Source organism: Gossypium arboreum, chromosome 8 (assembly GCF_025698485.1).
Source record: "Gossypium arboreum isolate Shixiya-1 chromosome 8, ASM2569848v2, whole genome shotgun sequence".
In the NCBI taxonomy this organism is placed as follows: Eukaryota; Viridiplantae; Streptophyta; class Magnoliopsida; order Malvales; family Malvaceae; genus Gossypium; species Gossypium arboreum.
In genome coordinates, this window is record NC_069077.1 from 99,930,470 (window position 1) to 100,002,558 (window position 72,089).

Genomic DNA, 72,089 nt, shown 5'->3' on the forward strand with positions numbered 1-72,089 from the left:
ACGAGGCATTACTTAACTCGATCATATGCACAAAAACGTTCCCCAAATTAGAAATTTTTCAATTTTTACATAAAACTTTTTATTATGGGCCTACGAGCCCTAAATCAACCATTGCAAACTATTTATAATCAACTTGGGTCCTTAAACCCTCTAGAAAAAAATTGACTTTGAAACAAGGCACACGCTCATGTAGAGCAGCAACACGCCCAACATGGTCGTGTTGATGGCCCGTGTGGCTCACACAGCTTAGGTAATATAGGGACACGCCCATGTCCTCCACTGTGTGGAATTAATTCTAAATGCATACTACAGTGGTTTTCACATGGCCTGGCACACGCCCGTGTCCTTCACACGGCCATGACACGTCCGTGTCCTAGCCCATGAGCAAAAACATGGACATTCTGTTTCTAACGTCAGCATCCCCAAAATATCACACAGCTAATGCACACGCCCGTGTGCTAGGCCGTGTCCATCACACGGCTGAGACACACGACCATGTCTCTGCCCGTGTGTTTACTATCATGAATACTGACTTGAAATTTTTACATGCAAGGGAACACGGCAGGACCACACATCCATGGGGCAGACCATGCATCACATACAACCTAGTCATATGCCCATGTGTCTACCCATGTGGATATTATAAGGTTATTTACCAAGCCTATTTGCCTTTCTTACTTACAAAACCTACAAAAAACAACCAAACCAATACAAGGATAACTTATTTAAACCAATCAGCCATAATAGACAACATTCCAATAATGCATTTTATTCATCTATGGAAATACATCTTTGCATATAAATCAAAATGAATATTTGCCACCATTCAAAGCTTAATACAAAATGAAGGGTTTCCAACCCAAGCCAACACATTTGGCCAGTTCTCAATGACCCAAAAATAGTAAAGTATAAGCCCTATCAATGCTGTATTCAAAAATATAAATCAAACTATACCAAAAGCTTTAGTTGATAGTGTGATCGATATCTCTGACTTCTGTTGATCCTTGAGCTAGATAGGCGGCACTATAAGAAAATGGAAAAGGAGAGGGAGTAAGCATAAAGCTTAGAAAGTTGCCCATAAATAAATATACAACATATCTCTACCATTCATCAACAAGTATCATAATACACAAGTGGCATAAGCAAAACTTACTCATCAATATTCATTACACCTCATATAGCATATATTGAGCTCATATCTCATACATATCATATAGGTACCTGTACCACTCACAACATGGTCTTACACAAGTTCTAGTATATCTGTGCCGATGCCATGTCCCAGACACAGTCTTACACTGGCACATCTCGTAGCCGATGCATGTCCCAGACATGTCTTACACTAGCTTATATCTCGAGGTCGATGCATGTCCTAGACATGTCTTACACTAGCACTTGTCTCAATACTGATGCCTTGTCCCAAACATGGTCTTACACTAGCTCTCATAATGTGGCCGATACATGTCCCAAACATGTCTTACACTAGCTAACACAAGTGACCCAAATGTCATGGCATGCATATCCGATTTATTTCCTAGGTTCAAACGGGAACTCTACTATCTCTACTATCATCATGCTTTCTCAATTCCACAATCAAGAAATTCATGCTATATTAATCTCAAGTACAATTCAACACATACATTAATATTGTAGTTGTATTATTTACATACAACTTACCTCGGATTACAAAATGTGGCGACTAGTCGATTTAGTCGATTTGCTTGGCTTTCCCTCGATCTAGGTTCGAATTCAGTATTTCTTGATCTATAATAATAAAATGAACTTATTTAGTCACTTTATCAATCTAGGCACACTACAATTCATAATTGGGTAAAATGACCAATTCGCCACTAGACTTTTGCAAAATGACCATTTTACCCCTAAGCCCAAAAATCGATTTTTATCGAGTATCTTCACCTATTAAGCCTAGCCGAACCCTTTTTACTCATAGAGCAACTACAAATTCCCACTATTTCACATACTTAACATCTATTTTACAACTTATGCAGTATAGTCCTTTTAGGTGTTTTCATGTTAACACCTTTCACAAAAATTGTTCATAATACACCCAAGACTTATTTTCTTCCATAAAAACTCAGCAAACATTACAAACCCTTTCATGGAAAAACCTTACACTCTTAATCATTTTGTAAAATAGTACCCTCATTTGGAAGCTCATGCTTCAAGGGTTTCAAAAGTACAAAAATATTCAACAAAAGGTTGGAAAATCACTTACTTGTGAAGGCTTAAAGTTTGCTAAAATTTTTAAGCTTTCAAACCCTTAACAATGGCTGAAAAATTGGTGGGAATAAAGACAGAATGAGAGAAAAAGATGGTAGATAGGCTTAGGTATTATTTTATCACATAGCATGACATCACTTACATAATATTTTGACCATTCACCCTTCCTTGTCTCATGGTCGGCCTAGCTCTTTTAAAGGGGTCTAATTCCCCTTTAAAGATCCCAAAAATTTATCCTCTAGCTATTTGACACTTTTAGCTATCAAATTATGACTTTTGCACTTTATGGGATTTAGTCCTTTCTCACAATTGGACCTACAAACGTCAAAATTAACTCACCAAGTTTTCCATATAGTTAAATAAACATGTAATGACTCCAAAATAGTAATAATAAAATAATTTATTCAACTTCAGATTTGTGGTCCCGAGACCACTATTTTGACTAGGCCCTAAATCGAGCTATTACATTTCTCCACTTTAGGGATTTTCGTCCCCGAAAATCTTACCGGTGAATAAGTTCGGGTACTGATCTCTCATAGCCTCCTCGGGTTCCCATGTGGCTTCTTCGACTCCATGTCTATCCCACAAGACTTTCACAAGTGCAATACTTGTGACAGCCTTAAAACGACCCTAGTCAGAATGTGGTTTCGGGACCACAAAACCGAGGCATAAAAATAATTTAATGTTCATTTTGATGCCTATGATATGTGTTAATTAGGGTGTGACATTTTTGATGATTTGATTTAGGATTATAAATGTGAATTCCACTAAAAAGGACCTAGTAGTGAACTTTGAAAGTAGGATAGAGAAATGTGTGATGACTAATTAAAGCATGCATGCAAAACAATGGTCTTGCATGTCAAATACCCCTCTTTTTATAAGTGGTGGCCGGCCATGACAAGGGAGGATGGGCAAAACATGTCATAGACATGTTTTGTTGGTGCATTAGGGAGAAACATTAAACTATGGTGTATGGGTAATAAAAAAATGAAAAAAAAATGTGTGTGAAGGCTTCTCCCCCTCCCCATTGCCGTGAGTTGAAGAAAAAGAAAGAAAGAAATTTTGTTCATCCCTTCTTTGAGCCAAAACTAGGAAGAAAATACAAAGAAGAAAAAGAAATGTGTGTGTTTATCCTTGAACATCTTTTGGCCGAAAATTGAAGGAAAAAGGGAAGAAGGGAGTGAAGCATTCGGCTATCCTAGGTCACTATTAAGGTAAGTTTGATGTTTTGCCATGAGATTCACGTATATTTTAGTTGCTAGCTTGATGTTCTTATTAGCCCATGGTTCAAATCTTTGCTATGTCATGGGAATGATATTCGGCCAAGGTGAATGTTGTGTTAATGCCATTGCATGCTAAATATGAAGCTTGATAATGATACATGTGATGGGGAGTGAGGACTCTTGGATTTTCTTTTAGCATTTTGAGTGAGACACTAAGTTCTTTGTTTAACCATGACCAAATTGAAGCGGTATGGTGTTGTGGTGTATTCGGCCATGGTATATCCATAAGTATGATTCATGCATGTTGCATGGTAGGTAAGATTTGAGCTTTGGATATGTGTTTATATTTGGATATAAGCAACTTGAGATTCGACCCTTACACCTACATGTATATATGTTGCACATGATGCATTGGTATGACATATATACTATCTCAAGGTATATAATTGCATATGATGATGTTTCGGCTATGAAATAAATGATAGAAGAGTATTGAGCTACAATATGCAATGCATTAGCTAGTAAAACGTATGCTATTTTTGTGTGGTATTAAGTGTATAATTGGCCTCAATATGGGCATGCATATTCGGCCACATGAGGGGGGGTTGGTGTGCATGCATTCGATTAGAGGCAAGCATATTGATGCCTATTCTTGGCTTGGAAAATTCGGCTAAGGAGAGTACTAACTAATGCGTTGAATTCGATTCGTGATTTCGTACACATGTGACTCTAATGTCTAATATATATAAGGGCTAAGTACCTTGAGCTTCACTTTGATGATTGAATGAATTGTATTGAATTGCTTGTTATGATTAAAAATTGTGCATGACCGTTGTGTATTTGAGCTAAAGGATGGCCATATGACCATTTAAACTCCTTGTCATATTCGGCCATAAGCTATTATAATGAGATTTTAATAAGTTAAATTTGTGTGAATTAAGCTCAAGAGCAAAGGGGAGCTAAATCCGATAAAGGGAAGGAAAAAGTGGTCGAATAGCTATCGGAATCATTCGACAACATCCGAGGTAAGTTCTTGAGTAATAGAGCTTAAATTATGATTGATTAGATCATGTCTCAAGTAAATCGAAATCATGCTCTTTGTGTGTGTGGCTATTGAGCCGAAATTATAAATATGATAAGTGTCTTGTGTTTGAGCTTTGGTAATGAGAATGTAATAAGAAGGTATATTGATTTGTTGATCTATGTGCTTGGTTATTCGAATGGTATCCGGCCTAAGTCCCGAAGGCTTTTGTGCTAAGTGACTAAAACCGGGTTAAGTCTCGAAGGCATTTTGTGCGAGTTACCAAAACCGGGTTAAGTCCCGAAGGCATTCGTGCGAGTTACTAAATCCGGGTAAATTCCCGAAGGCAATTGTGCGAATCACTATAACCGGGCAATCTCCCGAAGACAATCGAGCTAGTCGCTATATCCGGTTAAATTCTGAAGGTACGTGATTCGGGAATGAACAATGTTGCTGTAAAAATTTCAGTTAATACGCTTGCAAAAATTCCAGCAATGAGGTATGTTCGTATGTGCTTGAATTAGTATAGTCCTTACAAGTAAGTACTCGCTCAGTTGATAAACGAGCTACCGGCCTTTGGCCAAGTTGATCTTTTGTGTATGAACATAAGGGTTGGTAATGTGAAGTAAGCATGATATTGAGAATGTGTGCATATGAAATTATCCGTTTAGCTATATGAATGCTATGCTTTTGTTGTGCTGGAATCCCTTGCTCAAAACTTACTAAGCATAAATTGCTTACTCCATTTCTTTGCTCTCCGTTTTATAGATTTTGGCTCGTTAGCGATCGGATTCGAGATCATCGAAGTCGAAGTCAACCACACTATCGAAGTCCTTTTTGGTACCTTTTTGTTGAACTTTGGATATGGCATGTATAGGACTACCCTTGTCGTTTCGAATACTTTTGTGATGTATATGTGTACGGCCATGCGAAAATGGCTCGTAAAAGTGAAGTGTGGCATTAGACCATTTGTGTTCATGTAATTATATATGGCCTCATGTTGTGATTATGGACTGGAATGGGAATGATGGGCACTTAATCAGCCATTGGAATGGCTAAATATGATCATATGTGGACCTATGTATGACAAAACTATAGTTGGCCCATGGAAACTACAAAATGGGTAAAGGTTACCTTGAAAACAGATGCTGACAGCAGCAGTGGGGTGGATTTGAAAAATCACCAAAATTTGTCAGAATGGATTTAAATAGTGAATAAATTATGTAATTGAACCTTGACGAGTCTATTTTCATATGAAAGTAACGAAACGATCATATGAACAGTATACTAAGAGATATTAAAGTTTTTGTGAGACAGGGCCAGAACGGTTTCTGGATCCCCTATCTCGACTTTGAAAATTTACCATAAATTATCCAGAAAGAATTGGAAGTCATACCTTATATGTGTAGATTTACATTTGAGTCTAGTTTCATGAGAAACAAACGGCATGAGCATTGAAGCTCTGTACGGGAAGATATCCAGGTCGTAATGCGCAAAGGTTAGTGTAGTCGAAACCTGAAACAGGGGTGACTTTAACTAATAAACTATACCAATTGGCCCAACGAAAAATTCTAGAAATAAATCCATGGATGGATATATGAGTCAAAATTCAGGGAAAATTTACGGAATCAGTTTACGAGTTTTGAAACTCGAGATATGCTTTTAAGGCGACAGATGACGCGATTCTCCAGCTTGTGCGGAAATGTCAAATTAATTGGTGCAATAAGTGGATTTGGCTCGTTAACCCCTCGTGTCCGACACCGCGACGGTCTCTGTGCGGGTGTTACAATTTATTGGTATCGAGCTATGGTTTAGTCGATTCTAGGACTACCGTAATACGTTGGGTCTAGCTATACATGCCATTTTGTGATTATCGATAGTGTGGTGATTTCGGCGTTTGAAATTGTGTTTATTTATAGTAATGGATCCGATCCCAACCGAGCAATAGCGATGATGTGGAGAGTGTGGCGCTGCTCCGCACAAGGGGCGATCTTGGCGGACTCTCAACCTGTTGCTAACAATCCGAATGATGAGGCTAGGCAAGCTTTTTCTGGCGTGATGAATGATTGGTTCAACCAATACATTCGAACTAACACTACTGTTCCACAACCTCCATTCCGACTAATACAACCCCGCACCTACAATGCCTCCGATGGCCCGACCAAATAAGGTCCAATAAGCCCCAGTTGATGAATCGAAAACATGGGGCTCTGAATTAAAGCTACGGATAGCGGCGATGCCGAGCAAGCTGAATTTTGGTTGGACAACACTATCCGAGTACTCGATGAGCTATCTTATGCGCCCGATGAATGCCTAAAGCGTACTATCTCCTTGCTCTGCGATTACGCCTACTATTGGTGGTGTACTCGACTTTGTTGTGCCGAGAGCAAGAAACTTGGGAGTTCTTCAAAGCGAGTTTGGAAAAAGTATATCGGTCGAGATTTATGGATCAAAAGCGGAAGGAATTTCTTGAACTTAAACAAGGTTCCATGTCGGTTCTGACTATGAGCGAAATTTGTGAGGCTTAGCGATGCAGCGAGAATGCATTTCTTGAGAAGTGATGTATAAGCGCTTGAAGATGGTGAATGATGATATAAAGCGTATGTTGGCATTTTGGAAATCAGAGTTTGTGGCTCTTGTCGAGCGGCGTGCAAAGCCGAGGAGCTCGATATGGAGAAAAGAAAAGTGAAGTGGGAGCAAGGGAGTTTAGTAAGAGGTCTTGGAAACCCTTCCCACAATCATCAAAGAAATTTAGAGATGGCTTAGGCGGTCTAGAGACACTTCGGGCTTTTCTAGACAAGATCGCGATCGACCCCTGTGACCACGAGTCACTTGATCGCCGATGGTGGAAATGATCGTCGTGAGAGAGCAGTGCGATATTGTGGCAAATGGCATTACGGGAGTTGTAGATCCGTGACCGCTCTGTTACAAGTGCGGATCAGTTGACCACTTCATTAAAGATTGCCCAAGGTTATGCGAACCGAATGTAGATCAGTGGGAAGCCGGCGCTACCATCGCTCGAGGTAGGCCATCTAGAAATACGGGCAATGCTAGTGGCGGTCGAGAGGGTCGAGAGATGCTATAACAAGATCCGAGGCTCATGCTCCTGCTAGGACTTATGCCATCTGCGCACGCGAGGATGCTTCCTCGCCGGATGTTATTCTGGTACTTTTACTCTCCTTGATACTAATATGATTGCTTTGATTGACCTGGTTCTACTCATTCATATATATCACGAAACCTTAGCATCCGATAAGACTTTACCTATTGAGTCTCTTGAGTTTGTAATTCGGTGTCAAATCCTTGGGTCATTACGTGCTCGTCAACAAAGTGTGTAAGAAAAGTCCCTAGTATTTCGAGGTTCTGTTTTCCGGCAGACTTGATGCTTTTGCCGTTCGGACGAATTCGATGTTATTCTTGGTTTGGATTGGTTGACCATGCACGATGCGGTTGTAAATTGCAAAAGCAAGACTATTGATCTGAGGTGCGCGAATAACGAGATAATTCGGGTTGAGTCTGCGAACTCAAAGGGGTTGCCAGCTGTAATATCAGCAATGTTGGCCCAGAAATACGTAAGAAAGGGGTGCAAAGCATACCTTGCGTATGTACTTGATGACAAGGAGTTAGAAAAGAAACCCGAATCTGTGCCGGTGGTTTGTGAATACCCGGATGTTTTCCCTGAAGAATTGCCGGGTTTACCACTTGTTCGAGAAATAGAGTTTGGCATCGAATTGGTACCTGGTACCACTCCAATTTCGATAGCTCTGTATCATATGGCACCAACGGAATTAAAGGAGTTGAAAGCTCAGTTGCAAGAGCTGGTGGATAGAGGTTTTGCTCGCCCGAGTTTTTCACCTTGGGGTGCGCCAGTGTTGTTTGTGAAAAAGAAGGACAGAACTATGAGGCTGTGCATCGACTATCGTCAGCTTAATAAAGTGACAATAAAGAACAAATATCCGTTACCGCATATCGATGATTTGTTCGATCAACTGAAGGGAGCCTCAGTGTTCTCAAAAATAGATTTGAGATCGGGCTATTATCAGTTGTGAATCCGAGATTCGGACATACCCAAAAGCGCCTTGAGCGAGATATGGTCACTCTGAGTTCTTAGTGATCTTGTTTAGGCTCACTAATGCCCTGCGGTATTTATGGATTTGATGAATCGGATCTTCAGACCATACTTGGATCGGTTCGTAGTTGTGTTCATTGACGACATCTTGGTCTATTCAAGAGATGAGACCGAACATGCGGAGCACTTGAGATTAGTGTTGCAAATATTACGAGATAAGCAGTTATATGCTAAGTTCAGCAAGTGTGAGTTCTGGTTAATAGAGGTTATCTTCTTGGGTCATGTGGTATCTGCATCGGGTATTCGAGTCGACCCGAGTAAAATTTCAGCCGTATAGCTGGAAGCCTCCAAGAAATATTCTTGAGGTTCGGAGCTTTTGGGACTTCTTTGGTTACTACCGACGGTTTGTAAAGGATTCTCGATGATAGCCACACCCATGTGGCCGCTTGAAAGAGGTCAAGTTTGAATGGACGGAAAAGTGTCAAAAAGTTTCGATCAATTGAAAACTCATTTGTGGAAGCTCGATATTAGTGCGGCCGAATCGGCAAAGAGTTTGTCATCTATAGTGGCGCCTCCCTACTTGGGTTAGGTTGCGTATTGATGCAAGAAGGTCGAGTTGTGGCCTATCGTCGAGACAATTAAAGCCACATGAGAAAAATTATCCGACCCATGATCTCGAATTGGCTGCCATCGTATTCGCCTTAAAGATATGGCGACATTACTTATTTGGTGAGAAGTGCCATGTGTATTCGGATCACAAAAGTCTCAAATATTTGATGACTCAAAGAGACTTAAATCTGCGACAAAGACGTTGGCTCGAGTTGTTAAAAGATTATGAGCTTGTCATTGATTATCACCGGGAAAGGCCAATGTGGTTGCGGACGCCTTAAGCCAAAAATCCTTTGTTTGTTTCTGAGCTATGAATGTACACTTGTCTATTCTACCCGACAATGTGTTAATAGCCAAATTAAAGGCCAAACCATTATTGACTCATCAAATTCGTGAAGCTCAGAAAGTTGATGATGAATTAGTTGCAAAACGCGCTGAATGTGTTCCGAATAAGGAATCAAAGTTTCAAATTGATGATGACGATTGTTTGAGGTTGAAGTCGCTTGTGTCCCGAAAAATTGAGCTTATTTCGATGATTACGAGCGAAGCTCATAGTAGCGAATGGCAATTCACGGGAAATGCGAAAATGTACAACGACTTGAAACGTCGGTTTGGTGGCATGGTATGAAGCGAGACATCTCGACTTTGTCTCGAGATGTTTAATATGTCAACAAGTGAAAGCGGAACATCAAGTGCCTTCAAGGTTACTTCAGCCGATCACGATACCCGAGTGGAAATGGGATCGAGTCACAATGGACTTTGTATCCGGACCGCCATTGTCGTGAGTAAGAAGGATGCGATTTGGGTCGTTGTAGATAGATTGACTAAGTCGGCTCACTTTACCCCGTCGCACGGATTTTTCAATGGACAAACTAGCCGAATTATGCGTTTCTCAGTTGTGAGGTTACGGGGTGCCTATTTCTATCGTGTCGGATAGAGATCCGAGGTTTACCTCGCGATTTTGGAAGAAACTGCAAGAAGCTTTAGGTACCAAGTTGTATTTCAGCACCGCCTTCCACCCCCAAACCGATGGTCAATTCGAGCCTATAATTCGGATACTTGAGGATATGTTGAGATGTTGCATCCTCGAGTTCGATGGTTCATGGGAGCGGTATTTGCCTTTGATTGAATTCGCTTACAACAATAGTTTTCAATCAAGTATTAAGATGGCACCTTACGAGGCCTTATCGAGCGTAAATGCCGTACACCATTGTTTTGGGTGAGCTCGATGAAAGCAAAATTTTGAGTGGATTTGATTAAGGATGATTGGCGAAAGTAAAAGTAATCCGTGAAAGTCGAAGATAGCCTCCGATCGTCGAAGTAAATGCAGCGGATCTGGAGCGAAAAGACATCGAGTATCGGTGGGAGATAAAGTGTTTCTTAAAGTTTCGCCTTGGAAAAAGGTACTCAGATTTGGCCGTAAGGGCAAGTTGAGCCCGAGATTCATTGGGCCATACGAAATCTCCGAACGAGTTGGCCCAATTGCGTATCGTTTGATTTTGCCCCCTGAGCTTGAAAAGATTCACGACGTCTTTCATGTTTCGATGCTTCGACGTTATAGATCTGATCCGTCGCACGTGATTAGTCCATCAGAGGTTGAAATTCAAGCCAATATGAGTTATGAGGAAGAACCGATTCATATCCTAGCACGTGAAGTGAAAGAATTGCGAAACAAGCGGGTTCCGCTAGTGAAAGTGTTATGGCTCAAACACGGGATAGGAGAAGCTACTTGGGAACCCGAGAACTCTATGAAAGAGCGATACCCAAATCTATTTACGGTAAGATTTTGGGGACGAAAATTTCTTAAGTGGGGAGAGTTGTGTGACCTTAAAACGACCCTAGTCGGAATGTGGTTTCGGGACCACAAAACCGAGGCATAAAAATAATTTAATGTTCATTTTGATGCCTATGATATGTGTTAATTCGTGTGTGGCATTTTTGATGATTTGATTTAGGATTATAAATGTGAATTCCACTAAAAAGGACCTAGTAGTGAACTTTGAAAGTAGGATAGGGAAATGTGTGATGACTAATTAAAGCATGCATGCAAAACAATGGTCTTGCATGTCAAATACCCTCTTTTTATAAGTGGTGGCGGCCATGACAAGGAGGATGGGCAAAACATGTCATAGACATGTTTTGTTGGTGCATTAGGGAGAAACATTAAACTAAGGTGTATGGGTAATAAAAAAATGGAAAAAAAAATGTGTGTGAAGGCTTCTCCCCCTCCCCATTGCCGTGAGTTGCAGGAAAAGAAAGAAAAAAATTTTGTTCATCCCTTCTTTGAGCCAAAACTAGGAAGAAAATACAAAGAAGAAAAAGAAATGTGTGTGTTCATCCTTGAACATCTTTTGGCCGAAAATTGAAGGAAAAGGGGAAGAAGGGAGTGAAGCATTCGGCTATCCTAGGTCACTATTAAGGTAAGTTTGATGTTTTTCCATGAGATTCACGTATATTTTAGTTGCTAGCTTGATGTTCTTATTAGCCCATGGTTCAAATCTTTGCTATGTCATGGGAATGATATTCGGCCAAGGTGAATGTTGTGTTAATGCCATTGCATGCTAAATATGAAGCTTGATAATGATACATGTGATGGGGGAGTGAGGACTCTTGGATTTTCTTTTAGCATTTTTGAGTGAGACACTAAGTTCTTTGTTTAACCATGACCAAATTGAAACGGTATGGTGTTGTGGTGTATTCGGCCATGGTATATCCATAAGTATGATTCATGCATGTTGCATGGTAGGTAAGATTTGAGCTTTGGATATGTGTTTATATTTGGATATAAGCAACTTGAGATTCGGCCCTTACACCTACATGTATATATGTTGCACATGATGCATTGGTATGACATATATACTATCTCAAGGTATATAATTGCATACGATGATGTTTCGGCTATGAAATAAATGATAGAAGAGTATTGAGCTACAATATGCAATGCATTAGCTAGTAAAACGTATGCTGTTTTTATGTGGTATTAAGTGTATAATTGGCCTCAACATGGGCATGCATATTCGGCCACATGAGGGGGGGTTGGTGTGCATGCATTCGGTTAGAGGCAAGCATATAGATGCCTATTCTTGGCTTGGAAAATTCGGCTAAGGAGAGGACTAACTAATGCGTTGAATTTGATTCGTGATTTCATACACATGTGACTCTAATGTCTAATATATATAAGGGCTAAGTACCTTGAGCTTCACTTTGATGATTGAATGAATTGTATTGAATTGCTTGTTATGATTAAAAATTGTGCATGACCATTGTGTATTTGAGCTAAAGGATGGCCATATGACCATTTAAACTCCTTGTCATATTCGGCCATAAGCTATTATAATGAGATTTAAATAAGTTAAATTTGTGTGAATTAAGCTCAAGAGCAAAGGGGAGCTAAATCCGATAAAGGGAAGGAAAAAGTGGTCGAATAGCTATCGGAATCATTCGATAACATCCGAGGTAAGTTCTTGAGTAATAGAGCTTAAATTATGATTGATTAGATCATGTCTCAAGTAAATCGAAATCATGCTCTTTGTGTGTGTGGCTATTGAGCCGAAATTGTAAATATGATAAGTGTCTTGTGTTTGAGCTTTGGTAATGAGAATGTAATAAGAAGGTATATTGATTTGTTGATCTATGTGCTTGGTTATTCGAATGGTATCCGGGCTAAGTCCCGAAGGCTTTTGTGCTAAGTGACTAAAACCGGGTTAAGTCCCGAAGGCATTTTGTGCGAGTTACCAAAATCGGGTTAAGTCCCGAAGGCATTCGTGCGAGTTACTAAATCCGGGTAAATTTCCGAAGGCAATTGTGCGAATCACTATAACCGGGAAATGTCCTGAAGACAATCGAGCTAGTCGCTATATCCAGTTAAATTCCGAAGGTACGTGATTTGGGAATGAACAATGTTGCTGTAAAAATTTCAGTTAATACGCTTGCAAAAATTCCAGCAATGAGGTATGTTCGTATGTGCTTGAATTAGTTGAGTCCTTACAAGTAAGTACTCGCTCAGTTGATAAACGAGCTACCGGCCTTTGGCCAAGTTGATCTTTTGTGTATGAACATAAGGGTTGGTAATGTGAAGTAAGCATGATATTGAGAATGTGTGCATATGAAATTATCCGTTTAGCTATATGAATGCTATGCTTTTGTTGTGCTGGAATCCCTTGCTCAAAACTTACTAAGCATAAATTGCTTACTCCGTTTCTTTGCTCTCCGTTTTATAGATTTTGGCTCGTTAGCGATCGGATTCGGGATCATCGAAGTCGAAGTCAACCCCACTATCGAAGTCCTTTTTGGTACCTTTTTGTTGAACTTTGGATATGGCATGTATAGGACTACCCTTGTCGTTTCGAATACTTTTGTGATGTATATGTGTACGGCCATGCGAAAATGGCTCGTAAAAGTGAAGTGTGGCATTAGACCATTTGTGTTCATGTAATTATATATGGCCTCATGTTGTGATTATGGACTGGAATGGGAATGATGGGCACTTAATCAGCCATTGGAATGGCTAAATATGATCATATGTGGACCTATGTATGACAAAACTATAGTTGGCCCATGGAAACTACAAAATGGGTAAAGGTTACCTTGAAAACAGATGCTGACAGCAGCAGTGGGGTGGATTTGAAAAATCACCAAAATTTGTAGGAATGGAGTTAAATAGTGAATAAATTATGTAATCGAACCTTGACGAGTCTATTTTCATATGAAAGTAACGAAACTATCATATGAACAGTATACTAAGAGATATTAAAGTTTTCGTGAGACAGGGCCAGAACGGTTTCTGGATCCCCTATCTCGAATTTGAAAATTTACCATAAATTATGCAGAAAGAATTGGAAGTCATACCTTATATGTGTAGATTTCCCATTTGAGTCTAGTTTCATTAGAAACAAACGGCATGAGCATTGAAGCTCTGTACAGGAAGATATCCAGGTCGTAATGCGCAAAGGTCAGTGTAGTCGAAACCTGAAACAGGGGTGAATTTAACTAATAAACTGTACCAATTGGCCCAACCAAAAATTCTAGAAATAAATCCATGGATGGATATATGAGTCTAAATTCTTAGAAAATTTACGGAATCAGTTTCCAAGTTTTGAAACTCGAGATATGCTTTTTAAGGCGACAGTGACGCAGTTCTCCAGCTTGTCTGGAAATGTCAAATTGGTCGGTGCAATAAGTGGATTTGGCTCGTTAACCCCTCGTGTCCGACACCGGAGACGGTCTCGGGTACAGGGTGTTACAATACTCTTATTTCTTAACTGTTTGACTTCTCGAGCCAATATCTTGACTGGCTCTTCACCATAACTCATGTCTGGATGAATCTCGACCTCTGTCGGTGCAATCACGTGCGAAGAGTCTGATCTATATTGGCGTAGCATGGATACATGAAATACGTCGTGAATCTTTCCCAATTCTAGTGGCAAAGCCAATCGATAGGCAACTGGTCCTACTCTCTCGATAACCTCATAAGGTCCTATGAAACGAAGACTCAACTTGCCTCTTCTACCAAATTTGAGGACTTTCCTCCATGGAGATACTTTCAAAAACACCTTATCCCCGACTTGAAACTCAACTTCCTTTTGTTTCAAATTTACGTAGGATTTTTGTCTATCCGAGTTGACCTTTAAACAGTCACGAATCACTTTAACTTTCTCTTCAGTCACTTTGATTAAATTGACCCCGTGAATTTGGCGTTTTCTCAACTCAGTCCAATATAAGGGCGTTCGGCACTTTCTGTGACAACCCGAATTAGGGCCTAATCGGAATAGTGGTTTCGTGACCACAAATCTAAGATAGAAATAATTTTTTTATAATTATTTTAGGGTTTATGATATGATTTCATGATTTCGTGAAAATTTCGTGATGAAATTCTGTGCATTGCGCGCTTAAGTTGAGATTAGGGACTAAATCGAATAAATTGTAAAACTCGTGTTTTAGAAGTTTTTAGTATGAAATTGCTTTGGGATATTAACTAGGAGGTCTTAAATAGCAATTTGACCCATTCTTAAGTTATGGGCAGAAGTTGGACATGGAGGGAATGTTTTTGAAAGTTTAGTAGTAAGGGCATTTTGGTCATTTGTATATTAAATGAAATAAAATGGGAAAAATAACACAAAATTGGTTATCATCTTCATTAGTTGCTGCCGAAAATTGCTCTCCTCCATAGCTAGGGTTTCTTCAACTTTCAAGCTTCATAGTAAGTGATTTCAAGCCCCGTTTTTAATGTTCTTCACATTTTTGAAATCTCGTAGCTCGGTTTACTTATTTCTACCATTATTTTGAGTTAGGGTTTATGATAGGCATGTATTTTGTTGTTTGATGGTAGAATATGAATGTTTGAAGTTAGGAGAACGATCTTTTCTAAGTGATTTTTAACGAAAACGAGCAAAACGGCATAATCAATAAAAATACCTATTGTTTATAACTATGTGTTAGAGTGAGAATTTGATGTTGCCATAGAAGAGAAAAATGATCAGTAGTTCATTAAACATAAGAATAAGGGCTGAAATTAAATTTCTGAGCCTTGGGGCAAAATCATAATTTTGTAAAAGTTAGGGGGCAAAAATATAATTTTTGTATAATGTGATTTTTGGATTAAAATAAATAGTTCGAGTGTTAAATGAGCTAAATATGTTGTTATAGATCAAGAAAGACGTGGAATCGACCTCGAACGGGGGAAGGAGAAAGTTTTGGACTAAATTGCAAAATTCCCATATTTTTCACTGAGGTAAGTTTGTATGTAAATAATACATTAATTTCATTTACATTCTTATATTTCAGCCTATTATATATATACTAGCTGATGTTGAAGTATAAATCGACTATTGGAAGAATGGAAATAAGTAATAGTGTGACAGCCCAAAATTGGCCCTAGTCGGGATGTGGTTTCGGGACCACAAAACCGAGGCATAAAAATAATTTATAATTTATTTTGATGCCTATAATATGTGTTAATTCATGTGTGACATTTTTGATGTTTCGATTTAGAGTTATAAATGTGAATTTCACTAGAAAGGACCTATTAGTAAACTTTGAAAGTATGATGGGGAAATGTGTGATGACTAGTTGATAATGCATGCAAAAATAAGGGATTTGCATGTCAAATCCCCCCCTTACATGAAGTGGCCGGCCATGACAAGGGTGTATGGGCTAAACATGTCATGAAACATGTTTTGTTGGTGCATTAGGGTGAAATAATAAACAAAGGTGTATGGGTGATAAAAGAATGAAAAAAATGTGTGAGTGTGGTATTCCCCCCTTGCCGTGAGTTGAGAAAGAAGGAAGAAAAAAATTGTTGTGTTCATCCTTTCTCATCTTTTGGCCGAAAATCATAAGGAGGAAGAAAGGATTTTTGCTCCATTTTTGGTTTAGAAGAGAACTAGAAGGAGATTTGGCCATACTTGTACCAAGATTAAGGTATGTATGAGGTTGTGTCATGAGATTCATGCATGTTTTAGTTGCTAACTTGATGTTCATGTTAGCCCATGGTTCAAATCCTTGTTATGCCATGGAAATGGTATTTGGCCAAGGTTGATATTGTGTTAAAGCCATTGCATGCTAAATGTAAAGCTTGTTGATGATGCATGCAATGATGGATTGACTACTCTTGAAATTTCTTTTAGCATTCTTGAGTAAGACATTGAATTCTTTGTTTAGCCATGACCGAAGTTGAAAGGGGTATGGTTGTGATGTATTCGGCCATGGTGCATTCATGAGCATGATTTATGCTTGTTATATGATTGGTAAAATTTGTGTTTTGGATGGTTATGAGCACCTTGAGATTGACCTTGCACCTATATGTGTACATATGTTTGCACATGATGTATTGGTATGACATATATACTATCTCAAAGTATGTATTTTCTTGTGATTATGTTTTGGTTATGAAGTAAATGATAGATGTGTATTGAGCTACAATATGTAAAGCATTAGCTAGTAAAATGTGTGCCATTCATGTGTGGTATTAAACATGTAATTGGCCTCAACATCAACATGCATAATCGGCCCATGAATGAGTACCTAAGGGGTTGTGTTGTTCGGCCATGAGTAAGCATGTTGAAGGCTTTGTGTGTTGAGTTGATTCATGAATTCCGTACTTATGTGACTTTAATGTCTAGTGAACATATGTGGGCTAAGTGCCTTGAGTTCCTCTTTTCGATACTCAAATGATTGAATCAATTTATTTGTTAAATCAAGCTCAAGGAGTTAAAGAAGGAGAATCAAGCAAGGGAAAGACGAAGGTCATCGAGTAGCCGACTTGGAAATTCCTTGCCCAACACAAGGTAAGTCATTAAGCATATATTTGGTATTGATTTAAATGATCATAATATATATTCAATTGTGTTTAATGAATTGATGTGTAAATGGAAATGTATGTGTATGGAATGATGCCATCGTTGAATGTATAAAGGTAGTAAAATGCATAAAGTATTGGTCTCGGCACTAAGTGTGCGGGTATAAATGGACACAATGACAAGATTGGCACTAAGTGTGCGGTATAAATGGACACGGTGACAAGATCGGCACTAAGTGTCTTGGGTTTAAAATTTGTACAGCACTAAGTGTGCGAATTTGATTATATAGCACTATGTGTGCGAGTGATTATACAGCACTAAGTGTGCGGACTCACTATATGCTTTTGCATCACTATTGGCATTGAGTGTGCGATATTATCGAGTTGATCACGGACAGCGGATTGGGTAAGTACCTTGAGCTCATGGCGAATAGGCACTATGTTCATGTTCGGGGATGAGCTTGGTAAGCTTTAAATCTATGTGATGATTGCAATTGTATGATTGTGGTGAAAATGAGTTGGTGTGTAAAATGTCTCAAATATCTTATTGAATAGAATATGAAATGTGGATGTATGACTTGGTATGAGATTGAACCGAAAGGTCGAGGAATTATGGTATAGTTTAGACATGGATGGAGTACCTAACCTCGTTTATTGTTTCATGTTGTGATAATTTTATTAATGGATGGTTGTCGAATGCTTATGACTTCTTGAGTTATAAACTCACTCGGTGTTTTTCTTGTCACCCATTTTAGGTCTCTTGGACTCGTCTATTTTGTGTGCTTGGAGCCGTCAACGAAGTCATCACACCGTGAGCAATTTTGGTATTGTCTTCTTAGTCAACCTAGGAGAACATTTGGCATGTATGGGCTATTTTGTTTTGTTGAATTTTGGGTTGTAAACTTTAAGCCATGTGAAAATGGCCTATGTGGTCGTTTGAGTGGGATGCTAGAACCTATAGCCACGGGTCTTAGAAACCTTAATTTTGATAAGGTGGCCATAGTTGTGCCATGTATGATGAATGATTAGTAAGGCCAAGGAAAGATTCATGAAATTGGCATAGTCTACTGCAGTAACTGTTGCGGACAGCAGCAGTGATATGAGATCGAAAAATCACCAAAAATAGTAGAAGTGGAATTAATTGCTAAGAAAATTATGTACTCGAAGCTTGATGGGTCTATGTTCATATGGATGAAACGAAACGACCATATGAGCTGTATTTTGAGAGATATTCAAGATTTCGTGAGACAGGGCCAGAACAGTTTCTGGATCCTCTGTTTCGACTTTGAAAATTTACCATAAATTATCCAGAAACAATTAGAAGTCATGCCTTATATGCATAGATTCCCCTTTGGGTCTAGTTTCATTAGAAACAAACGGCATGAGCATTAGAGCTCTGTACGAGATGATATCCAGGTCGAAATGCGTAAAGGTCAGTGTAGTCAAACCCTGAAACAGGGGTGATTTTAACTAATAAACTGTACCAATTGGCCCAACCAAAAATTCTAGAAATAAATCCATGGATGGATATATGAGTCTAAATTCAGGGAAAATTTACGGATTTGGTTTTCGAGTTCTGGAACTCGAGATATGATTTTTAAGGTGGCAGTGACGCAGTTAACTAGCCTGCCTCCAAGAGAGGAATAAGTAAAGTAAGCCCGGTAACACCTCGTGGTCAAATCCGGTGACGGTCACGGGTTTGGGGTGTTACAAATAGAGAGAGAAATCCCGGTTGAACATTCGGAAAGATCGAATAAAATAGAGGGAGCGTAGCTAGGTCACATGTATGGTGCCGAGTGCACATCATGTGTACAAGAAAGCTATGAGATACTATGTAGTAGCTAGGTCACATGTGTGATACGGGATGTATCCCATGTAGACAAGAGAGCTACGTGAGAGATAAATGTAGCTAGGTCGCATGCGTGATTCCAAGTGAAGGACACCATGTAGACAAGAGAGCTACGAGACAAATCAGCTAGGTCGCATGAGTGGTACTAAGTGTTCACCATGTGTACAAGAGAGCCAAATTAAATGAAATATGATGGTGGGGCTGTGTGCTGAAACCATCAAGTATCGAGGATTAATCCGAATTGTTCAACGGGATGGTTTTGTGGTGACATTGTAGTCATGGACCTACACTTGTGATGTATGAAATGTGGTGAAAATGAATTGTGGTGTATATATATATGTAAGTTAAAATGAGGTTAGTATAAAGAATGTGTGAAAGAGTGAAATTAGCATTAAAACTATTTTGGACAGTAGCAGTGACGTGATTTTGGAAATTCACCAAAAATAGAAGGAATTTAATTAGAGGTTGAATGAGATGTGAAATTAAAGCTTAATGAGTATATGTTCATATAAAAGAAACAGAGCAAGCAAAGTAATTCTATATTTTGAGATATTTACAATTGTGTGAGACTTGCTTAGGATGACTATGTGATCCCTTGTTCCAATTTTGAAAAATCATTAAGAATTTTAAAAAACAAATTAAGAATATAGTTTATATGCCTAAATTCCTTATTGAGTCTGGTTTTAAATGAAATAGGTTTCATGGTTATTTGAATTGTGTCTTGAGAGAAATTCAATTAAGTAGTGAGCAGAGGTCGATCGGTTGAGTCGTATAACAGGGAAAATTTAACGATAAACTGTACTAATTGGCTGAACCAAAATCCTAGAAAAAAATTAGTAAGAAGTTTTATGAGTCTAGATTCAGGGAAATTTTATGGATTTGAATTTCGAGTTTAAGTAACTCGAGTTATGATTTATTTAGTGATCATGGCCGCAGGAGGGACAACTTGATCAAATTGGAGTAAAAGAAAAATTAAAAATATGATATAATTGAGTTATGTTGTAAACATATTAGATTCCTTAATTGTTATTTATATACTTATTTACTAAGCTATAAGCTTACTTTCTTTTCTCTCCTTTGTCTTATAGTGTCATCCACTATACAGGAGTTAGAGATCGTTGAAGATCGCCCCACTATCAATACTCTTGGTATCTGAACTCAACATTTTGAAATATGGCATGTATAGCAGACTTAGTTATTTTGTTACGTGTCATAATTGTCTAGGTTTAAATTACTACTTATAGTATCAAACTAATCATTTTGTAAAAAGCCTTTGAAATTGGTTTGTATTGTTAATGGCATATGTTATAATGATCCATGATCAAATTGCAGGCCATATTTTTGTTGGGTTTTATTTAATAGTATATACTATAATTTGTTAATACCTCGTACCCTGTTCTGGCGACGGATACGGGAAGGCATGTTACATTTAATGGTATCAGAGATATGGTTTAGTCGGTTCTCGGACTAATAAAGTGTGTGTAAAAGTCTAGTTATACATGCCATAAAAATATTGTTATAGTGTGGTGACTCTTGATTATTCTAAACTGTGTTTTGTTTTAATATAGTAATGGATCCTGAAGGAATTGCGATGATGATCTTTGTAATGTCTGCTGGCTCCCGCACAAGGGACGCGCTGTGGAAAGTAGACCTGAGACATTGAGACAGGGAGATGAGGCTCGGAATGCCTTTCTCCAAATGATGAACAATTGCTCCCGCACAAGCAAATCCAAATGCTCAACCTTCTCTACCCCCTCCTATACCTCAGACGATTCCTGTATCTGCTCAAGGCATAGATTTGGTAAGAATGAACAAGCCTCCGGTTGACAAGATTCGAAAACAAGGGGCCGAAGAGTTTAGAGCAAAGATCGATGATGATCCTGAGAAAGCAGAATTCTGGCTTAAAAATTCTACCCGTGTATTTGATGAGCTCTCATGTACACCCGATGAGTGCTTAAAGTGTGCTGTATCACTTTTGTGAGATTCGGCTTACCACTGGTGGAAGACTTTAGTAGCAGTGGTGCCAAAAGAAAGAGTTACTTGGGATTTCTTCCGGGAAGAATTTAGAAAGAAATACATAAGTCAGCGATTTATTGATAAAAAACGGAAGGAGTTCCTTGAATTGAAGCAGGGCAAGATGTCATTGGCAGAGTATGAACGCGAATTTGTGAGACTCAGCAAGTATGCCCAGGAATGTGTGTCCATCGAGGCCATTATGTGCAGAAGGTTTGAAGATGGGCTAAATGAGGACATTAAAGTGCTTGTAGGAATTTTAGAGTTGAAATAATTTGTAGTATTGGTTGATCGAGCTCTTAAAGCCGAAGAATTGAACAAAGAAAGAAGAAAAGCTGCTATTGAGGCTCGAGATGCCAGAAAAAGGCCGATAAGCAAGCCATTTCAATCTCAATCAAAGAGGTCCAAAGAGACAAACCCTCGAATGACAGTTTCAACTAGGGATTCACACAGAGATCGTGGTAGAGCATATTCGGGGTCTAAAGCTCAAGCTACTTCGGTGGCAAGTGTGGGTAATGTGTGACCTAGAAAGCCCGAGTGTCAGCAATGTGGCAGGCAACATTATGATGAGTGTTGGGGAACCGAGCGAGCTTATTTCAGGTTCGGTTCTCGCGAGCATTTTATTAGAGACTGTCTGGAGAAAGTTAAAGAAGAAAGATTTGAGTGCTAGATGAATACCACCACTAGTAGAGGTAGACCACCGAGAAATCTGGAGGTGGGACTAGCGATAAAAGCTGTGATGAAAGATTCAGCGGCAAGATCGAAGCTAGAGCACTGCTAGAGCTTATGCTATACGTGCAGAAGATGCATCATCTCCGATATCATTCTTGGTACATTTCTCTTTATGATACTATTGTTATTACATTGATTGATCCGGGTCCACTCATTCCTATATTTGCATGAATTTAGTATCTAATAAAAAGTTGCTGTTGAGTTTATTGAGTTTACGATTAAAGTGTCGAACCCTTAGGCCAATATGTGCTAGTTGACAAGGTTTGCAAGAATTGCCCATTAATGATTCAAGGTCACTTTTTCCGGCTAATTTGATCTTGTTACCATTTGATGAGTTTGACGTTATCTTGGGAATGGGTGGTTGACATTGTATGATGCCAAGGTAGATTGTAAACAAAAAACACTGGAGTTGAAATGTGAAAATGGAGAAATTTCGTGGGTTGAAACAGATGAATCAAATAAATTGCCTATGGTGATTTCGCACATGTCTGCATGTAAATACATGAGGAAAGGTGTGAAGCTTATCGGCTTATGTAATGAATCTTGAGTTGCCTCAATGAAGTTTGAATCGATCGATAGTCTGTGAGTTTCGGATGTATTTCGGAGGAATTGCTGGGTTGCCTCCGACGAGAGATAGAGTTTGCCATTGATTTGTTGCTGCATCTTGCACCGATCTCGATTGCTCCATATAGAATGGCTCCGACTGAATTAAAAGAATTGAAGGCTTAGTTGCAGGAGTTAACAGATAAGGGATTTGTGAGACCGAGTTTCTCTCCCTGGGGTGCTCCTGTATTGTTCGTAAAGAACAAGGATGGTTCAATCAGACTTTGCATTGATTACCGTCAACTTAATAAGGTGACTATAAAGAACAAGTACCCATTGCCGAGGATTGATGATTTATTTGATCAGTTAAAGGGGGCCACAGTGTTTTCAAAGATCAATTTGAGGTCTGGTTACTACCAGTTAAGAGTTAAGGAGTCGGACGTGCCGAAAACTGCCCTTAGGACAAGGTATGGACATTATGAGTTTCTTGTGATGCCTTTCGGCTTAACAAATGCTCCAGCTATATTTATGGACTTAATGAATCGGATCTTTCTGCCATATTTGGATAAGTTTGTAGTAGTGTTTATAGATGACATTCTAATTTATTCTCGGGATGAGTTTGAACATGCTGAACACTTGAGAACCATATTGCAGATCTTGAGAGAAAAGAAACTGTTTGCTAAGTTTAGTAAAAGTGAGTTCTGGCTTCGTGAAGTCAGATTTTTGGGACATATAGTCTCAGGTGATGGTATTCAGGTGGATCCAAGCAAGGTTTCTGCTATCGTTGATTGGAAACCGCCAAAGAATGTATCCGAGATTAGAAACTTTTTAGGCTTAGCCAGGTATTATAGACGTTTTGTTGAGGGATTTTCGATGATTACCTCTCCTATGACTAAGTTGTTGCAAAAGAATGTTAAGTTTGAATGGACTGATAAATGTCAGCAGAGTTTTGAAAAGTTGAAGGCACGATTGACTGAAGCACCAATTTTAGTACAGCCCGAGCCAGGAAAGGACTTCGTAATTTATAGTGATGCATCATTGATAGGCCTTGGATGTGTGTTGATGCAAGAGGGTAAAGTGGTAGCTTATGCTTTGAGATAGTTAAAACCGCATGAGAAGAACTATCCTACACATGATTTTGAATTGGCCGCTATTGTCTTTGCCTTGAAGATTTGGCGACATTATTTGTATGGTGAAGAATGCCGAATTTTTACTGATCACAAAAGTTTGAAGTATTTGATGAATCAAAAGGATTTGAATCTGCGATAGAGGAGATGGCTTGAATTATTAAAGGATTATGATCTAGTGATTGATTATCATCCGGGAAAAGCAAATGTAGCTGCTAATGCCTTGAGCAGGAAATTTCTTTTTACTTTGAGAGCCATGAATATGGGGTTAGCATTGTCTGATGATGGGTCAATCTTAGCAGAGATGAGGGCTAAACAGTTATTTCTCCAGTTGATTTGTGATGCTCAAAAGAACGATAGTGAGTTGCGAACCAAGAGAACTCAATGCGAATCAGGTTACGACTTAGATTTTCAAGTTAGACCAGACGACTGTTTGATGTTTCAAGACAGGATATGTGTACCGAAAACGATGAATTGATTCAGAAAATATTACATGAGGAGCACAATGGGCTGTTTATCGTTCACCACAGTAGCACAAAAATGTATAATGATTTAAAAAGTTGTATTGGTGGCGGTATGAAAAGGACATTTCGAATTTGTAACCAAGTGTTTGATCGTCAACAAGTAAAATTTGAACATCAAGTGCCTTGAGGATTACTTCAACCGGTAATGGTGCACGAGTGGAAATGGGACAAGATTACCATGGATTTTGTAACGGTTTGCCTTTGACTCCTAAAAGAAGGATGTTGTGCGGTAGTGGTTGATAGATTAACAAAGTCAGCCCACTTTATACCAAGACGCACTGATTACTCACTTGATAAATTAGCCGAATTATATATTGCTAAAATTGTGAGGTTGCACGGAGTACCTATGTCTATAATATCAAATAGAGATCCGAGATTTACCTCGAGATTTTGGAAAAAATTACAAGAAGCTTTTGGGTACAAAATTGAACTTTAGTACCGCGTTTCATCCACAAACAAATGGTCAGTCGGAAAGAGTAATCCAGGTACTCGAGGATATGCTTAGATGCTGTGTCTTAGAATTTGGAGGTAGTTGGGAGAAATATCTATCTTTGATTGAATTTGCCTACAATAACAGTTATCAGTCAAGTATACAAATGGCACCGTACAAAGCCTTGTATGGTTGTAAGTGTCGGACTCCTTTATATTGGACCGAACTTAGTGAGAAACAGATTCACGGAGTTGATCTAGTTAAAGAAATCGAATAGAAAATAAAAGTAATTCAGGATTGCTTGAAAGCTGCTTCAGATCGACAAAAGTCATATGCAGATTTAAAAAGAAAAGAGATTGAATTTCAGGTGGGTGATAAAGTGTTCTTGAAGGTGTCACCATGGAAAAAGATTTTGAGATTTAGCCGAAAAGGCAAGTTGAGTCCGCGTTTTATTGGGCCGTACGAGATTACGGAGAGGATTGGACCAGTGGTATATCGGTTGGCCTTACCGGTAGAGTTAGAAAGAATTCATAACGTGTTTCATGTATCAATGTTGCAACGTTATCGTTCTGATCCTTCACATGTGATTTCTCCAACAGAAATTGAGATTCAACCAGATATGACCTATGAGGAGGAACCAATAAAGATTTTGGCTCGAGAAATTAAACAGTTAAGAAATAAAAGTACAGCCTTAGTGAAAGTATTGTGGCACAGACATGGGATAGAAGAGGCTACGTGGGAACCCGAGGAAGCTATGAGGAAACAAAGATGCGAACCTCTTTACGGTAAGATTTTCGGGACGAAAATCTCTAAAGGGGGGGAGAATTGTGACAACCCGAATTAGGGCCTAATCAGAATAGTGGTTTCGTGACCACAAATTCGAGATAGAAATAATTGTTTTATAATTATTTTGGGGTTTATGATATGATTTCATGATTTCGTGAAAAATTCATGATGAAATTCTGTGCATTGCGCGCTTAAGTTGAGATTAGGGACTAAATCGAATAAATTGTAAAACTCGTGTTTTAGAAGTTTTTAGTATGAAATTGCTTTGGGATATTAACTGGGACGTCTTAAATAGCAATTTGACCCCTTCTTAAGTTATGGACAAAAGTTGGACATGGAGGGAATTTTTTTGAAAGTTTAGTAGTAAGGGCATTTTGGTCATTTGTATATTAAACGAAATAAAATGGGAAAAATAACACAAAATTAGTTATCATCTTCATTAGTTTCTGCCGAAAATTGCTCTCCTCCATAGCTAGGGTTTCTTCAACTTTCAAGCTTCATAGTAAGTGATTTCAAGCCCCGTTTTTAATGTTCTTCACATTTTTGAAATCCTCGTAGCTTGGTTTACTTATTTCTACCATTATTTTGAGTTAGGATTTATGTTTAAAAATTTACCCATGAATGATAGGCATGTATTTTGTTGTTTGATGGTAGAATATGAATGTCTGAAGTTAGGAGAACGATCTTTTCTAAGCGATTTTTAACGAAAACGAGCAAAACGGCATAATCGATAAAAATACCTATTGTTCATAACTATGTGTTAGAGTGAGAATTTGATGTTGCCATAGAAGAGAAAAATGATCAGTAGGTCATTAAACATAAGAATAAGGGCTGAAATTAAATTTTCGAGCCTTGGGGCAAAAAACGTAATTTTGTAAAAGTTAGGGGTAAAAATGTAATTTTTGTATAATGTGATTTTTGGATTAAAATAAATAGTTCGAGTGTTAAATGAGCTAAATATGTTGTTATAGATCAAGAAAGGCGTGGAATCAACCTCGAACGGGGGAAGGAGAAAGTTTTGGACTAAATTGCAAAATTCCCATATTTTGCACCGATGTAAGTTTGTATGTAAATAATACATTAATTTCATTTACATTCTTGTATTTCAGCCTATTATATATATACTAGCTGATGTTGAAGTATAAATCGACTATTGGAAGAATGGAAATAAGTAATAGAGAGAAATCCGGTTGAACATTGGAAGATCGAATAAAATAGAGGGCGTAGCTAGGTCACATGTATGGTGCCGAGTGCACATCATGTGTACAAGAAAGCTACGAGATACTATGTAGTAGCTAGGTCACATGTGTGATACGGGATGTATCCCATGTAGACAAGAGAGCTACGTGAGAGATAAATGTAGCTAGGTCGCATGCGTGATTCCAAATGAAGGACACCATGTAGACAAGAGAGCTACGAGACAAATCGGCTAGGTCGCATGAGTGGTACTAAGTGTTCACCATGTGTACAAAAGAGCCGAATTAAATGAAATATGATGTGTGCTGAAACCATCAAGTATCGAGGATTAATCCGAATTGTTCAACGGGATGGTTTTGTGGTGACATTGTAGTCATGGGCCTACACTTGTGATGTATGAAATGTGGTGAAAATGAATTGTGGTATATATATATGTAAGTTAAAATGAGGTTAGTATAAAGAATGTGTGAAAGAGTGAAATTAGCATTAAAACTGTTTTGGATAGTAACATTGACGTGATTTTGGAAATTCACCAAAAATATAACGAATTTAATTAGAGGTTGAATGAGATGTGAAATTAAAGCTTAATGAGTCTATTTTCATATAAAAGAAACAGAGCAAGCAAAGGAATTCTATATTTTTAGATATTTACAATTGTGTGAGACTTGCTCAGGATGACTATGTGATCCCCTATTCCAACTTTGAAAAATCATTAAACATTGTACAAAACAAATTAAGAAATATAATTTATATTCCTAAATTCCTTATTGAGTCTAGTTGTAAATGAAACAGGTTTCATGGTTATTTGAATTGTGTACTGAGAGAAATTCAATTAGTAGTGAACAGAGGTCAGATCAGTTGAGCTGTGTAACAGGGGAAAATTTAACTAATAAACTGTACTAATTGGATGAACCAAAAATTCTAGAAACAAATTAGTAAGAAGTTTTATGAGTCTAGATTCAGGGAAATTTTATGGATTTGAATTTCAAGTTTCGTAACTCGAGTTATGATTTATTTAGTGATCATGACGCAGGAGGGACAGCTTGATCAAATTGGAGTAAACAGAAAAATTAAAAATATGATATAATTGAGTTATGTTGTAAACATATTAGATTCCTTAATTGTTATTTATATACTTACTTACTAAGCTATAAGCTTACTTTCTTTTCTCTCCTTTGTCTTATAGTGTCATCCAGCTAGCACAGGAGTTAGAGATCGTAGAAGATCCGCCCGCACTATCAATACTCTTGGTATCTGAACTCAACATTTTGAAATATGGCATGTGTAACACCCCGAACCCGAGACCGTTGCCGGTGTCGGTCACGAGGGGTTAACGAGCCAAAACCACTTATAGCACCGACCAATTTCACATTTCCAGACAAGCTGGAGAACTGCGTCACTGTCGCCTTAAAAAGCATATCTCGAGTTTCAAAACTCGGAAACTGATTCCGTAAATTTTCCCTGAATTTAGACTCATATATCCATCCATGGATTTATATCTAGAATTTTTGGTCGGGCCAATTGGTACAGTTTATTAGTTAAAGTCACCCATGTTGCAGGGGTCAACTACACTGACCTTCACGCTTTACAACTTGAATATCTCTCTGTACAGGGCTTCAATACTGATGTCGCTTGTTTCTAATGAAACTAGACTCAAAAGGAAATCTTCACATATAAGGAATGACCTCTAATTCCTTCTGGGTAATTTATGGTAAATTTTCAAAGTCGAGACAGGGGATCCAGAACCCGTTCTGGCCCTGTCTCACGAGAACTTTAATATCTCTTAGTATACTATTCATATGATCGTTTCGTTACTTTCATATGAAAGTAGATTCATCAAGGTTCGATTACATAATTTATTCACTATTTAATACCATTCCTACTATTGTTAGTGATTTTACACATCCACGTCACTGCAGCTGGCAGCATCTGTTTTTTTAAGGTAAACTTTACCTATTTTGTGGTTTCCATGGGACAACTATAATTTTGACATACATAGGTCCACATATGACCATATTTAGCCATTCCAATGGCTGATCATGTGACCAACACTCTTATTCCAAACCATAATCCCATCATGAAACCAAATATAATTACAAACCACAAATGGTCTAATTCCGTACTCCACTTTTACGAACCATTTTCGCATGGCCGTACACATATACATCACAAAGTACTTGAAAACAATCGAGGGTAGTCCTATACATGCCATATCCAAGGTTCGACTAAAAGAGTACCAAAAAGTGGTTTTGATAGTGTGGATGACTTCACTTCAATGATTCCGAATCCGATCGCTAACGAGCAAAATCTATAAGACAGAGAAACAAAGAAACGGAGTAAGCAATTTATGCTTAGTAAGTTTCGAGCCACAAATTTACACACAACCAAAGCATAGCATTCAAGTAGCTAAACAATAATTCATATGCACAATTTCTCAATGACATGCTTACTTCACAATCCCAACTCTTATATTCATACACAAATAACGGCTTAGTCAAGGCCGATAGCTCATTTATCATTGGAACGGATACTCATATACACTTACTCATAGTGTGCAAATCACACTCGAAACGTACCTTGTTGTTGGGAATTTCATAAGCGTATTAACTGAGAATTTTTACAGCAAGCTCAAAGTTCTCAAATCACATACCTTCGGAGTTTAACCGGATATAGCTACTCGTTCAAACGCCTTTGGGACATAGCTCGGTTATGGTAACCCGCACAAAGGCCTTCGGGACTTAACCCGGGTATCACAACTCGCACAATTGCCTTCGGCCTTAGCCCTGATATCATAACTCGCACAATTGCCTTCGGGCTTAGGTCGGATATCATAACTCGCACAATTGCCTTCGGGCTTAGCCCGGATATCACAATTCCACAATTGCCTTCGGGCTTAGCCCGGATATCATAACTCGCACAATCGCCTTCGGGCTTAGCCCGGATATCACTCGAACATTCATACACATCTTTGTTTCAATTTCATAACAAAACTTTTATGCACAATTCACTTAACAAAAATATCATTTTCGGCTCAATGGCCACATACAAGGGCACAATTTCGATTGCTTATTACTTCATCCAATCGAATCAAAATCTAAGTTTCGATACTCGAAAACTTACCTTGGAGGTTGTTGAGCGCTTCCAACGGCTATTCAATCACCTTTTCCTTTCCTTTATTGGAGCTAGTTCCCCTTTGCTCTTGAGCTTTATGTTAACAAATAAATTGATTTAATCATTTTGAATATCAAAAGGGGAATCCAAGGTACTTAGCCTTTATAAGACCGCACACACTTACATCCACATACTTAAGCTCAATAATTATAATATATCATCAAGTACTCATTTTACTCATGTGGCCGATTGTTCTAAGTCGATGTAAAGCCATCAACATGCTTAGCTATGGCCGAATATACACAACATCTTAGGTACTCTTTCATGGGCCGATTATGCATGTTGATGTCGAGGCCAACTACATGTTTAATACCACACATGAATGGCACACATTTTACTAGCTAATGCATTACATATTGTAGCTCAATACACATCTATCATTTACTTTATAATCGAAACATCATCACAAGAAAATATATACTTTGAGATAGTATATATGTCATACCAATGCATCATGTGCAAACATATATACACATATAGATGCAAGGCCGAATTTCAAGGTGTTCACAACCATCCAAAACACAAATTTTAACTATCATGCAAGAAGCATAAACCATGCTCATGAGCATACCATGGCCGAATACATCACACACCATACTCCTTTTAATTTTTGGTCATGGTTAAACAAAGGACTCAATGCCCTACTCAAGAATACTAAAAAGAAATTTCAAGAGTAGTCAATCCATCATTACATGCATCATTAGCAAGCTTCACATTTAGCATGCAATGGCTTCAACACAATATCAACCTTGGCCAAATACCATTTCCATGGCATAACAAGGATTTGAACCATGGCTAACATGAACATCAAGTTAGCAACTAAAACATGCATGAATCTCATGACACAACCTCATACATACCTTAATCTTGGTACAAGTATGGCCAAATCTCCTTCTAGTTCTCTTCTAAACCAAAAATGGAGCAAAAATCCCTTTCTTCCTCCTTATGATTTTCGGCCAAAAAGATGAGAAAGGATGAACACAACAATTTTTTTTCTTCCTTCTTCTCAACTCACGGCAAGGGGGGGGAATACCACACTCACACACATTTTTTTTTTCATTCTTTTATCACCCATACACCTTTGTTTATTATTTCACCCTAATGCACCAACAAAACATGTTTCATGACATGTTTAGCCCATACTCTCTTGTCATGGCCGGCCACTTCATGTTAGGGGAAATTTGACATGCAAATCCCTTATTTTTGCATGCATTATCAACTAGTCATCACACATTTCCCATCATACTTTCAAAGTTTACTACTAGGTCCTTTCTAGTGAAATTCACATTTATAACTCTAAATCGAAACATCAAAAATGTCACACATGAATTAACACATATTATAGGCATCAAAATAAATTATAAATTATTTTTATGCCTCGATTTTGTGGTCCCGAAACCACATCCCGACTAGGGTCAATTTTGGGCTGTCACAGCATGTATAGCAGACTTAGTTATTTTGTTACGTGTCATAATTGTCTAGGTTTAAATTACTACTTATAGTATCAAACTAATCATTTTGCACGAAGCCTTTGAAATTGGTTTGTATTGTTAATGGAATATGTTATAATGATCCATGATCAAATTGCGCCATATTTTTGTTTGGTTTTATTTAATAGTATATACTATAATTTGTTAATACCTCGTACCCTATTCCGGCGACGGATACGGGAAGGGGTGTTACACTTTCGCCTATGCAAAACCTCATAAGGCGCCATTTTCAGACTTTTCTAATAACTGTTGTTGTAGGCGAATTCAACCAATGGCAAGGACCTTTCCCAACTACCTTGAAACTCAAGAACACAACATTGCAAGATGTCTTCTAAAATCCAAATCACTCTTTCCGACTGGCCGTCTGCTTGCAGGTGAAATGCTATGCTAAAGCTTAACTTTTTCCCCAATACCTCTTGTAACTTTTTCCAAAACCTCGAGGTAAATCTCAGGTCTCTATCTAAAATAATCGACGAAGGCACTCCATGTAGCCTCACAATATCAGAAACATACAAGTTAGCCAATCTTTCAAGGGAGTAGTTGGTACGCACTGGTATAAAATGTGCCGACTTTGTTAACCTATCTCCAATAACCCAAATAACATCCTTTTTCTTTGGGGTTACTGGCAATCCTATCACGAAATCCATGGTAATCTTATCCCACTTCCACTCTGAAACTGTTATAGGCTGAAGTAGTCCCGAAGGTACTTGGTGTCATCTTTCACTTGTTGACACACAAGAAACTTGGAAACAAACTTTGAAATATCTCTTTTCATCCCCGACCACCAATACATTTTCTTCAAGTAGTTATACATTTTTACACTGCCCGAGTGGACGGACAAACAACCACTATATGCCTCTTGTAGAATCTTCTGAATAAACTCATTGCCCTTGGGTACACAAACTCTACTTTTGAACATTAAACATCCATCAACACCAATTCGAAACTCAGATTCATTTTCTGTCTCACATTGAGTCTTCTTAACTTGCAACTCTTTATCATCTTTCTAAGCCTCACGGATCTCTTTTAGAAATGTCGGTCTAGCTCTCAACTCTGCTAGGATCAAACCATCATCTAATAAAGCCAGTTTAGCATCTATTGCTCTCAACGCAAATAACAATTTTCTACTTAAGGCATCGGCGACCACGTTCGCCTTGCCCGGGTGATAGTCAATCACCAACTCGTAATCCTTTATCAGCTCTAGCCACCTTCGTTGCCGCAGATTCAACTCCTTTGAGTCATCAAATATTTGAGACTTTTGTGATCAGTAAATATTCGGCATTTCTTTCCATACAAATGGTGTATCCAAATCTTCAATGGAAACACGATGGTGGCCAACTCTAGATTGTGTGTCGGATAATTTTTCTCATGTGGGTTTAGCTGTCTTGAAGCATAGGCTATAACCTTGCCTTCTTGCATGAGTACATACCCAACCCATTCAAGGAGGTGTCGCTATATATCACAAATTCCTTACCTGACTCCGGTTGCACTAACACTTGGGCTTTGGTCAACAAAGCCTTTAATTGCTTGAAACTCTGTTTGCACTTTTCTGTCCATTCGAACTTGACATCTTTTTACAGCAGTCTTGTCATCGGGGTAGCTATCATAGAGAATCCGGCCAAACCCAAGAAGCTTTGAACCTCGGTTACATTCTTCGATGGTTTCCATTCAACAATAGTAGAGACTTTGCTTGGGTCAACTCTAATCCCGTCACTCGATACAATGTGTCCTAAAAATCCAACCTCCCTAAGCCAGAATTCACTCTTACTGAACTTGGCATACAATTGTTTGTCTCTCAGAGTCCATAATGTAGTCCTCAAATGCTTCGCGTACTCACTCTCATCATGCGAGTAAATTAGTATGTTGTCAATAAAGACCACCACAAAATTATCAAAATATTGTCGAAAATTGCAGTTCATCAAAGCCATAAACACCGTTGGGGGATTAGTCAACCCAAAGGGCATGACGAGGAACTCATAATGCCTGTATCTTGTCTGAAACATAGTCTTCGGTACATCTTGCTCTTTCACTTTTAACTGGTAGTATCCTGACCTCAGGTCAATCATGGAAAATACAGTGGCTCCCTTTAACTGATCAAACAGGTCATCGATCCTTGGCAAAGAATACTTGTTCTTCACTGTTACCTTATTGAGTTGTCTATAGTCGATGCATAACCTCATCGACACATCTTTCTTTTTTACAAAGAGCACCGCAGCACCCCACGAGGAAAAGCTCGGTCTCGCAAAGCCCTTGTCTGTTAACTTCTGTAGTTGAGTTTTTAACTCCTTTAGCTCCGTAGGAGCCATATTATATAGAGCAATCGAGATGGGTGTCGTGCCTGGCATCAACTCGATTCCAAACTCTACTTCTCTCACTGGAGGTAATCCTAGTAATTCCTCCGGAAACACGTCGTAAACTCATAAACCACTGGTACTGATTCTATCTTCAATTCAGACACTTGAGTATTAAGCACGAAAGCGAGATAAGCCTTACATCCTTTTCTCAAATATTTCTCAGCAGTCAAAGACGATATTATCAAGGGTAAATTATTCGACTTATCTGGTCTAACCCGAAGAATATTCCCGTCTTCACATTTCAACTCAATAACTTTTCCCCCACAGTCCACTACAACACTATGAAAAGTCAACCAATCCATCCCAAGGATTACATTAAATTCTTTAAACGGCAATAACATCAAGTTAGCCGGAAAACAGTGACCCCTAATTATCAAAGGACAATTTCTACACACTTGGTCTACTAGCACATGTCTGCCTAAAGGGTTGGATACTTTTACCACAAACTCAGTGGACTCTGCTATCATGCTCATATGAGGTACTAATTCCATACAAATATAAAAGTGGGTAGACCCCAGGTCAATTAAAACAACAACAGATATTTCATGGATAGAAAAGGTACTCGTGATCACGTCGAGAGATTCTGCCTCTTCACGGGCACGAATAGCATAAGTCCTTGCAGGTTCTCTGCCCTCGGACCTCATTGCAGCATCTCTGGGCGTACCCCTATTAGAAGCCCCTCTTCCAGAGTTCTTTTGTGGTCTACCCCTCGAATGAGCACTACTTGCCATCGTTTTTTGCTTTTTCTCTCTCTTCCATTTCAGAACAGTCTCGGATGAAATGTTCTAATGATCCACACTTAAAACAGCCCCTTCCATTCCCTCAGCACTCACCGAAGTGACGCCTACCTCATTGTGAACATTCTGGCCTATTCTGTCGAGCACTACCGACGCTCGTGATAGAAGTGGTCTGGGCTCTGAAAGTTGTATTCTGTCGATTCTTGTTTCTATTTGAAAACCCCACTGAAGCGTTCGATCGAGTAGCAAATTCCTTCAGTCTCTTAGATGAGGACTGATGTGACTTTCCCATATGTCTCTTCTTTGAATCTCATGACTCAATAGCCGCTTTCCTCCTCTCTTTCACCAGCTCTTCTACCTTGCATGCTCTCTCAATGAGCATTACAAATTCTCTTATTTATAGGATGCCAACAAATACTCAGATATCTTCATTAAGACCATCCTTGAACCTCTTACACATGGAGGCTTCTAAGGACATGCACTCCTGTACGTATTTACTAAGTTTCACAAACTCTCGTTCATACTCCATCACTGTTCTATTGCCTTACTTTAACTCTAAAAATTCCTTCCTCTTTTGGTCTATAAATCTCTGGCTAATATACTTTTTCCAGGATTCTTCCTGGAAGAATTCCCAAGTAATCCTCTACCAGTACAACGGACACGAAAGTATTCCACCACTGATAAGCCGAATCCCGTAGGAGTGACACTGCACACTTCATGCACTCTTCAGGCATGCACGACAATTCATCAAACACCCTAACGGTATTCTCTAACCAAAACTCTGCTTTATCCGGGTTGTCATCTAAGTTAGCCCAGAACTCCCTACCCCCTTGCTTCCTAATCTTGTCTACCGGAAGCTTCTCTCTCCTAATCAAGTTCGCGCCTTGTGATGCTACCGGGGCATACTGAGGAATCGGAGGAGGTGGGGGAGGTGGAGTGCTCAGATTCTGTAAACTGAAAATATATAGGATTTTTTCTATATAAATTATCACCTTTTTACTCAAATTTGTTGTTCAAACCAAGTAATTTGTTTAATAGATTAATGAAATATGTGAAAATATGAAAACAGGACATAAAAATTATTAAAATGTGATTTTATGCTTTATTATAAAGTTTTCATGCATAAAATGGCTTATTTTATATTAAATTGAGCATATTATATTTTTATGACATAAAGTGGGCAATGCATGATTCAATTAAATAATAAAATATAAAATTGTATTTAACAATTTATTTTAAAATATTTAACTAATAATTTGGGTTTTAATTAATTTAATTAAGTTGGTAAAATTTAATTCTTTGGTCCTCTAACTTATTGATTTATATTTGGACAGGTCTGAGAGCTTTAATTTGATTACAAAATAGTCCAAATAAAGGGCCAAGTTAACCCAAAGTTAGCTGAATATGGAGGTTCATAAACCATATTATGGTTTAATTACACAAGGTCCTTAAAGAGTTGAAGAAATTAGAGTTTTGCCCAAAGATTTGCCGGTGACTGAGTCTTAGTCCTGAGTTGTTGTGGCACTCAAATTGACCAAGAATCAAGCAAAATCGTCCACATTCCCTCAATTCAAGGCCGACCACCCTTGGAAGGAGTTTTGAAAGATGGACACTCCTATTTTTAGTAAACCAGCTCCCATTCCTCACCTATAAATAAGAGCCCCTTTCTCACTTTTTCAATCATCCCTCATCCCTCATTTATCCCTCATTCATTCATCATTCTCTCCTCTCTCAATTCTCTTAGTTTTTTTAGCCCTCATGCCTATTATCATCTTTGCATAACGATTTTGAGCAAATTAGCCTCTTAAAGAACCCTTGGTCAGCCACCTCGGAGAGCTATTGGCAAAGGGGCAAAGCGAAGGAACGAAGGAGCCCTCATCAGTCAGAGTCTTGGGTGACAGCCACTCTAAATTGGGTTTAATCTTTCTTACTTTAATATAATTCAAGAATGTTTGCTATGTGTTCTTTGCTCTTGTTTACAACAATGATAGCTTAATTTTATTTAAGATAGGATGATTGCTTTGATTTAATAATAATTATTTGATTCATGCTTATAATATTTGTGCCTCAATCGATCATGTTTTCAATTAAAATCAAGTTTGTATTTCATTCATACGTGATTGAAATGCACCTAAATTAGCTTAGCGATCCTAACTAGACGACGGCTAATGGAGACATAATTGAAATGTGCATGCTCAATTTAGATCCTAACCCAATTAAATTGCAGGTTGCATAACATCCCTAACAAGGCTCTATTATCTGCATAGTTTTTAGATTTGTGTGATTAAACTGTTTCAAACTTAACATGTCTCTGTTACCTCGCACAAATACTAAGAAACCCTTAGTAAATAAGGATCAGTAAAATGCATATTTACTAAGTAAAGGATTCTGAATGGACCTAACATGGTTACCAAACTCATGAAAGATCAAGTTGCCATGGAATGTTTTTCCGAATATTGATAAGCATGTTGATAATAATTTGAGTTTAATTAAAGTAATTGTCCTAGCTTATTTATGTTATAATTGTTGCTTATTATGTTAATTATGCTAAAATCTATCTCATTCATATAGTTTGCATATAGGATAAATTGCATTAAGGATCATTGCATTTAGTTTCATATACTTAATTTTTCATCACTTCTCAATTATATTGTTTTTATTTATCAAATTGTTAGTACACTTTTGCAAATTAAGTGACTTAGCACAAATACAATCCCTGTGGAGACGATAACTCGATACTTACTTATTACTTGATAACGACTGTGTACACTCACATAAACCCGAGCTTTACAAGTTTTTGGTGCCGTTGCCGGGGATTGTCAACTGTTGCCATAGTCATTTTTTGTGAAATTATTTATTTTCAATTTGGTTATTTCTAACAGTACTAACTTATTCTTTTTAATTTTGTAATTTTCTTTCCAGGTGTTTATGAGCATAGATCGAATTATCGAATTACTCCCAGTAGACCCTGAAATTGAGTAAACTTTTAGACAAAGAAGACGTGAACGAATAGCTCAGAGATAGAACGAGATGGACCTTGGAAATCAAAATCAAGGCCAAGGTAATAAAGCCAAAAATGTATGAAATCCTATCCTCATTACCGATGATAGGGATCGATGCATCAGACAATATGCTGTGCCGCTTTTCAATGAGTTAAATCTAGGAATTAGAAAGCCAGATATTGAGGTAACCCAATTCGAATTGAAACCAGTGATGTTTCAAATGCAACAAATGGTGGGCAAATTTAGTGGTATGCCCACGGAAGAGCCATATCTCCACCTTCAATTGTTTATAGAGGTGAGTGACTCATTCAAGATAGCTGGTGTGACTAAAGACACACTGAGGTTAAAGTTTTTTTCGTACTCATTCTGAGATTGAGCACGAGCACGGCTCAATTCATTGCCACCAAGTTCTATATCTACATGGAAAGAATTACTAGAGAAATTTTAATTTAAGTATTTCCAGCCTAGCAAAAATGCTAAGTTGAGGAATGAGATCACAACTTTTCAACAATTGGATGATGAGTCTTTGTATGAGGCTTGGGAGCAATTCAAGAGTTACTTCGTAAGTGTCCTCATCATGGGATTCCTCATTGTATCCAGTTGGAGGCATTCTATAATGGTCTCAATGCACATACAAGATTGATGGTAGATGCTTCTACGAATGGTTCAATTTTGTCTAAGTCTTATAATGAGGCTTATGAGATCATCGAGAGGATCACGAGCAACAACTATCAATGGCCAACAAATCGAATAGCTTCAAGAAAGCGTGTAGTTGGAGTTCATGAAGTTGATACTCTCACTTCGTTATCAGCTCAGGTATCATCTATTTTCTCTATGTTAAAGCAGTTTACTGCTAATGGTGCTAATAATTTTGCAGCCCAGCCACCAAGTCTGTTTGAAGTAGTTTCCTGTGTGTACTGTGAGAAGGTCATTCTTTCGAGAATTACCCATTGAATCTCGAGTTAGTATACAATGTGGGGAACCAACATCAAAATGGGAGTAGATAAAGACCGCAGTCTAACTTCTATAATCCTTCATGGCGTAATCACCCCAACTTTTCTTGGAGCAACCAAGGTAATGGACCAAACAACAACTTTATGTAGCATGGACCTAACCAATCTTAGAGGTTTAATCAGCAAGCTCCAAAACCACCTCAACCTGAATCATCAAATAGTTTGGATTGTTGAAAGCATACATGGCGAAGAATGACGCTTTGATCTAGAGTCAACCAGCAACACTGAAAAATTTGGAAAACTAAATGGGTCAGTTAGCTACGGAGCTTCGTAATAGACCATAAGGAACCTTACCAAGCGATGCTGAAAATCCAAGAAATTTGGGTAAAGAACATATCAAGGCAGTGGCATTGCGAAGTGGTAAAATTCTGGAACGTTGATTGATTGATGTTGAGGACGAGCCTATTGAAAAAGGGGAAAGTCAACCACCTGTTGAAGTACCTACACCAAAAGAGTTAGAATCTGTAAAGACTGACAAGGTAAATCCTAACTTAGTGAATTCAGATACTTTAACATCTTCTTTAGATGCAGATTTACCTACTCAGAAGAGTTGTCTTGTTTAAACAAAAGTTTCATCACCTCCATATCCACAAAGATTGTAGCAATACAAGCAGAAATAGGAGGTGCAATTCAAGAAATTTTTGGATGTTCTGAAGTAATTACACATCAATATTCCATTGGTGGAGGCTTTAGAACAAATTTCGAATTATGTGAAGCTTATAAAGGATGTACTATCCAAGAAGAAACGACTGAGTGAGTATGAGATTGTCGCTCTGACAAAAGAGTGCAGTGCATTCCTGCAGAACAAGCTGCCACTGAAATTGAAAGATTCAGGAAGCTTTACGATACCCTATAACATTGGTGAATCTTATTGTGGTATGGTGAATCTTATTGTGGTAAAGCGTTGTGTGACTCAGGAGCAAGTATCAACTTGATGCCTAAATCTATTTTCAAGATGCTAGGGATAGGAGAAGTAAGACCTACAACTGTGGCGCTCTAGCTAACGGATTGATCTTTAGCATACCCTGAAGGAGAGATCCAGGATGTTTTGGTAAGAGTCGATAAATTTATTTTTCTTGCTGATTTCATTATTCTAGATTTTGAAGCAGATAATGAAGTGCCAATTATCCTTGAGGGACCTTTCCTAGCCACGGGAAGAACGCTAATTGATGTGCAGAAAGGCAAACTCACCATGCGAGTTCAAGACGATCAGGTAACTTTTAACATTCTTAAAATGATGAAATTTCCCAATCTAACAGAAGAATACTCAGTTATGGAAGAAATAGAAACCTTGATTTCTGTGGAAAGCCATATTGAAGAAGATCCATTGGAGAAATCCTTAGGGTTTGACCCTTTGGAGGATGAAGAAGGTGAAGAAAACATGGCTGTGATAGAAGCCAACCCGAGGAATTTTATTCAATCTACACGATTTGAACCGTTGGAGTTGGAAGTAAGAGCATTTGTGCAACCCAAATTGTCAATCGAAGAACCACCTACACTGAACTAAAGGTACTTTCTTCCCATTTGAAATATGTTTATTTAGGTAATTGTTCTACTTTGCCTTTGATTATTTCAACCAAAGTGACAAAAGATTAAGAGGAGCAATTCATTTCTATTCTAAAGAAATTTAAGAAAGTAATTGGTTGGACTATAGTTGATATTCGAGGTATAAGCCCTTCATTTTGCATGCACAAAATTATTCTAGAGGGAGGTGAAAAAGCTCGAATTTATGGACAAAGGAGGCTGAATCCTATTATGAAGGAAGCTGTGAGAAAGGAAGTGATCAAATGGCTAGATGTAGGAATCATTTATCTTATTTTAGATAGTTTGTGCGTAACTCCGGTACAGTGTGTGCCGAACAAAGGTGGAATTACGATTGTTGAGAATGAGCATAACGAATTGATCCCAACAAGAACTATTACTGGTTGGAGAATTTGTGTTGACTACAGAAAGTTGAATAAAGCCACTCAGAAGGACCATTTTTCGTTGCCTTTTATGGATCAGATGTTAGATCGACTGGCAAGTAATGAATTCTATTATTTTTTAGATGGTTATTCGGGATGTATGTGACAGCCCAAAATTGACCCTAGTCGGAATGTGGTTTCGGGACCGCAAAACCGAGGCATAAAAATAATTTAAAATTTATTTTGATGCCTATGATATGTGTTAATTCGTGTGTGACATTTTTGATGATTTGATTTAGGATTATAAATGTGAATTTCACTAAAAAGGACCTAGTGGTAAACTTTGAAAGTAGGATAGGGAAATGTGTGATGACTAATTAAAGCATGCATGCAAAACAATGGACTTGCATGACAAATACCCCCTTTTTATAGGTGGTGGCCGGCCATGGCAAGAGAGGATGGGCTAAACATGTCATGAAACATGTTTTGTTGGTGCATTAGGGAGAAATAATAAAATAAAGAGTATGGGCAAAGAAAGAAAAAAAAAATGGTCTCATCCATGCTTTCCCCCCCCCTTTGCCATGTATGAGAGAAAGAAAACAAAGAAAAAAATTGGTTCATCCTTGTTCATTCCCTTTTTGGCCGAAAATACTAAGGAAGAAGGAAGGATTTTTGCTTCATGCTTGGTTTAGAAGAGAACTAGAAGGAGATTTGGTCATATCTGTATCAAGATTAAGGTATGTTTGAGGTTGTGTCATGAGATTCATGCATGTTTTAGTTGCTAACTTGATGTTCATGTTAGCCCATGGTTCAAATCCTTGTTATGCCATGGAAATGGTATTTGGCCAAGGTTGATATTGTGTTAAAGCCATTGCATCCTAAATGTGAAGCTTGTTGATGATGCATGCAATGATGGATTAACTACTCTTGAAATTTCTTTTAGCATTCTTGAGTAAGACATTGAATTCTTTGTTTAACCATGACCGAAGTTGAAAGGGTATGGTTGTGATGTATTCGGCCATGGTGCATTCATGAGCATGATTTATGCTTGTTATATGATTGGTAAAAATTTGTGTTTTGGATGGTTATGAGCACCTTGAGATTCGGCCTTGCACCTATATGTATATATAAGTTTGCACATGATGTATTGGTAGGACATATTGCTATCTCAAAGTATGTATTTTCTTGTGATGTTGTTTCGGTTATGAAGTAAATGATAGATGTGTATTGAGCTACAATATGTAAAGCATTAGCTAGTAAAATGTGTGCCATTCATGAGTGGTATTAACCACGTAGTTGGCCTCAACATCAACATGCATAATCGGCCCATGAATGAGTACCTAAGATGTTGTATATATTCGGCCATTAAAGTGAGTATGTAGGTGATGTTGAATCAAGTTTTGGTGCATATTCGGTTATGTGTATAATCGACCAAATGGGTGATTAGTAAGAATAGTTGCGAATATACAAACATACATATGCATGTGTAATTGAATTGTAAATGTTTAGCAAGATGATTAAACTAGTTGATTTATTAATCAAGCTCAAAGAGTTAAAGGAGGAGAATCAAGCAAGGGAAAGGCGAAGGTCATCGAGTAGCCGACTTGGAACTATTTTACCCAACACAAGGTAAGTCATTAAGCATATATTTGGTATTGATTTAAATGATCATAATATATATGCAATTGTGTTTAATGAATTGATGTGTAAATGGAAATGTATGTGTATGGAATGATGCCATCGTTGAATGTATAAAGGTAGTAAAATGCATAAAGTATTGGTCTCGGCACTAAGTGTGCGGGTATAAATGGACACGGTGACAAGATTGGCACTAAGTGTGCGGGTATAAATGGACACGGTGACAAGATTGGCACTAAGTGTGCGGGTTTAAAATTTGTACAGCACTAAGTGTGCGAATTTGATTATATAGCACTATGTGTGCGAGCTGATTATATAGCACTAAGTGTGCGGACTCACTATATGCTTTGGCATCACTATTGGCACTGAGTGTGCGATATTATCGAGTTGATCACGGACAGCGGATTGGGTAAGTACCTTGAGCTCATGGCGAATAGGCACTATGTTCATGCTCGGGGATGAGCTTGGTAAGCTTTAAATCTATGTGATGATTGCAATTGTATGATTGTGGTGAAAATGAGTTGGTGTGTAAAAATGCCTCAAATATCTTATTGAATAGAATATGAAATGTGGATGTATGACTTGATATGAGATTGAACCGAAAGGCCCGAGGAATTATGGTATAGTTTCGACATGGATGGAGTACCCAACCTCGTTTATTGTTTCATGTTGTGATAATTTTATTAATGGATGTTGTCGAATGCTTATGACTTACTGAGTTATAAACTCACTCGGTGTTTTTCTTGTCACCCATTTTAGGTCTCTTGGACTCGTCTATTTTGTGTGCTCGGAGCTGTCAACGAAGTCATTATACCGGCGAGCAATTTTGGTATTGTCTTCTTAGTCAACCTAGGAGAACATTTGGCATGTATGGGCTATTTTGTTTTGTTGAATTTTGGGTTGTAAACTTTAAGCCATGTGAAAATGGCCTATGTGGTCGTTTGAGTGGGATGCTAGAACCTATAGCCACAGGTCTTAGAAACCTTAATTTTGATAAGGTGGCCATAGTTGTGCCATGTATGATGAATGATTAGTAAGGCCAAGGAAAGATTCATGAAATTGGCATAGTCTACTGCAGTAACTGTTGCGGACAGCAGCAGTGATATGAGATCGAAAAATCACCAAAAATAGTAGAAGTGGAATTAATTGCTAAGAAAATTATGTACTCGAAGCTTGATGGTCTATTTTCATATGGACGAAACGAAACGACCATATGAGCTGTATTTTGAGAGATATTCAAGATTTCGTGAGACAGGGCCAGAACAGTTTCTGGATCCTCTGTTTACACTTTGAAAATTTACCATAAATTATCCAGAAACAATTAGAAGTCATTCATTATATGCATAGATTCCCCTTTGAGTCTAGTTTCATTAGAAACAAACGGCATGAGCATTAGAGCTCTGTACGAGATGATATCCAGGTCGTAATGCGCAAAGGTCAGTGTAGTCGAACCCTGAAACAGGGGTGACTTTAACTAATAAACTGTACCAATTGGCCCGACCAAAAATTCTAGAAATAAATCCATGGATGGATATATGAGTCTAAATTCGGGGAAAATTTACGGATTTGGTTTTCGGGTTCTGGAACTCGAGATATGATTTTTAAGGTGGCAGTGACGCAGTTAACTAGCCTGCCTGGAACAGATAAAGGAAAACAAAAAAATTTTCCAAGAGAGGAATAAGTAAAGTAAGCCCGGTAACACCTCGTGGTCAAATTCGGTGACGGTCACGGGTTTGGGGTGTTACAATGTAACCAAATAGTTGTAGCTCTGGAAGACCAACATAAAACAACCTTTACTTGTCCGTACGGTACGTTTTCTTTTAGGCGAATGTCTTTTGGTTTATGCAATGCACCTGCAACATTCCAACAATGCATGATGGCAATATTCACTGATATGGTTGAAAATTTTGTGGAGGTTTTCATGGATGATTTTTCTATTTTTGGGAACACTTATGATATTTTTTTGAGTAATTTAGCTAAGGTACTGAAGATATGTGAAGAGATGAATCTAGTCCTTAACTGGGAAAAATGCCATTTTATGGTTAAGGAAGGGATTGTCTTAGGGCATAGAATTTAAAAGAAAAGAATTGAAGTCGACAAAGCAAAGGTGGACGTAATTGAAAGATTATCAGCCCTAATGAATGTGAAAGGAGTCAGAAGTTTCTTAGGCCATGTCGATTTTTACTGAAGGTTTATCAATGATTTTTTGAAAATTTTTAAACCAATGTGTTCCTTGTTAGAGAAAGATACAGTGTTCGATTTAAAGGAAGCATGTTTAGAAACTTTTGAAGAGTTGAGAAAACGGTTAATCTCAGCCCCAATAATCATTACACCCAATTGGAGCACACCTTTTGAGTTGATGTGCGATGCAAGCGATTACGCTATTGGAGCTGTGATGGGTCAAAGAAGGAATAAAGTGTTCCACCCCAGTTACTATGCAAGTAGAACCTTGACGGGAGCCCAACGCAATTATACGGTAACTGAAAAGGAACTATTTACTATAGTTTTTGCTTTTGACAAATTCCGCTCATATCTTATAGGTACCAAAGTTACAGTATTTACTGACCATGCGGTCATTAAATACTTGCTCACGAAGAAAGATGCAGAATTAAGGCTAATTCGTTGGGTACTTTTACTCCAAGAATTTGACCTTGAGATCCAAGACAGAAAAGGTGTTGAAAATCAAGTAGCTGATCATCTGTTGAGGTTAGAGCAAGATGAGGTAACTCGATCACATGTGCCTATCAACGAGAATTTCCCAAATAAGCACTTATTTGAGTTGAGTCAAATTCATGAAACACCTTGGTTTGCTATTTTTGATAATTATCTTACATGTGGAATAATTCCTCTAGAATTGACATACCAACAGAGGAAAAAATTCCTTCATGATAGTCGATATTATTTCTGGGAGGACCAGTTCTTGTTTAAACAGTGTGCAGATAATATAATCGGAAAGTGTGTAGCTGAAAGTGAGATTACTGAGATCTTACATCATTGCCATTCATCTCCAAGTGGGGGACACTTTGGTGGTGCATGTATCGCAGTAAATACTTTGCAAGTAAGTTTCTTTTGGCCTACACTATTTAAAGATGCTTATGCTTATGTGAAAAACTGTGATAGATTCCAAATGAGTGAAAACATATCACGAAGGAATGAGATACCCTTAACAAACATTTTAGAGATTGAATTATTCGACATGTGGGGCATTGACTTCTTAGGATCGTTTCCTTCTTCATATGGGAGCAAATACATCTTAGTTGCTGTGGATTATGTGTCCAAGTAGGTTGAAGCTGAAGCATACCCTATAAATGATGCTAAGGTAGTCATACGATTCCTACATAAGCATGTGTTTACACGATTTGGGACACCAAGAGCTATTATTAGTGATGAAGGTTCTCACTTTGTGAACAAATGGCATAAGTGGTTGCTTGAAAAATATGATGTGAAACACAAGATTGCTACTACTTATCACCCTAAGTCTAATAGGCAAGTTGAAAGAGTGAACCGTGAGATCAAAGGTATCCTTGAAAAGGTAGTATGCCCTAGCAGAAAAGATTGGTCTCGAAGGCTCGATGATGCATTATGGGCCTATCTAACAGCATTTAAAACACCATTAGGAATGACTCCTTATTAGTTGGTTTTTGGGAAGGCATGTCATTTGCCATTAGAGTTGGAGAATAGAGCTCACTGGGCTTTGAAGAAATTGAACTTTGATCTTAAGCAAGCTGGTGAGAGAAGGATGTTACAATTGGATGAGTTGGAAGAGTTGAGGTTTGTAACAGTCTGATTTTGACCCTAATCAAAAAAGTGGTTTCGGGGCCACAAATTCGAGTTAAAAAATATTTAAATATTATTTTCTATGCTTATAATATATGAATTACTATGTGTGAAAGTGTCGTATGAAAATTTAAATGTTTGTGTGTTTAATTTTGAAAAAGGACCTAACCGTGTAAAATGTTAAAGTGGCCTTCTAATTGTTAAAGTGCCTATTTGATTTGGCTTTATAATTGTGAGGTCCTTATGTAGTTATTTGACCATTGTAAGTCTGAATGGACATAAATAACCATCCATTAAGTGAATTTGTAATGGATTAATAAAGGTTAATATGGTAATTTAGTATAGTGTGTTAATTAAAAAGAAACAAAAACATAAAATTGCCATTATCATCTTTGTTGGCCGATTGTAGCAAAAGAAAAAGAAAGAAAAACACAACCTAGGGTTCGGCCATTGAATTCCTTGATTAAGGTATGGAATTTGTTCAGTTTTTATAATTTCTATGTTTTTGTAATCGTTGCTCTGTATACTATGAAGCCCATGTCTCAATTTTTTATTTTGTTGATGATTTTGAGTTATGCCATTGATGAAACTATGAGTTTTGTGAAGTTAGTTGTTGATAAATGGAAAATATAATTTGGGTTAATATCTTTTATCTTTGGATTTTTGATGATTTTGAGTAAAATGGGCTAAATTGTGAAATTTGTAATTTAAGGGTGAAATAAATGAAATGTGTGGACTTGTATGAGTGCTATGAATATTCGGCCAAGCATGAGTATATGCAAATTATGTGTATTTTGTGATTTTGTTAAATAGGGACTAAAGTGTTAAAATGTGAAAATATGAGGGCTAGTTTTCAAAATGCCCTAAATATGTGTTTATGGATTGTTTTGAATGAATTTGTGATTGAATAAGTTAAATTTGAATTTATATAGATCAAGAGTTAAAGAAAACGGAATTAGATCGGGGAAAGTCGAAAGTTGTCGAGTAATCGATTCCATCCATCCGAATCCGTACGAGGTAAGTCGATATACAAATAAACTTGTTTGAATTAAATTATTATTATTCATTTGATATTGAATTGTGATGAATGAATGTTCGAGCTAAATGTACGCTATCCGAGAAAGTATTGACAAGGTTCCGACGTCTAAAAAGCCCTATACGAACCTTAAGAATAGTTAAGATACATATGTCATGACATAGGATCTGATATGTGTCTTTGTGTAAGAACACGTCTAAGACGTTGGCATCGACTTCTGTTTTACGTGTAAGACCATGTCTGGGACATCAGCATCGTATCTAATTTCGTGTAAGACTCTGTCTGGGATAGTGGCATCGATGTTTGATTACATGTAAGATCACATCTGGGACGTTGGCATTGTATATGTTCTCTGAGCTATCCGCGTATCCTTATGTTTCTGAATGGTTCAAACGGCCATTCCTAAAAATGAATGACTTGTGAAATACATATCCGATTCAGGTACGTTTGAAATGAGTATCACATTTGATAGTGAAAGGTAAGTAAGTATTCTTTAATGAACAAAAGATGATATGTGGTAAGAGCATGAGAAATTATGCTGTATATGTCATGGAGATTGGATGATATGAAATGTATGTGAATATGGAATTTGTAATAGTTTATGACTTGAAGTATATGAAATTTGATAATGAATTAATGTTTAATATGTTAGGTTTATTTGTATATGGCTTACTAAGCTTTTATAAGCTTACTCCGTGTGTCTCTTAATTGTATTACAGATATCGTAGCCATTGGAAGCTCAGGGATCATTGTGGATCATCACCGCACTATCAAACTTCATTTTGGTACATTTTAGAAATGTAAATATTAGAGTATGTCATGTATAGGCTAGAAGTACTTTGAATATGTTTTGAAATGTGTATATATCTAGCCATGTGATTTGGCTTGATTATGGATATGTTTATGAATGAGCTGTGGTATAAGTTATATGATGAAGTTATGTTTATGACATGTTCTTGTTTGGCCAAAATAAATGGTCAATCTGGCAAGTATTTGGTAATTTCATAGTATGAGATTGAGTGGTATGTATTAAGGTTTATAAACCATATATTTTGAGATGTTTTTGTCTTATGTTTCGGCATAAAATAGTAAGGTTATTAAGCATCGAATTGGTTGGCAATGATATAACATGAATGGTTAATGTTTTGGTTGTGAATTGGATATGAATTGGTTAAGAAATGTTGTGATTTTGGTTGCTTGTAGGTTTGATTTAAATGGGTGGAAAATTGGCTTTTCTAATGACTTGTTTTTGTCCACACGGGCAGAGACACGGGCGTGTGTCTCAGCCATGTGTGACACACGGTCATGTTGTACGGTTGTATGTCCTCTAGGGTACCCAACAATTGTAAGTTAGGCTCGAGCACGGCCAAGGTACACGGGTGTGTGGCTAGCCTTGTGACTCAAGTTAGTGTCGACCACGACCAAGAGACACGGGCGTGTCTTGTAGCCGTATGAGCAAGTTAGTTTGTAAGCCCTGTTTTGACACGGCCTAGACACACGAGTGTGTCTAATGCCATGTAAGGCACACGGCCTGTTCACATGAGCATGTGACCTGTATTACTTTGAGAAATGTTTAAGTTTTGAAAAAAAGTTGTATGAACTCGGTTTAATCCTGACCCATTTATGATGTATGTTTAAGGTCTCGATGACCTAAATAAGGGACACTATGCTGATGTTTGATCTTTGATACTATGATGTTTGTGAAATAAATGTTAAATGTTTTGATTTTTCCTGTAATGCTTTTAACCCTAGTCTGACGACGGATACGGGTTAGGGGTGTTATATTTTGTTGGTATCAAAGCTATAGTTTAGTCAGTTCTAGGACTACCATAGCGTATGTGAGTCTAGCTATACATGCCATGTTTATGAACTGTGATAGTGTGATGAATCCTGACATTGAAATGTTCTTTTATATAGCAAATGGATCTCAAAAGAGCTGTAGCAAACAATGTCAAAAGCAATGTGCCTGCTCCCGCGCAAGGGACGGTGCCATCTGATTCTCAACTGGCTACGAGTAGCCATGATGGTGAGGCTAGACAATCCTTCTATCAGATGATGAACGATTGTTTTAGCCAATATATTAGAACCAATCCAGCTATTCAACAACCTCCACCCCGGCCAATTCTTTGCAAGCTCCTATTATGCCACCAGTGAATCCAGTTCAAATAAGTAAGCCTCCGGTAGATAAGATTAGAAAGTATGGGGTCAAAGAGTTTCGAGCTACAACAAATGATGATGCTGAAAAGGCCGAGTTCTGGTTAGAGAACACGATAAAAGTGTTTGATGAATTGTCTTTGAATCCAGAAGAATGTATTACATGTGTTGTTTCACTTCTGAGAGATACGGCATACCATTGGTGGAAAACTTTGATATCGATAGTTCCGAGTGAGTGAGTCACTTGGGATTTCTTCCAAGCCGAATTTCGAAAGAAATACATTAGTCAAAGATTTATTGATAAAAATTGTAAAGAGTTTCTCGACTTTAAACAAAGCCATATGTCTGTCATATAATACGAGCAGAAATTTGTAAGGCTGATTCAGTATGCTCTTGAATGTGTATCTTTTGCAGCGATAATGTATAAGAGATTTGAAGATGGTTTAAAAGAGGATACCCGTTTGTTAGTCGGGATTCTAGAAATTAAAGAATGTGTTGTGCTTGTCTAACGAGCATGTAAAGTTGAAGATCTCATGAAAGAGAAAAGAAAAGCTGATTTTGAAGCTAGAGAGGTACGAAAGAGATCATCGGGCAAATCATTTCAGTCTGCATCAAAGAAATTCAGAGATGATAATAGTCATTCAAAGGCTAATGTGGGAAATTCGAATAGAGATCATATAAGATCGTATTCGAGCTTTAAAGCTCCAGCTACATCTGTTGCTAGTGTCAAAAATGCTAAATCTGATCACCCTGAGTGCAAGCATTGTGGTAAAAGACATTCTAGTTATTGTAGACTGTATGATTGGGCTTGTTCCAGATGTGGATCGTTAAACCATTTTATCCGTGATTGCCCCAAATCTGTCGAGCAAGAAGGTGTACAAAATTTGAGACCGAGTGGCAGTGCTTATCGTGGTAGACCTCCAAGAAATATGGGAAATGTAAGTGCTAGTCAGAGAGGGACAAATGATACAGCTGTTAGATCTGAGGCTTGTGCACTTGCTAGAGCCTATGCTATCCGAGCTCATGAGGAAGCTTCATCGCTAGATGTGATTACAGGTATATTTACTCTTTATGATACTTCTGTTATTGCTTTGATAGATCTTGGATTGACACCTTCGTATATATGCATGAAGTTAGTGAATAGTACGACTTTACCTGTAGAGCCTACTGAATTTGTAATTAGAGTTTTGAACCCTCTAGGAAGATGTGTTTTAGTTGATAAAGTCTGTAGGAATTGTCCGTTAATATTTCAAGACATTTGTTTTTCGGCTAATCTGATGGTGTTACCTTTTGATGAATTTAATATAATTCTGGGTATGGATTGGTTAACTTTGCATGATGCTGTTGTGAACTACAAATAGAAAACTATTGATTTGAGATGCAAGAATGATGAAATAGTCAGAATTGAATCTAGTAATTTGAATGGATTGCCTGCTGTAATATCTTCGATGAAAGCTTTAAATATTGTGAGAAAGGCTTGTGAAGCCTATTTTTCTTATGTGATTGATTCGAGAATGTAAGAGAAGAAAGTTGAATCTGAGCCTATTGTATATGAGTTCCTTGATGTGTTTCATGAAGAACTTCCGGGTTTACCTTCGGTTAGAGAAGTTGAATTTGGCATTGAATTGGTACCTGGTACTACTCCGATTTCGATAGCTCTGTATAGAATGGCTCTGACTGAATTAAAAGAATTAAAGTCTCAGTTGCAAGAATTGACTGATAGAGGGTTTGCTAAACCGAGTTTCTCACATTGGGTGCTCCGGTTCTATTCGTGATAAAGAAAGATAGTACGATAAGAATGTGTATCGATTATCGTCAGTTGAACAAAGTGACTATTAAGAATAAGTATCCTCTGCCTCGAATTGACGATCTATTTGATCAATTGAAAGGAGCTTCTGTATTTTCGAAGATAGATTTGAGATTAGGCTATTATCAGTTGCGAGTGAAAGATTCAGACATTCCGAAAGTTGCTTTTAGAATGAGGTATGGCCCCTATGAATTCTTAGTTATGCCTTTCAGATTAACTAATGCACCTGCTATCTTTATGGATTTGATGAATAGAATTTTCAGACAATATCTAGATCAATTTGTTGTTGTATTCATTGATGACATATTAATTTATTCACGTAATGAATCTGAACATGTCGAGCATCTGAGATTAGGGCTACAGATTCTACGAGGTAAACAGTATATGCAAAGTTCAGTAAATGTGAATTATGGTTGCGAGAAGTTGGTTTTCTAGATCATATTGTATCAGCATCTGGTATTCGAGTTGATCCGAGCAAGATTTTGGCTATTCTGGATTGGAAACCTCCGAGGAATGTATTTGAAGTTTGTAGTTTTCTAGGACTTGCCGGTTATTACAGAAGGTTTGTAAAAGGCTTTTCTATGATTGCAACTCCCTTAACGTAGTTACTTCAGAAAAGTGTCAGAATAGTTTTGATCAGTTGAAAACTTTGTTGACTGAAGCTTCTGTATTGGTACAACCCAAATTGGGTAAAGAATTTGTGATCTACAGTGATGCTTCGTTGATCGAACTGGGATGTGTTTTGATGCAATAAGGCAAAGTCATTGCTTATGCTTCGAGACAGTTAAAGCCACATGGAAAGAACTAACCAACGCATGACCTTGAGTTAGCTACGATTGTGTTTGCTCTAAAGATTTGGCGCCACTATTGTTCAGAGAAAAATGTCATGTATATTCTGGTCATAAGAGTTTAAAATATCTAATGACTCAGAAAGATTTGAATTTGCGATAGAGAAGATGGTTAGAACTGCTAAAAGACTATGACCTTGTGATTGATTATCATCTAGGTAAAACAAATGTTGTTGCTGATGCTTTGAGCCGAAAATCATTATTTTCTCTGCGTGCGATGAATGCTCATTTGGTTCTGTCCAATGATGTTTCAGTTTTAGCTGAATTAAAAGCAAGACCTTTGTTCTTACAGTAGATTATGGAAGCTCGAAAGATTGATAATGAGATTTTAGCTAAACGAGCTTAGTGTAATGTAGAGTCTAATTCAAAATTCAGAGTTGATAAAGATGATTGTCTGAGATTCTGAGATAGAATTTGTGTTCTGAGAAATCCAGATTTGATTCAGATGATTTTGAATAAAGCTCACAGTAGTCGATTATCTGTTCACCCGGATAGTACAAAAATGTATAATGATTTGAAACAGCTTTATTGGTGGCAAGGAATGAAACGAGACATTTCTAACTTTAGTCTGTCAGAAAATAAAAGCCGAGCATCAGGTACCTTCTGGGTTGCTTCAACCGATCATGATACCTGAGTGGAAGTGGGACAGAGTCACAATGGATTTTGTATCTGGTCTACCGTTGACACCGAGCAAGAAAGATACAATCTAGGTTATTGTGGATAGATTGAATAAATCAGCTCACTTTGTTTTAGTTCGTACAGATTATTCGCTTGACAAGCTTGCTGAGTTATATGTTTCTTAGATTGTGAGATTACACGGTGTGCCTATTTCTATTGTTTCAGATAGGGATCCGAGGTTTACATAGCAGTTTTGAAAGAAACTGCAAGATGCGCTAGGTACTAAATTATATTTTAGCTCTGCTTTCCATCCACAAACAAATGGTCAGTCTGAACGAATCATTCAGATACTTGAGGATATGTTGAGTTGTTGCATTCTCGAGTTTGAAGGTACGTGGGAATAATATTTGCCTTTGATTGAATTCACTTATAATAATAGTTTTCAGTCGAGCATTAAAATGGTACCATACGAAGCTTTATATGGTCACAAATGCCGTACACCTTTGTATTGGACTGAGCTCTGTGAAAATAAGATTCACGGAATTGATTTGATAAAAGAAACTGAACAAAAAGTGAAAATGTTCCGAGATAGTTTAAAAGTAGCTTCTGATCGTCAGAAATCTTATGCGGATCTGAAAAGAAAAGACATTGAGTTTGACATCGGTGAGTAAGTGTTTTTAAAGGTATCTCTGTGGAAGAAATTATTTCGGTTTGGTAGAAAAGGCAAATTGAGTCTGAGGTTTATTGGGCCGTATGAGATTACCGAGTGTATTGGGCTAGTAGCATATAGATTATTGTTGCCACTAGAGTTAGAAAAGATTCATGATGTGTTTCACGTATCAATGCTTCGATGTTACGGATATAATCCTTCACATGTGATTCCTTTGTCTGAGATTGAAATTCAGTCAGATATGACTTACGAAGAAAAGTCAATCCGTATCTTAGCTCGCGAGGTTAAAGAGTTGCGAAATAAGAAACTGTTACTAAAAGTGATGTGGCATCAACACAGTATTGAAGAGGCCATGTGGGAGTCTGAAGATACTATTAAACAACAATATCCGAACCTATTCAACGGTAAGATTTTCGGGACCAAAATCCCTAAGGGGGAGAATTGTAACAGTCCAGTTTTGACCCTAGTCAGAACAGTGGTTTCGGACCATAAATTTGAGTCAAAAAAATATTTAAATATTATTTTCTATGCTTATGATATATGAATTAGTATGTGTGAAAGTCTCGTATGAAAATTTAAATGTTTGTGTGTTTAATTTTAGAAAAAGGACCTAATCACATAAAATTTTAAAGTGGCCTTCTAATTGTTAAAGTGCCTATTTGATTTGGCTTTATAATTGTGAGGTCCTTATGTGGTTATTTGACCATTGTAAGTTTGAATAGACATAAATAACCATCCATTAAGTGAATTTGTAATGGATCAATAAAGGTTAATATGGTAATTTAGTATATTATTTTAATTAAAAAGAAACAAAATCATAAAATTGGCCATTATCATCTTTGTTGGCCGATTGTAGCAAAAGAAAAAGAAAGAAAAACACAACCTATGGTTCAGGCATTGAATTTCTTGATTAAGGTATGGATTTTGTTCGATTTTTTATAATTTCTACATTTTTGGAAATGTAAATATTGAAGTATGTCATGTGTAGGCTAGAAGTACTTTGAATATGTTTTGAAATGTGTATATATCTAGCCATGTGATTTGGCTTTATTATGGATATGTTTATGAATGAGTTGTAGTATAAGTTATATGATGAAGTTATGTTTATGACATGTTCTTGTTTGGCCAAAATAAATGGTCAATCTGGCAAGTATTTGGTAATTTCATAGTATGAGATTGAGTGGTATGTATTAAAGTTTATAAACCATATGTTTTGTGAGATGTTTTTGTCTTATGTTTTGGCATAAAATAGTAAGGCTATTAAGCATGGAATTGGTTGGCAATGATATAACATGAATGGCTAATGTTTTGGTTGTGAATTGGATGTGAATTGGTTAAGAAATGTTGTGATTTTGTTTGCTTGTTGGTTTGATTTAAATGGGTGGAAAATTGGCTTTTCTAATGGCTTATTTTTGTCCACACGGGTAGAGACACGGGCGTGTGTCTCAGCCATGTGTGACCCACGGTGATGTTGTACGGCCGTGTGTCCCTTAAGGTACCCAACAATTGTAAGTCAGGCTCGAGCACGGCCAAGGCACACGGGTGTGTGGCTAGCCTTGTGACTCAAGTTAGTGTCGACCACGGCCAAGAGACACGGGCGTGTCTTGTAGCCGTATGAGCAAGTCAGTATGTAAGCCCTGTTTTGACACGGCCTAGACACACGGGTGTGTCTAATGCCGTGTGAGGCACACGGTCTGTTCACATGAGCGTGTGACCTGTATTACTTTGAGAAATGTTTAAGTTTTGAAAAAATGTTATATGAGCTCGGTTTAATCTCGACCCATTTATGATGTATGTTTAAGGTCTTGATGACCTAAATAAGGGACACTATGCTGATGTTTGATCTTTGATGCTATGATGTTTGTGAAATGAATGTTAAATGTTTCAATTTGTCCTGTAATGCCTTTAACCCTAGTCCAGCGATGAATACGGGTTAAGGGTGTTACATTTTGTTGGTATTAGAGCTATAGTTTAGTCGATTTTAGGACTACCATATCGTATGCGAGTCTAGCTATGCATGCCATATTTATGAACTGCGACAGTGTGATAAATCCTGACATTGAAATGTTCTTTTATATAGAAAATGGATCTCAAAAGAGCTGTAGCAGACGATGTCAAAAGCAATGCGCCTGCTCTCACGCAAGGGACGGTGCCGTTTGATTCTCGACTGGCTACGAGTAGCTATGATGGTGAGGCTAGATAAGCCTTCTCCTAGATGATGAACGATTGGTTTAGCCAATATATTAGAACCAATCTGGCTATACAACAACCTCCACCCCCGGTCAATTCTTTGCAAGCTCCTGTTATGCCACCAGTGAATCCGGTTCAAATAAGTAAGCCTCCGGTAGAAAAGATTAAAAAGTATGGGGTTGAAGAGTTTCAAGCTACAACAAATGATGATGCTGAAAAGGCCGAGTTTTGGTTAGAGAACACGATAAGAGTGTTTAATGAATTGTCTTTGAATCCAGAAGAATGTATTACATGTGTTGTTTCACTTCTGAGAGATACGGCGTACCATTGGTGGAAAACTTTGATATCCATAGTTCTGAGTAAGTAAGTCACTTGGGATTTCTTCCAAGCCGAATTTTGAAAGAAATACATCAGTCAGAGATTTATTGATAAAAAACGTAAAGAGTTTCTCGAGCTTAAACAAGGCCGTATGTCTGTCACAGAATACGAGCGAGAATTTGTAAGGCTAAGTCAATATGCTCTTGATTGTGTATCTTCTGAGTAGATAATGTTTTGGTTGTGAATTGGATGTGAATTGGTTAAGAAATGTTTTGATTTTGGTTACTTGTAGGTTTTGTTTAAATGCGTGGAAAATTGGCTTTTCTAATGGCTTATTCTATCCACACAAGTAGAGACACGGGCGTGTCTCTTAGCCGTCTGTGACACATGGTCATGTTGCACAGCTGTGTGTCCCCTGGGATACCCAACAATTGTAAGTCAGGCTCCAGCACGGCCAAGGTACACAGGCGTGTGGCCAGTCGTGTGACTCAAGTCAGTGTCGACCCGGCCAAGACACATGGGCGTGTCTTGTAGCCGTGTGAGCAAGTCAGTATGTAAGCCCTGTTTTGACACGGCCTAGACACACGGGCATGTCTAATGTCGTGTGAGCCACACAGCCTGTTCACACAGGCGTGTGACCTGTATTACCTTGAAAAATGTTTAGGTTTTGGAAAAATGTTGTATGAGCTCGGTTTAGTCTCGACCTTTTTATGATGGATGTTTAAGGTCTTGATAACCTAAATAAGGGACATTATACTATTGTTTGATGTTTGATGCTATGATGTTTGCGAAATGAATGTTAAATGTTCCAATTTTTTCGGTAATGCCTTTAACCCTAGTCTGGCGACAGATACGGGTTAGGGGTGTTACAAGGTTGTTTTCCTATGAGAATGCCAAAATGTGTAAAGAAAGATAAAAAAGATGGCATGATATTCATATACGACCTCGTGAGTTTAAAGAAGGTCAAAAGATTTTATTGTTTAATTAAAGGCTGAAGTTATTTCCTAGGAAGCTGAAAGCTCGATGGAAAGAACCTTATACCATCTATCGAGTTTATCCTTATGGTGCTGTTGAATTATACGACAATCACGGAGGTACGTTTAAAGTTAATGGTCAACATCTCAAACATTATTGGGTTGGTGAAGTTGAGCGAGTTGAATCCTCGTTCAAATTAATAGACCCTTGATTTTTCACAAACTTGTTTTGTAAATAAATAAATAATTAGGATTTATTTTCTTAATTTAGTACATTTAATTAATTCTGTCTAAGGAGATTTGAACTTAATCGGGATTGTTATGACCCCTCCAAACTTTCCTGAGAATTAATTTAATGTAATTTATTGAGAAGAAATTTTCTAATTAAGATTTAAAATTTCTTTTAGTTTCATTTTTTTTTTGAATTTTAAATTTTTGTATTAATAAAGAGGATCAAATTTGGCCCAAGTACTAATCAGTTTCTTTAGTAAGATACAATCTGAATTTGAGGCCCAAGACAAAAAAAAGATGAAAATTTCCATACCTATTGCTCCACTTCCATTGCTTGCCGCCCAAGTAACCCTAATGTAGCTAAGTTTTTGCTACATGTTGCCCTAAATTTTCCCTATATAAACCCCTATTCATTCTACTATTTTTCATATCCCTCAAAGGAATTTGCTTAAACCCCAAAAAAATCCTTAAAGTTTTCTCTTGTGCCGTCAACCTCAAATCTTGAAAGAAACCCTAGTTCTTTTTCCCTTTGCTGAAATCTCCTATTGTCGCCGTAAAGAAATCGTCAGGGCATCAACGTCGCTATCGCATGTAGCCGTTATCGTCGCCGCAACCTCTTTGTCGTCATAAGGTTTGCCGAGCAAGTCCTACCCATTTCCCGATTTCTCTTCTTCCTCTGTAAGCAGAACTTTGCCAAATTTTTGGGAAAGTACCATGTCTCGCAAAAGAACTAGATCATCAAAGACTACTCATGAAAACATGATTGTGATCAATAAAGAAGTGAAAGAGAGATTTGATTTAATTTTCAAGCATCAACCTATGATGCCGGAAAAAGGTTTTAACTTGAAGAGTAATGACTTGATGGATGTCCCTATGCCAATTAGAAAGACAATCAATGCTCTCAAGTGGGAATGATTTTGTGATGCTCGCTCACTTCCCGATGATGAACTAGTTCGAGAGTTTTATGCAAGTTTGACCACACAAGATGCCACTAAGGTCATTGTTCTGAAGAAAAAGGTACCTCTTACCTCTAAGTCCATCAATGATTTGTTTAACTTACCTGATGTTGAACAAGATGAGTACTACCCTTTGATGAACAACATCAATTGGGATTTTTTTCAACAAGTGCTTGATGTTGTAACAAATCCAGGATCCCAATGGATTATAAGAAAGTATGGGAGCCATTCTTGCCGAAGGGAATACCTAAAACCAGTAGCAAAGTTATGGTTTTATTTTGTTCGCTATAGTTTTATGCTTATCTCACACAGTTCCACCATCCCAATGGAACGAATGCTCTTGTTATATGCAATCTTGACAGAAAAGTCCATTAATGTTGGGAAAATTATTCTCAAGGAGATTTATGACTGTGTTAAAATGAAGACAGGAAGTGCTTATTTCCCATCATTAATCATTTCACTTTGCTTAAGGGCTCGTGTTAAAACACAAGCAAAATTTGAAGGGGCAATATGTCCAAGGGTGCATTACAAGTCATGATCTAGAAAGGTTAATAGAGAAGGTGAATGAGCAGAATCAAGGTGAGAAAGAAGAACCAACTGAGCCAGGTACTGAGGAGTCAACGAACAAAACTGAAATTGAATCAGTTTCAAACGCTGAAGAAGAAGAATCTGATAAGAAACCAGTTGAAGACCCTGAATCAAGGGTTGAGCCAGAAGAAAAACCAATCAAGCTAAGTGTTGAACCTGAATATACAATTCCCTTGTCAACTTCTGCAAGTACTTCAAGGAAATTAGAGTTGTCAATGTTGATGGATATGTGCAAGTTTATGCACAATCAACAACAAACTTTCTGGAAATATGCAAAAATTAAAGATGATTCGATTCGAAATACTTTTAAGAATATCTCTAACAATTTTGTTCTTGGTTTCCTATATGCTATCTTTGAGACATGGATAGATAATGCTGATTAAACAAGTAGAGAATGAGCTAATGAAGACAAGGGGAATGAGTCAAAAGAATAAAAGGGGGGGATTCTTGTTTTTTTATTTATTTATTTTAGGTCTTTAGGAGTTTGTTTATTTAGTGACTAGGATTTAATTTTTGCAAAATAAAACATAGCAAGCATGAATAAATACTTCCTTTAGAAAGAAAAAGACTAAGTGATGTGGTAATGGGAATGAACATGTCTAAGATTGGATTATGAGGAAAGACTTGGTATTTAAGCAGTCTGAATGACTCACCTCTCTTTCTTTTTAACCCTACGTGATGTTCAATTTTCATTCATTACTTTGTTCTTGCAATGAGGATATTGCTTCTTTTTAAAGGGGAGTAACGCAAATAATTGCTGCTCAAATTTTCAAGTATGTTTCAATAATTTCTTTCATAAGTATGTTTTAATAAATGAATGTTTAGAGAAATTCTTTGTTAATTAGATAGCTTATATGCAAGCATGAATGATGATTTTACTAAATGACTGTATGTTATCATGAAGAATGAAATGATTGTATGATCTTAGTTTTCGGTAATGTTTGCCATGATAACTTAGTTTCTTTTGAGATTAGACATGCATGAAGGTTTATATCTTTAGAATTGACTTAGTAACTTTCTTGAGGCGAAATCCTAGGAGACATAAAAATCTAAAATGATATAGGCACCATTTTCTTTGGATCATTTGAGCCTTTCAAGCTTACCTTATGATATTAGACCCATGAAACTATAGTTTTGAGCTTAAAGGCTTGGTTATTGCAATGAACCTACATTACAAGTCACATTACCATCTTTGCAAGTTATCCTAATTTTGTGCACCTATCTTAACTTAAGTTGTCTTGGTAATCAACATTTGAGGAATTTTTCATAAAGATGTATGTGCTCATGCTTATAAAAAAAAGGGCAAAGAAAAGTTTTCTCAATCTCCAAAAAGGGAAAAAATGTATGAGCTTAAGTTCAAAATAAGTTTGGGGGTGTTCTGAAGGTTCACGTAAAGAAAAAGGTTGTATTATGAGAAAACCAAGACAAAGTTAAAGTTTAAGATCTTGAAACCGAAATATCCCATCTCTTAAAATCCCTACCTTTGACTGAGCCCCATTACAACCTTATAAAAGACCTATTGATTTGATGATTATGTCACCTATATTAGTGGAGAGGAAGTCCTAAGTTCAACATATGAAGATTGTAAATAAGCCTTATGATTGTTTTGCTTGATTGATGAGAAATTATGTTGAATGAAAGAATATTATCTATGGCTGTGACGTATATACATACTATGATTCATGTTGGCATACCTTGAAACTTAGTATAAATTTTCAAAATGGTTGCATATGAATTACTTGTTAATGAAGAAGATAAATGAGCATGAATTTATTAATACATGATTATGGGGCAATGATTGATGCTGCTTACACTTTAAGCAATTTTGCTTTAGCGAGACCTTGTGATGTGCATGAACATTACTCGGGACGAGCAATGATTTAAGTTTGGAGGTGTGTAAACTGAAAAATATATAGGATTTTTTCTCTATAAATTATCACCTTTTACTTAAATTTGTCATTAAAACTAAGTAATTGTTTAATAAATTAATGAAATATGTGAAAATATGAAAACATGACATAAAATTTATTAAAATGTGATTTTATGCTTTATTATATAGTTTTTATGCATAAGATGGCTTATTTTATATTAAATTGAGCATATTATATTTTTATGACATAAAGTGGGCCATGCATGATTAAATTAAATAATAAAATATAAAATTATATTTAATAATTCATTTTAAAATATTTCATTAATAATTTGGGTTTTAATTAATTTAATTAAGTTGGTAAAATTTAATTCTTTGGTCCTCTAACTTATTGATTTATTTTTGGACAGGTCTGAGAGCTTCAATTTGATTACAAAACCGTCCAAATGGAGGGCCAAGTCAACCCAAAATTCGGATGAATATGAAGGTTCATAAACCATCTTTTGGTTTAATTACATAAGGTCGTTAAAGAGTTGAAGAAATTAGAGGTTTGCCCAAAGATTTGCTGGTGATCGAGTCTTAGTCCTGAGTTGTTGTGGCACTCAAATTGACCAAGAATCAAGCAAAATCAGCCACATTCCCTCAATTCATGGCCGGCCACCCTTGGAAGGAGTGTTGAAAGATAGAAACTCCTATTTTAGAAAACTAGCTCCCATGCCTCACTTATAAACAAGAGCCCCTTTCTCACTTTTTCTATCATCCCTCATTTATCCCTCATTCATTCATCATTCTCTCACTCTCTCAATTCTCTTAGTTTTTTTTTAGCCCTCATGCCTATCATCATCTTTACATAAAGATTTTGAGCAAATTAGCCTTTTAAAGAACCCTTGGTCGGCCACCTCGGAAAGCTATTAGCAAAGGAGCAAAGCGAAGGAGCGAAGGAGCCCTCATCAGTCAAAGTCTTGGGTGACAAGCACTCTAAATTGGGTTTAATCTTTCTTACTTTAATTTAATTCAAGAATGTTTGCTGTGTGTTCTTTGTTCTTGTTTACAACAATGATAGCTTAATTTTATTTAAGCTAGGATGATTACTTTGATTTAATAATAATTATTTGATTCATGCTTATAATATTTGTGCCTCAATCGATCATTTTTTCAATTAAAATCAAGTTTGTATTTCATTCATACCTGAATTAGCTGAGCGATCCTAACCAGACGACGGTTAATGGATGCATAATTGAAATGTGATTGCTCAATTTAGATCCTAACTCGATTAAATTGCAAGTTGCATAACATCCCTATCCAGGCTCTATTATCTGCATAGTTTTTAGATTTGTGTGATTAAATTATTTCAAACCTATCATATCACTATTACCTCGCACGAATACTAAGAAACCCTTAGTAAATAAGTATCAATAAAATGCGTATTTATTAAGTAAAGGATTCTGAAAGGACCTAATGTGGTTTCAAAACTCATGAAAGATCGAGTTGCCATGGAATGTTTTTCCGAATATTGATAAGCATGTTGATAATAATTGAGTTTAATTAAAATAATTATCCTAGCTTATTTATGTTATACTTGTTGCTTATTGTGTTAATTCTGCTAATATCTATCTCATTCATATAGTTTGCATACTTAGGATAAATTGCATTAGGGATCATTGCATTTAGTATCATTGCATTTAGTTTCATATACTTAATTTTTCATCACCACTTCTCAATTATATTATTTTTATTTATCAAATTTTTGATACACTATTACAAATTAAGTGACTTAGCACAAATACAATCCCTGTGGAGACTATAACTCGATACTTACTTATTACTTGATAACAACTGTGTACACTTGCACAAACCCGAACGTTACAAATTCGCACAAACGAACTCCGTGTACCAAGCGTCCATCATTCGGAGATAGGCTTCTCTAGCCCCTCTGCCTTGGCCCATAGTCACGAGCTCGCTCTCAACTGGCACTGTCCCCTCGACTGAAGTCAGCACGTTACTCTCCACATCATCCGCTGTGGCTCTATCAGGATCCATTTACTATATAGAAATACAATTTATAATCATCAGAGGTCGTCACACTATCAATATACAGTTATGGCATGTATAGCTAGACTCATACTCTCGCTAGGTTAGTCCTAGAACTGACTAAACCATAGCTCTGATGCCACTAAATATAACACCCCATACCCGTAACCCATGTTGCAGTTGAATACGAGGCATTACTTAACTCGATCTTATGCATAAAAACATTCCCCAAGTCACCGAGACTTGACCCAAATTAGAACTTTTTCAATTTCTACATAAAACTTCTTATTATGGGCCTACAAGCCCAAATCGACTGTTGAAAACTATTCAAAATCAACCCGAGTCCTTAAACCCTCTAGAAAAAATTTGACTTTGAAACAAGGCACATGCCCGTGTAGAGGGGCAACATGCCCGTATAGCCATTTCAACATGGTCATGTTGATGCCTGTGTGGCTCACACGGCCTAGGTAATAGAGGGACACGCCTGTGTCCTCTACCTGTGTGGAATAAATTCTAAATGCATACTTACAGGGGTTTTCACACGCGTGTGCCTGACCCATGTCTTTCACAAGGCCATGACATGCTCGTGTCCTAGCCGGTGTGCAAAAACAAGGACATTCTGTTTCTGACGCCAGTATCCCAAAAATATCACATGGCCAATGCACACGCCCGTGTCCTAGGCCGTGTCCATCACGCGGCTGAGACACATGACCGTATCTCTGCCCGTGTGTTTACTATCATGCATACTGACTAGAAATTTTTTCGTGTAGGGGACACACGGCCAGACCACATACCCATGGGGTAGACCGTGCGTCACACACGACCTAGACACACACCCGTGTGGACAATATAAGGCTATTTACCAAGCCTATTTGCCACCCTTACTTATACAACCTACACAAAAACAACCAAACCAATACAAGGATAACTTATTTAAACCAATCAGGCATAATAGACAACATTCCAATAATGCATTTTATTCATCTATGAAAATACATCTTTGCATATAAATCAAAATGAATATTTGCCACCATTCAAAGCTTAATACAAAATGAAGGGTTTCCAACCCAAGCCAACACATTTGGCCAGTTATTAATGACCCAAAAATAGTGAAGTCTAAGGCCTATACATGCCGTATTCAAAAATATAAATCAAATTATACCGAAAGCTTCGATTGATAGTGTGATCGATATCTTTGACTACGGTTGATCCTTGAGCTAGATAGGCGGGCACTATAAGAAAATGGAAAAGGAGAAGGAGTAAGAATAAAGCTTAGTAAGTTGCACATATCATTCATCAACAAGTATCATAATACACAAGTGGCATAAGCAAAACTTACTCATCAATATTCATTACACCTCATATAGCATATATTGAGCTCACATCTCATACATATCATATAGGTCCCTGTACCACTCACAACATGGTTATACTTTCCTAGTTAATTCTAAATCATACTTTCACCGTTGAACCATTTGGAACATTATCGAATACTCATTTAGCCTCCATTATAGGGTCAGACATCGATACCATGTCCTAGACATGGTCTTACACAAGTTCTAGTATATTTGTGCCAATGCCATGTCCCATACACGGTCTTACACTGGCACATCTCGAGGCCGATGCATGTCCCAGACATGTCTTACACTAGCACTCGTCTCAATGTTGATGTTATGTCCTAGACATGGTCTTACACTGACTCTCATAATGTGGCCGATGCATGTCCTAGATATGTCTTACACTAGCTCACACAAGTGACCCAAATGTCATGGCAATCATATCCGACTTATTTCCTAGGTTCAAATGGGAACTCTACTATCTCTACTATCATCATGCTTTCTCAATTTCATAATCAAGCAATTCATGCTATATTAATCTCAAGTACAATTCAACACATACATTAACATTGTAGTTGTATTATTTACATACAACTTACCTCAGATTACAAAATGTGGCGACTAGTCTATTTAGTCAATTTGCTTGGCTTTCCCCCGGTCTAGGTTCGGATTCGGTATTTCTTGATCTATAATAACAAAATGCACTTATTTGGTCACTTTATCAATCTAGGCACTCTACAATTCATAATTGGGTAAAATGACCAATTCGCCACTAGACTTTTACAAAATGACCATTTTACCCCTAAGCCCGAAAATAGATTTTTATCGAATTTCTTCACATCTTGAGCCTAGCCGAACCCTTTTTACTCATAAAGCTACTCCAACTTCCCACTATTTCACATACTTAACATCTATTTTACAACTTATGCAATATAGTCCTTTTAGGTGTTTTCATGTTAACACCTTTCACAAAAATTGTTAATAATACACCCAAGACTTATTTCTTCCATAAAAACTCAGCAAACATTACAAACCCTTTCATGGAAAAACCCTACACTCTTAATCATTTTGCAAAATAGTACTCTCATTTGAAAGCTCATGCTTCAAGTGTTTCAAAAGTACAAAAATATTCAACAAAGGGTTAGAAAATCACTTACTTGTGAAGGCTTAAAGTTTACTGAAATTTTTAAGCTTTAAAACCCTTAAAAATGGCTGAAAAATCAATGGGAATGAAGAGAGAAGAAAGAAAATGATGGTGCTAGGCTTAGGTATTATTTTATCACATATCATGACATCACTTACCTAACATTTTGACTATTCACCCTTCCTTGTCTCATGGCCGGCCTAGCTCTTTTAAAGGGATCTAATTGCCCTTTAAAGACCCCCAAAATTTATCCTCTAGCTATTTGACACTTTTAGCTATCAAATTAGGACTTTTGAACTTTATGCGATTTAGTTCTTTCTCGCTATTGGACTTGCTAACGTCAAAATTAACTCACCAAATTTTTCATATACTTATATAAACATGCAATGACTCCAAAATAGTAATAATAAAATAATTCATTCAACTCCAAATTTGTGGTCCCGAGACCACTATTCTAACTAGGCCCTAAATCAGGCTGTTACATTTCTCCTCCTCAGGGATTTTCGTCCCCAAAAATCTTATCGGCGAATAAGTTCGGGTACTGGTCTCTCATAGTCTCCTCGGGTTCCCATGTGGCTTCCTCAACTCCATGTCTATGCCACAAGACTTTCACAATTGCAATACGCTTATTTCTTAACTGTTTAACTTCCTGAGCCAATATCTTGACTGGCTCTTCGCCATAAGTCATGTCTGGATGAATCACGACCTCTGTCAGCGCAATCAAGTGTGAAGGGTCTGATCTATATCGGTTTAGCATGGACACATAAAATACGTCATGAATCTTTTCCTATTTTGGTGGTAAAGCCAATCGATAGGCAACTGGTCCTACTCTCTCGATAACCTCATAAGGTCTTATGAAACGAGGACTCAACTTGCCTCTTCTACCAAATCTGAGGACTTTCCTCCACAGAGATACTTCCAAAAACACCTTCGCCGACTTGAAACTCAATTTTCTTTCGTTTCAAATCCACGTAGGATTTCTGTCTATCTGAGATGGCCTTCGAATAGTCACAAATCACTTTAACTTTCTCTTCAGTCTCTTTGATTAAATCAACCCTATGAATCTAACCCTCTCTCAGCTCAATCCAATATAAGGGCGTTTGGCACTTTCGCCCATACAAAGCCTCATAAGGCGCCATTTTTAGACTTTTCTGATAACTTTATCTGTAAGCGAATTCAACCAATGGCAAGAACCTTTCCCAACTGCCTTGAAACTCAAGAACACAACACTACAACATGTCATCTAAAATCTGGATCACTCTTTCCGACTGGCCATCTGTTTGAGGGTGAAATGCTATGATAAAACTCAACCTTTTCCCTAATACCTTTTGTAACTTTTTCAAAAACCTTGAGGTAAATCTCGGGTCTCTATCCAAAATAATAGACAAAGGCACTCCATGTAGCCTCACAATCTTAGAAACGTACAAGTTAGCCAATCTTGACTCGAAACCACATCAACCGAGTTTGTATCAGGATACTTATTCATTATTGTAACTTTGTTGAGTTGTCAATAATCAATACACAATCTCAATGATCCATCTTTCTTCTTAACAAATAAAATCAGTGCACCCCAAGGTGATGAGCTAGGTCGAGCAAAACCTCTGTCAGTCAATTCTTGCAACTGTGCTTTCAACTATTTTAATTCTATAAGGGCCATTCTGTAGGGTGCTATAGATATTGGTGTTGTCCCTGGAACAAAATCTATAAAAAATTCCACTTCTCTAACCGGTGGTAATCTGGGCAACTCCTCTAGAAACACATCTGGGTACTCACAAACAACTGGCACTAAATTAATCTTTGACTCGGATAATTTAGTGCCCAACAGATAGGCAAGATAAACATCATACCCATTTCTGACATATTTCTGTGTTGACATGGCTAATATTACATTAGACAACCTATCCACTTTATCAAATTTGATACAAAGCATTTCACCATTCTGACATTTCAATACAATATGTTTTTGTTTACAATTTACCACAGCATCATGCTAAATTAACCAGTCCATACCTAGAATCACATCAAATTCAACAAATGGCAACAACATTAAATCACCCGGGAAATAGTAATCCCGTACCATTAACGGACAATTCTTACAAATTTTATCCACCATCACATATTAGCCTAGAGGGTTGAAACTTTAACCACGAATTTAGTGGACTCGACAAGTAAATTTTTATTAAACATTAAATCCGTGTAGACATATGAATACATTGAACCAGGGTCAATTAAAGCAGTTATATCAGTGTCAAGAAGAGAAAAAGTATCAGTAATGACATCAATTGTAGAGGCATCCTTAAGTGCACGAATAGCATATGTTATAACTGGTGCTCGTGCTTCAAATTTGACAGTTGAATCTTTTGTCGCACCTCGGCTACCACTGACATTGTCGAGGTTACGAGGTGGTCTACCTCTTGTGGCAGGGTTGCTCGGCCTTGAAGTCTGTACAGTATTTTTCTCAGCCTTTTCTGCACCATTAAAGGAACCATATCTAAAGCAAGCTCCACTTTTCATACAGCACTCTCCAAAATGCATTTTATTACAATGCTTACATCGAGGTTTGGGATTTCTCACACTGCCTGCACTTGCTAGAGATGTAGCCTGAGATTTTGGATTGGAGCGTTGAATACATCGGTCTCTCCCAGAGCACCCCGCAAGGTGGTAAAGTGATCATGATATTTCTTCGATTTCTTTGAAGCCGATTGTTGTGACTTTCCCGAAAATATTTTACTTGAAGTCCGGGCTTCCATCTCTGCCTGCCTCTTTTCTTTACTTAGTTCTTTAGCTTTATGAGCTCGGTCAACCAGTACCACAAATTCTTTTAATTCCAGAATCCCAACCAACATCCTGATGTTTTCATTTAAACCCTTTTCAAATTGCTTACAGATGGCAATTTTAGTCGGAATATACTCTGTAACACTCATAACCAATATCTGTCGCCGGAGCAGGGTTACAGAGCATTACTGGAGTTTACAAAACAAATATAATTCATGTAATTTACTAGTTATATCCAAATCCAATCATATTCAATCATATTGTCCCTTAAATGGACCCTCGAGGCCCAATTTATGCATTAGAAACAATTCGAGACTAAATCAAGAACTCAGAAAATTTTTCACGAAATTTTAAAAATTTTCCTAAATGCAAACCCGTGTGGGTAGGCGTGTGGCTTACACGATCAAGTGACACACTCGTGTCTTAAACCGTGTGGGCATTCAATGTGAGGCACATGGCCGTGTCCCAGCCCGTGTCCTTACCCATGTAACTCTCTGACTTGGGTCACACGGCCAGCCACACACCCAAGTGCTAGACCGTGTGGACAATTAATTTTCAAAAATTAGGTGCAGGGCTTACACGGCCAAGACACATGCCCATGTGCTGGGTCGTGTGTCTCACACAGTTGAGGCACACGCCCGTGTCTCTTCCTGTGTGCTCAATTTTGATCATTCTATTTCTCTAATTTTAAGATGCAGGGGACACATGGCCAAATCAGACGCCCATGCTATGTCCATGTGTCACACACGGTTGAGACACACACCCGTGCGTCTGCCCGTGCAGACAGAATACGGTCATTTTCCAAGCTTTGTTTCTCACCCTTTTTACCTTGCACCTATATCAACACTTCAATATATTCACCAACCAATTCAAGGAATATAAATCAATCAAATGATCAAGTTGTATGCATGACACATTTGCTCATGCTTTCAAGTATCATCTTTACATTAAAATTATATACTTACCCAAACTTAATTGCATCTAATATATTAAACCAAACACATTCATATACTATAATAAACCTCATGCATAAGTATGTATTAAATTTACTATCACTAGTCATTCCAATGGCTAATTACAACCAAAACATTTACATACCCTCATTTATTATCATTAGCTTATACATGCCATTACACCAAGGTAAGATTCCTATTTATACCAAAACGAGCTGGAGGATAGTGTGATGATGCTCCAACTGATCTCCAACCTTTATGAGCTTTCGAGTACTATAAAATAGAGAAAAGAAAACCTAGTAAGCGTTTGATGCTTACTAAGTTCGTATAATAGGAATTTCACTTACCAATCATGTTCATTTAAAATAAGCATATCAATAACATGCATCCCAACAAATTAGCCATTTGCCTAATCACATTCACTCAATCAAACAAGTTAGTCATAAATTTTCTAAATACTTTTCAAATAATGATGATGAGCTCATCAGGTAATAACTTTCATATACATAATCCTTTCGTATCGTATTTTCACATAACTCATACATTTCCATAACAAGTCATCTCAAGTTCAGTGTAGACATGTTAAAACTTTACCCGTTGAATTTATTTGAAATATTGATGGATACATCAGTAATACACTCAAAGTGTACAAAACTGTAAATCTGTCAATTTGTATTCAGGTGTACCCAATTAGGGCACATAATTAGGAAGCACTCTCTTGAGCCATGTAACAGGATGCTCATATGAGCCATGTCTTAGGAAGCTTATCTAGGCTAAACAAGAAACTCATAAGAGTCTTAATCAGGAAGCTCATTGGGCTTAACAGGTAAGTTTGAAGAGTTATTATCAATGAGCTCCGAATTTAACAGGAAGTTGAAGCGAGCTATAACAGGACGTTCGTAAAGAGCTACGTTTGTGTCCGCAATATATGCAGGATCACAACCGATCATATAAGAGGACACTCATAAAGTGCTGTGGTAGTTCGCAACACATGCAGGATCACTACCGATCAGGATGCTCGCATGAATCATATAGTAGGAACGCTTGAGAAGGCTTTTAACAGGATGCTCGTCTGAGCTATAATGTCCACAACATATGCAAGACTATAATTGATACAGGAAAATACTATATCTATCGCATTTCAATTTCAAACGGGACTTATGATAAACCGTAATTTACACATATTTTTACCCCATGCTTAACGAATTTTATGGATGATTTTTCCTTAGAATTGGTGAATTCGATGCTCCTAATGCTTTAATTTCATATTTTATACTTAGGAGAGCATAGGAGAGTGAAAGGAACGAGAAACGGGCCAAAAACGAAGAAAATGGGCCAAATTACAAAATCAACACGGCCTACACCTCCTCACACGGGCAGACCACATGGCCGTGTCAATTTGGCATGCTCGAGCACAGCTTGAAGTAATCGCACAGGGGCGTGTCACACGGGCATGTCCCTACTGAGCCCAAGTTGAATCCAATTCAGAAAAGGCTAATTTTGAGGGCTTTTAGGCATTCCAAAGCCTATAAATACACCCTAGAGGAGGAAAGAAAAGGAGACACAGAGGGAGGAAGGAAAAAATTACTCCAAGGAAGCCGATTGATCCATCTCAGAAGTCGGATTCATCATCAAGACTGAAGATCTCTCCTCAATTTCCCCTTCAGGAGTTTTGGGTTTTCTTTATGTTCTGTATTCTTTATTATTCTGAGATGTTTTCTTATTTAGTTATGAACTAAAACCCCTAAATACCTAAGGGGAATGAAACCTAAGATGAATCTTGTTATTATTTTCTAAACTGTATGATAAATATTTAACTAGTTCTTAATTATGTGTTCTTAATTCTTGTTTTGATATCCCAGGATACTGGTTCAAGATAAGCTCTTATTCAAAGGAGGAATAGATCCTGTCTAAGAGTACATTTGTCATAATTAAGTGGAGTTCTTTGCACGCCTAGACATAGGATGACAAGATTTTGCCGGATTAGGGTGAAACCTAATAAGGAAATCCATAGATCGAGTTAATGCAACCCTAGGGTGGTAATTAGAGAAAGGTCTCAATTATTCAACCTAGGGATTATACGTTATTAGTCTTGAATAGGGATAATAACATAACATAGGGATCTCTAAAGACCAAGTGAAATGAATAAATTGTCTGGTTCGGAGCTAGAATAACAAGTAAAGTCTAGGTGGATTTTTCCTTAGGTATTGTCTCAATCAATCGATTTTCCCAAAAGCAATTCCCCAATTCTACTTTCTGTGAGTTCTTAGTTTAGCTAATTAGTTAGTTAAAACAAAACCTCTTTATTCTTAGGCTAGATAATAAAAAGACAGTCATTACTAGTACTTTTAGTTCCTTTGGGTTCGACAATCCTGTCTTACTAAAACTATACTACTGTTCGATATGTACACTTGCCTACATCGCGATAATAGTTAACTTCGAGAAAAATTAATTATAAATATTTAAAACCTATCACGAAATAACGCGATCAAGTTTTTGGCGCCATTGTCGGGGAGCTAAGATATTAGGAACTCTTAATTTTTATTACTTTAGCCATTTATTTTTCGTGCAATTTAATTTAATTTTTTATTTATTAATTTACTTTTTCTTTCTCTTGATATGTTTTTATAGTTTATGACTAGAAGAAACCCGTCATGACCACTACTTTTTGTCGAAGAAATAGATTGCACAGTTCGCAGAAACCAAAGAGAAATAAGGCGAAGCTTAAGATACACAGAGAACGAGAAAGAGGATGATAATCAAACCCCAACCGAAGAGATGGCTGAAAACCAAGACAATCAGCTACCTCTTGCAATTGCGGTTAATCAAAATCCTACTCCACATACTATGTATGATTATGCTAAACCTAATTTAATAGGAACTGAGTCAAGTATAGTTAGGCCTGCTATTGCTGCGAATAACTTTGAACTAAAACCTAACACTATTCAAATGATACAACAATTTGTTCAGTTTGATGGTTTTTAGGATGAGGATCCAAACACCCACTTGGCAGATTTCCTGGAACTATGCGATACATTTAAAATCAATGGCGTTTTTGATGATACCATATGCCTTCGGTTGTTTCCCTTTTCATTGAGGAACAAAGCTAAACAGTGGTTGAACTCGTTACCATGAGGGTCAATCACTACTTGGGAACAAATGACCAAAAAATTTCTTTTAAAATATTTTTCGCTGGCTAAAATGGCTAAATTACATAATGATACCTCTTCTTTTGTGAAGATGGATTTAGAAATACTCTACGATGCATTGGAGAATACAATGACCTTTTGAGAAGGTGCCCTCACCATGGGTTACCACTTTGGCGTCAGGTTCAAACATTCCATAATGGCCTGAATCCTTCGACTCGACAAATGGTTGATGCAGCTGCTAGTGGAACCATCAATAATAAAACACCTGAAGATGCTTATGAGTTTATAGAGGAGATGTCACTGATTAACTATCAGTGGCAAGTCATGAGGAAAAAACCAACGAAAACAGCCGGTGTTTATAACGTTGATTCAGTCACCACGCTCTCTAATCAAGTAGCACTCATGAATAAGAAAATTGATGGTTTTCTTAGTTCTTCATAGGTTCACCCAGTAATGCAGTGCGAAGCAAGTGGAGGTGGAACAAGCCATTCGGAATACCAACCTTATGGCCTCAACATGGATAACGAGCAGTTAAATTACATGGGTAATAATTCTCGATCTCAAAACAATCCATATAGTAACACTTACAATGCAGGTTGGAGGAACCACCGAAATTTCTCATAGGGAGGCCAAGGAAATCAGAGACCACCTCCAGGCTACCAACAACCACCCTACCAACAGGAAGATGCTCTCA

The 72,089-nt window shown here is 37.5% G+C and overlaps 1 non-coding gene across 1 annotated transcript; it reads right to left on the reverse strand.

Annotated features, from left to right (window-relative positions):
• Positions 1-37,892: 37,892 nt before the first annotated feature.
• On the reverse strand, positions 37,893-37,998 carry LOC128279928 (small nucleolar RNA R71). The gene has a single exon (XR_008270113.1). It is a non-coding gene; the product is annotated as a small nucleolar RNA R71 (small nucleolar RNA).
• Positions 37,999-72,089: the final 34,091 nt, after the last annotated feature.